Here is a 60948-nt window from a genome sequence, read left to right as displayed (position 1 = left end):
GAGCTGGACCACGGGGGCTTCTCCTTCAAGCCCCATTCCCCTGCGCTGTCCCTTGCAGCCCGGACCACAAGCATCCTTCTCCTGAGGGACAAAGCTCCCTTCCCCACTAGCAGCACAAGCTGTAGGAAGCTCCCTGGAAGAACGTTTGCAAGGGACACACACAAGTCGAGCTGCCACACATCCTCTTTGTTTTATTATTCTTCCTAAAGGAGGTCTTGGGCCTGCAGGTGGTCCTTGTGGCTCACCATGTTCCCATGAACCTGTACCCGGTACACACAGGTGTACTCTGGGTTTCCCCAGTTGCTCTGCACCTGGAATTTGATGTAGCGAAAGGTCCTGGGAAGCTCCTTCTGTAAAGAAATGGGGGGAGCCATCATTGCGCTGGTGGGAAGAGCCACAACAGATTGCGGGAGGCCCCCCTGCCTGCGCTCCCCTGCTGAGGACCAAAGGGCAGCCCTGACGGAGGAGGAAGCCAGGGCAAGCAGAGCCCCCTTTGCCAGGGCCAAGGAGGAGCCCTCTGTGCCTAGAAAGCAAAGGCCTGGCCTCAGAGGCTTGCTGAGGGCAGCTGTGGAAAGCGGAGGCACAGTGCTGCCCGGGCTGCCGCGGGACGCGGGGAGAGTCCCGCTGAGGGGGGCAGGCGTCTGCCATCGTCCCTGCCACCGTCTCCCCTGAGGGGGACTGTTTCCCTTCCCGCACCCCTTCCCACTGCTGCTTTCTCTGCGCTACCCGAAGGGAAAGGAAAGCCCTTGCAAAGGTGGGGCAGCTGCCTCGGCCAGCAGAGCAAAGCCCCATTTGCCCTCCTCTTGCCGCCTTCCCCGCAGGGGCATGGAGCATGGGAGAGCAGAGGCTGGCTGGGGTGATCCTCTGCACTCCTTCCTCCAAGGACTTGCAGACAAGCCTGCCTTCTTCCCGGGCATCCTGCCCACAGCTCTTGCGGTACCTGCACATGGAATGTCTGAGCGATCTCCTTGTGCACGTCGTAGGTGAATGTCCCCAGGAGAGTTTCTGCCGTTGCCTCATCCACTCCCTCAAAGACGAGAGAGAAAGGGAGCCGGTCAGGCCGAAGCAGGGTGTCAGAAAATGGGCACGGCGAGGCCAAACGCGGGAACCCTTGCCCACCTCCCTTGGCTCCCTTGGTGACTCAGCTTAGGGTGAGTGTGGGTCGGGATGCTTTCAGCATGTGCTCCAGGATCGTTGGCCATGAAGCAGAGAAGAAGCCCCCAAAGGCACAGAACCTGCACGTGCCCCCAGTGGCGCCCCAGGGGATGCGGTGCGCTGCAGCACCCAGCCCCAGACAGAGCTCTGAGAGAAGCCACCACGAGAAGCACGTCTCTGGTAGAGCTTTTCCCTGGGGCCGCCCCCCACCCCCAACCCTCCCCGAGAAGTGCAAGGCCAGGACTTACGGAGACAGCAAAGTCTTTGGGGGCACTGCTGACTTCCCCGGAAGGAGAGACTGCCTCGGAGATATGCCAGATGGTGAAAGCCTTTGGCCAGATTTGCTCAGGCAGCCGGATGACCACGTGGCCCCGAGATCCTTGGAAAGCCCAGCAGTTGCCAGGGGCAATACGGGGCTGAAACCAGAAAGCCATGACCATCAGTTGCTACTGGCAGCCAAAGAGCCACCACAGCTGCCTGTTTGGCCAGAAGCAGAGACCTTGCCTTGCCTGTGGGCTGCAATCCTGTTTGTAAATGAGTACAAGTGCATGGGCAGCAGGGCAATATGGAAGTGTTTCTACAAACCCTCTGGGCTCCACCGCCTTTCCCAAGGCAGCTCTGCTTTCTCAGAGCCTGCAGAGAAAGGGCAGGTCTCCCTAGCGTACCCCACCCCATCGTCCTTCAAAGATTCCGCTGCAGCTACAAGGTCCAATGCAGACATGGACCCTGCTTCAGACGTGGTAGACCAGATCATGGCCGGGGGCCCAGAGGAGCACCTCTCGCTGCTGGCATGGCTCAGCAGCCCCCACCACTCCCACCCACTCTGGAAAGGGACCCTCAGAGATGCCGTATGGCAGTGGGACTCCCAAGGACAAAGTTCCTTGGCAAACTGCAGCCAAGGGTGGTGGGCAGGTCACAGCAGCTGGGTTCATCTCGGTCCCCTTCCTGATGGGACACAGTGCTGCCAGGGATCGCAGGGGTCAGGAATGCAATGCAGGCTGCGGCAAAGTGCTGTGCACTTGGTCTGCCAATGGAAAGCAAGGAGGTGAAGCACACTGAAGCCAGGAGTTCCTTGGTGACACCTGCCTGCAAGATTGTCTCTGGAGGGTTTCCAGAAGAGAAGGCAAATGGAAAAAGCCACCAGGTCTTCTTGCCTTGCTCACCATAACTCTTGGATGTCCTCTCCTCATCAATGGTGGCACCTTACATGACGGTGGAGAGAGATTAGGAGTTGAAGCAGTGCATTAGGATGCATTTCTCAGGCTGGAAAGCAGAGCTTGGCAGAGTTTGGGGGAGTGCCATAGACGAGCTGAGGGCAGTGAGACTTCCTGTCTTCCTACCTATGGCTTCCAGAGCCCAGTCAGGCATCTGGAGGTAGTTTTCAAGCACCTTCTTAATTGCCGCCTGTGTCAACTGCAGAATTTCCTGGGGAAAAGTTGGGAATGGAGAGATGGCAGTGAACACACACACACACGTGCACAGGCCATTCTGCATGAACCCCGAGCCCTAGCACAGAGCCAAGGAGCGCCTGTGTGTCAGAAAACCCAAGGCAAGACCTGTCGGAAAAGGTGCCGACTCTGAGAGTGCCAAGAGGAAGCAGCAGGAGGGAGCCCGGATAGGTAGCGGGGTCTCTGATCTACCGCCAGCACCCTTACCTCTCTCTTCTCTGCTTGGACACCATGGTCTACGAGGACCTCTCTCACTGCCTGAAGTATGTTCCCCCTCGCAGCAGACACCTGAGCCACCGTCTCCTCGAGCTCCCGCATCTTCTGCTCCAGCCAAGCCTGTGAGTTCCTGCAAGGCAGAGGGAAAGCAGGTCTTGTCCAGCAGCTGCCAAGCCTCTGCAGGCAGGCTCCAAACGCCGTGCAGAGAAGGGTCAGGTGAGCTTGGGTCAAGCCCCGTCCCCCAGCCCCTTTTCTTCCTCTGGTTTACAAATGGCTCCCTTCCAGCACCGTGGGTAGTAGATGGAAAGGCCGGGAGCCCTGGGTGCGAAGCAAGTGAGTGCAGGCAGCATGAAGCCAGCTGAGACGGCTCCACAGCGTGTGTTGCTTGGCAAGAAAGCGCTCTTACCCCAGAGACTGCAGCTCCGCTTCAGGAAGGCCCGACACCTCCTGCAAGATAAAGAGGGTGTGGGATGGACTCCTTAAGTAGCTTGTTTACTGCCAAAATTGACTCTTTGGAGAGACACTCTATTGGAGCAAGCATGAGGAGCACTGCCAGGGCTTCCCAAAGGAGACTCCCCTACGGAGAGGTGGCAGAATTTCCTGCTGCTTTCAGTCACTTTGGAGAGACCCTGACCCAAACCTGGCCTCTTTAACCATCCACGTTCAGCAGAGCATCTTTCGGGTCTCCATCTGACCCCCCCCCGCCCCAGACTCTCCGATGGGTATGCAGGCAGCAAAGGCACCTTCTGCCAAAGTGCTCCCCACGTCAGCCTGCCACCCTCTGGAAGTCACTCGGGAAGATCCGTCTCCGTGTTAAACCCCAAGCAGGCGCTAAGGAGACTGAAGGATGACCAGAAGTGCTCCTCCCTCGCCTCTGCCTCAGCGGTGATGGGGAGTTTTGAGCAGGCACTGCGTGTTCCCAGGGGAGGCAGGAGGGCAGAGCGACGGCCTTTGCAGGCGTTGGCTTTCCCACAGCAAGGGACACTTACCTGCAACGCTCCCGTTCCCCACACCATTGGGTGTCTCCAGCAGTAGACAAGAGCTGTGGGTCACATTGTCAAGAGATGGTTATTTTCCTCAGGAGCTGCTCCCTCTCCCCAGGACTGAGAGGCCCATTTTTGGTGAGGGGTACTCACCCGACAGGACGGGAAGCAGCAGGAGAAGGAGCCTCAGGACACTCCTGCCCTTCTGGTGGATGTGGCGTTGTCTAAAAGAGCAGGACCACTGCTGTTAGCAAAGCACAAAATCTGGGACATGTATTTGCCAGGGATCCGCTTAGGAGCTCGCTTGCCACCAGGTTCCTGTGCTCAGCACAGCTGCAAGTCTGAAAGCCCAAGGGCCTTTGGGAAGGTCTGGCCCCTTGCACCCCACCCCTGGGGCACAAAGAGCTCTGGCCTGAGACAGGGGCAGCAGCCTGGCCCTGCTCGGCTCTCCCCGCAGCAGGGGCAGGGCCGTGCCCCCAGAATGGGGTTGCTGGGCTGCCCGGCTGGAGGGCAGTAGTGCAGACAGCCCCCATGCTGTGGGGCTGCCTGCTCCTGCCGGGAAGCCAGGCAGCACACAAGGCTTCTGGCCTGACCACCCTCTGCTTTCTGGGCCCCCTTGCACCCACCTGCCCAAAGTGGCTGGCATCTCCACAAGCCCAGCACACCGACCAGGCACAGGGCAAAGCCTGCTCTCCTCCCGAGACCCAAGCACCTCTTCTCTAGGCATGCGCTAGCTGCTGCCAGTGCTCTGCTTCGCACTGCTGCCCACCTCTGCAGCGCGGGGTTTTATGGAGGGCAGCAGGTTATGACATCACAAGAGCCGCCTGGTGATGCTGGTGATGAGCTGAGAGGGGCTACCAAGAAAGGGTTGCTGTGCTGCCTGGAGGGAGCAACCCTGTGGGTGAGCCTCCGCCCGCAGCTGCAGCTCCCAGAGACAAGGGGCCCAGAAGCACCCGGGAGCACAGAGAGCAGCAGCTCCTTTGGCTCCTGGCATCAAGCAGCGTGGTGTGCAGGTCCCCTCAGGCTGGAGGGCCACCCAATGCAGACTGGCTCCTCTGCATACACGCAGGGCTGCTCAGATGCACGCGTTTTCACACGGTGTTAACGGAGATGACGCTGTGCATGGTGGAAATGATCAGCAGCAAGGCTGTCTCTCTCTCTCTCTCTCGAGTGGTGCTGCTGTCCTGGCCTCCCTCCCTGCCTCCCTCCTGCCAGTGCTGGGCCAGCTGCTGTCCCCAGACCAGGAAGAGCTGCTGCAGGCACCCAGGGTGCTCCCCGGAGAGCCCTGTGCCACCTCCTCTGCCTTCCTGGCTGCCCAGGGATGTTCCTGGGCCACAAAGAAGGCCACAAATGTGCCTTAATCCTGACATCACTAATAGTACTGCTGCTTACAATCAACCTACTAGGCCTATTACCATATACATTTACCCCAACCACCCAGCTATCAATGAACATCGCACTAGCCTTCCCACTATGACTAGCCACCCTACTCACAGGCCTATGAAATCAACCCTCAGCCTCCCGAGGACACCTACTACCCAAAGGAACCCCAACACTACTAATTCCTGCCCTAATCATAATCGAAACCACCAGCCTCCTTATCCGATCACTAGCGCTAGGAGTCCGCCTCACAGCAAACCTTACAGCAGGACATCTCCTTATTCAACTCATCTCCACAGCCACAACCGCCTTACTCCCCATCATCCCAGCAGTGTCAATCCTATCTGCATCAATCCGATTCCTCCTAACAATCCTAGAAGTAGCAGTAGCCATAATCCACACCTACGTCTTTGTTCTCCTACTAAGCCTATACTTACCAGAAAACATCTAATGGCTCACCAAGCACACTCCTACCACATAGTAGAGCCAAGCCCCTGGCCCATCTTGGGAGCAGCTGCCGCCATACTTACTATGTCACGTTTAATCATATGATTCCACCACAACTCATCACAACTCCTGGCCCTAGCTCTGCTCTCCATAGTCCTAGTTGTAATCCAATGATGACAAGACGTTGTACAAGGAAGCACATTCCAAGGCCACCACACCCCTACTGTCCAAAAACGCCTGTGACACGGAATAATCCTCTTCATCATATCCGAAAGCCGCCTTCTTCCTGGGTTTCTCCTGGGCATTCTTCCACTCCACAGCTGTCTGGGCACCAAGGGCATGTGCTGCTGCGCTCAGCGAGCAGCTGGGTGGGGGCTGATCCAGGGCATAGAATCATAGAACGGGTTGGGTTGGAAGGGATCATCTAGTCCACCCCCCTGCCATGGACAGGGACATCTTTCATTAGATCAGGTAGCTCAAAGCCCCACCCAACCTGACCTTGAACACTTCCAGTGATGGGGCAGCCACACTTCTCTGGGCGACCAGAGTCTCACAACTCTTACTGGAAAACATTTCTTCCTTATGCCCAAGCTAAACCAACCCTCTTTCACTTTAAAACCATTGCCCCTTGTCCTGTCACTACAAGCCTTGATAAAAAGTCTGCCTCCGTCCTTCTTGCAAGCGCCCTTTATATATTGAAAGGCCGCAGGAAGCTCTGCCCAGAGCCTGCACTTCTGCACTCTGAACAACCCCAACTCTCTCAGCCTTTCTTCATAGCAGACGTGTTCCAGCCCTCGGATCATTTTTGTGGCCCTCCTCTGGACCCGCTCCAACAGATCCATGTCTGCAGTGCAAGCTGTTGGAAGCCCCCTGGAAGAACGTTTGCGAGGAACAAGTCAAGCTGCCACACACCTTCTTTGTTTTATTATTCTTCCTAAAGGAGGTCTTGAGCCTGCGGGTGGTCATTGTGGCTCGCCACCTTCTCGTGAACCTGTACTCGGTACATAGCGGTGTACAGTCAGAGCCGTCGTAGGGAGCACAGCAGCCACCTCCCTCCGACCGGTCACCTGGCATTCATGGTGTTAGTAAAAAAGGATTTGCTCGCATTTTGGTTTTTTCTCGTTCGTGCGCAGGTACTGGAAAGAAGGCAGCAGAAGTACACCCTAGCTAAAACCCCTTGTATTGCTGGCAGTAACGGTGCCTCTTGGCTGGGAGCATGAGAAGTACCCCTTTTCACGCTCTTGACCCTTTATATACAGTTTTGAGACTACTCACATACTCATTTTTGCAATGTACATAACCTACATGCTTTGGCCATGACATCCCTTGTTACCATACGCTTTTGAGGATTTGTTCACATCAACTCCCTGTGGTGGTGCATCCCCCCCTCTCTTTTTTTTCCCCCTTTCTCTTCGGCCGCAGCTTTTGTGTAGTGAGTTGGTCCGTTAAGCGCCCCTTAAGTGTACCAGAAACTCCTACATGGCTGAAGCAGAGAGCGGCCCTGATCTTATCAAGATCTTCATATTATGCCTAACGAGGGGAGCAAGAACAAACAGCTACCCCAGACAGCCTTGAAACAGAGTGGTATCATCATTGCTGGAATTCCAGCAACAAGCCGACCCAAATTGTGGCTCAGATGGCAATTTACTGGTGATTAAAGTCAATCATCTCACAATCCTATAAACAGCAGTCCTAAGTGAGGCCCTTTGAGCTCTCCTGGACTGCCGTGGGCCACACCAGCATCTCCCTCTGATCGAAACGCCTCTCAGAGTCAGCAAAACTAGCAGACTCCCGAAAGTCTGCTGCCAGCAGAACTCCATTGTTGGAGATCGACAACGGAGCCTGGGCGTCTGAAATTCTTCACTCCTCGAGGCTCTACTCTCGCCTGCTGAGAAATGCCAAGGCATTAGACGTGAGTATTTCACTAAACTCGAGGGGAATTTTTAACAGGTATACCATTTATATATATATCATAGAATCATAGAATGCTTTGGGTTGGAAGGGACCTTGAGAAATCATCTAGCCCAGCCCCCCTGCAGTGAGCAGGGATGCATTCATATTTGTGAGTATGCATGCGTGAATCAGTTTAAGTAGTCTGTAGATGTATGATTGAATTTCAAAGGGAGTCTTATACTGCTGCATTATTCTTATAGCATTACTCTCATAAATCATTGACCAAGTCTGAGATTAAGAGTGGGCCCAGCCGCACCCAGACTCCTCTCTGAGAAGGAGTTTAGAAAGCAAGCGGGTCCATTCCGAACCTCGTGACTCAGCGGGAGGGTTTCCGTGTCCCCTACATACGCCATCCCTTTATGAATCATTCCAACTCTGTGTAATTCAATTTTCCTTTATGCACTTCCATGTAGTAATAGAGTGAACCTTGCCATTTTCGAATCTGTAATTAAGTCACGGTTTTGATCAATTTTGTCTAATCACTTTATTAATCATTGATGATTGAGTGCTATTAAAAATATTAAAATCAAATTCTGCCATTTGCTACAAGCAAATTCTAACTGTTACTAAATCAAACTGTGTAACGTCACTTATTCATAGTAAATTGACATAATCAGCAGGATTCACAAACCTGCATTCGTGACACCCCCCATGCAAGCATGCTTAATGCATATTTATTAGCTGAGTTTGCACTATTTTGTTGCAACTTTGGTGCTTTCAGCTGGTTTGGCCTGGTTTCTCCTAACAACAAACCCTCTTATGCAAGTGAGGTCATTGTTGGTCAAGTTCCATTGCGCCTGTGTGAAAACGGGCAACCGTTTACACAGGACGGTGCATACACCCTCCTGCCTGCAAATCAGGCAAGAACCAGGTCTGAGGCAGAGCCATCGTGGGGCACGCACAGGCAGAAGGGAAAGCAGCAGCCACCTCCCTCCGGCCCGTCAGCGGACATTCACTATTGACACGGTCGCGCACTTGTCCTACAATCACAGATGTCTGTCTTCTCTTTCTGGTTTTATTTCAAAAGAACCGGGACGTCACTGGGCGGCTCCCAAAGGCAGCCGCCAGCTTCGGTGGCAGGACCCAGTTAAGGATGTCCCTGTTCAGCAGGACCAGGATGAGGACGACGATCTGCAGGAAGGCGAGGAACAGAAGAAATCTCTTGTGGGACAGGAGAGGGGTCAGACAGAACAGGGGGCAAATGTGTCTCAGCTCTTTCCAACCACCCTCTTCGCACAGCACCGTGGCACCTTGAACCATGCTGGGCACAACACTCCCCGCTCAGGACTGGGGTGAGGGGCCCGGCTACCCATCTTGACTCTACTGTACGTCTCCCCGGTGGCCCCAAATTCCCCCCTACGCGCCCCCCAAGCTAGGAAGAAAAGAAATACTGAACCATTTCATCCCAGAGAAGTCCAAAGCTGCCTAGTGCCCTTGGACCACTGGCACGGACATGCCAGTGCCTATGGAAGAGCCCCGGCACCCTGACTCCCCCGGGCCACTCACCTCAGCCAAGAAGTGATGTTATGCCTCCTTGACGCCAGCTGCTCCTCCTAGAGGCCAAGGCACAGCAGGGACATGTGTTGGGGTGTGCGAGGCGGCGAGGTTTGGGGGCTCAGCCCCCCTCCCTCGTTCGCGCTGAGATCAGTGCCCCCATGTCCCCCGGGCACAGTGCAGACCCTTCCCTCCCCAAGGCCCACAGCGGGGTTGTCTGTCCTACCAGCCGCACAGCCACCATCTCCTGCAGCAGCGACTCGCCTGTCTTGTCCGCCTGCGCCGCCTTCCCCCTGCTACGGACACCATGGGGTTCTGGGCTGTGAGAAGAGACCTCGGCCGGCATGGTGGCCCCCGGGTGGTCAATAGGGAGCCAGGGTGCTGCCCAGGCTCTGCCGGGGCTGGCACCAGGCACCGTGGCATCCCAAGACTGCACAGACCCACCCCCTGCCCCTGTCCCGCCCCAGGCCTGGGGGGCATGGAGGTGAGCCTGGGAGCTGCTCAGAGTGGTGCAGAGCTGCTTGCAGGAGTCCCGAGTGGCACAGAGAGGTTTTGAGCTGCTCACGAGAAGACAAAGGGCTCTCCAGAGCAGGCTGGAGCAGCGGACAGGAGCCACAAAGATGTCTGCAAGTGGCAGAGCTCTGCACAAAGCTGCTGAGCATCCCCCACCCCGCTGCCCCAGGTTTCAGTCGGGGCCCCATCGCCACTCACAAAGCTGTTGGCTCTCGGAGGCATTCCTGTCTCTCCAGGAGGTGCTGGAGCTTGTTCCTGAGCAGCTGGAGAAGCAAAGGGCCCAGTCAGGAGTCCATGCCATGTCTGCTCTGAGGGGGCTTCCCCCCACAAACCTGTGGAGCCCCCGTCCCTCCAGTCCCCAGTACCTTCTTGACCTCAGCCTGCTCCTGAACAGCTTGTGCCAGCTCTGACCACTGCTCCCCCTGCAAAGCAAGTGGGACACATTGCAGGGAGCCATGGTGGGAAAGGGCATCCCCACTCAGTCCCCAGGGCACTGGGAGGTCAGGCCAGGGCCAGGGCGGCAGGCACACGGGTGTCCTGGGGCCAGCACCATTGCTCAGCAGCTCTGGCCACTCCCCGAGGCACTTCTGGGTGCGGGTCACAGACCTTGATCAGCTCCCGCACTTTTGTGCCTCTCTCTGCCTTTCCCTGACAGAGGTGTGCCTGGGAGAGAAGGGGGAACGGGAACGGCTCCAGGAGGAGCAGGGGGTGGAGGAGGACCCCCATGACGCTGGCCAGGGCGCAACGCCAGACTCCCCATCGCCTCCCCTCCAGCCCATGCCTGGGTTCCTCTCACACCCGGTGTCCCCGTACACCCAAGTGAGGGTCACTCATCGCACCCCCTTCCCCAAAGCCATAGTGCTGTGCCTGCTGTGCCTGCTGTGCCTGCAGACCCATCAGGGTCCCCTCTGCAGCACAGCCACAGCCAAGAGCCTGGGGGATGTCCAGAGGCCCAATCCCTCCATCATGGACGCCATATCCCGGAGTAAATATCCTCCGCAGCCACACCACTGCCCGTGGCTGCTGGGCTGCATGGACCCAGCACTGGCACCCCCCTCCCGGACCCTGTCAGAACGGGCCTCCTTTTCCCCTGTACCTTCAGCACCTCTTCCAGGCTTGCAGCTGCCTCCTCCTTTGCCAGCTGAACGTGCTCCTGTGGGAGAGGAGGGGAAGAGAAGCAGGCATCAGGGCACCGGGACACTCCCATGAGTGCACGCATGGCTCCCTTCAGGCACTGCCTTTGCCCTCACATCCCGTCTCCTTCCCAGACCTGCAGGCACTGCAGGCAGCCAGAGCAACCCCCAGGCCCAACTCTGGACACGGTCTACAGCTGGACATGGGGCTGAGCAAGTGGCTCTAGGTGACCCTGCTTGAGCAGGGGCATTGCACAAGAGCAGATGATCTCCAGAGGTCCCTTCCAGCCTCAACCAGTCTGTGATTCTGTGAACTCACCTTTGCCTGGGCCACCAGCCCCTCCAGCTGCTGGAGCTCCCGGCGGTTGTTCTCAAAACACCGCACCACAAGACGGTTCTGGGAAGAGGAGCCAGACACAGGCACTGAGCCCCTGACACAGCCCCAGGTGCCGCAGCTGGGGGACGTGGGCAGAGGAGGGGACACTGATCTCCATGCTGAGCTCCTCCATGGTTTGCCGCAGCTCCTGCTGCTGCTTGCCCTGCAGGGGGAAAGGAGGGCTCAGGAGCTCAGGTCTCGCAGCCCCAGCCCCCGGGCACAAGGGGAACACTCCACACCTACCAGACACTGCAGCAGCTCCTTGTGCCTTTGTGAGTCACCAGAACACTGCAGCAGGCACTCCCGGAGCATGCGGAGGTCTTGCTTCAGCACCTCTGCCTGCATGGCTGCACCTGCGCGTCGGGAGCCAGCAGGGTGTGAGGGGCACGGCCGTGGGAACTATCAGGTACGCACACTCACAGGGACGTTGCCCTGCCCTGACTCACAATCGCACGTGGACACGCGGGTGCACTCAGGAGAACGCAGCCCTGCACGGCTGTGCACAGGCACGCCACCCTGCTCGCCTGTAGCTGTGCCCAGCACTGCAGGCACTGGCACAGGTACAGCCGTACGCCCACGGGCACAGGCACACAGCGCCTTGTGCTGCCCAAGCACAGGTGCACCCACGCTCTGTCATGCAAAGGCCACACACATACACCGTCAGGGATGGCCAGGGCTGGCACGGGAGCCTCCCCCAGAGAGGGGCTCCGTCAGCTGCCTGCACTCACGCACCTGCGTCCCACTCAGCCAGCGGTCCTGTGCTCGCGCACGCACTGGTTCCATGCGCAGCTTGGCCTGCACCAGCTGGGTGCTGAGCTTCTGGCCAGGTATGGTGCAGGGCTGAGGAGAGAAGGAGTTTCTCCTGCCCTGCTTTGCCGGGCACCCGCGCGGCCCCTCTGCACAGTGGACGCCGGAGAGGTTGTTGGCGAGTACTCTCCATACTCCTGCCCAGCAGCACCCAGGTTCTCCTCCAGATGCTCCCCCGCCTCTGGGAGCAGCACCCTTTGTACCCTCCAGGGCACCTGTGTCACAAGCCCACAGTGACATCACGGTGACACGGCCACCACTGCCCACTGTGACACGACAATCACCTCCCCGGGGCTGGTGCCAAGAGCCAAGTTTCCAGTGGGAAACAGGGCATCACTCTCAGCACCCACTCTCAGCGCACGGCCGGAGCAACCACGGTCACCGCGTGTCGGCCTCTCCCCGCGGGCTTTGCCTGTCCCGCGGAAGTCCAGCTGCGGCAGCTCCCCACACCAGGTCCACACGGGAGCTGGGCTGCACATGGACTCCCAGCAGGCACACGCAGACACTCACAGAGAGGTGCGTGCAGCACGGGTGTGCACGGACGCACACACCGCTTGGGCTCCAAGACAGGGCTGAAACACCCAGCCCCCACCAGGATCCAGCACCCAGCTCCGGGGGGGAAGTGCAGCCCAGGAAGGGGAACAAAAAGACTAGCCCTGTGCTCTAGTCTGTGCTTGCAGGCTGCCAAGAGGAGTGGAGTGTCTCTCCTGCTCAGAGAGCCGTGGCTGCTGGCACGCAGGGGAGCACCAGGAGGAAGGGGTGGGGGCACCCGGCAGGCAGGCAGTGACTGAGGGTATCAGGGCTGTCTGGGGGGAGGCAGAAACATCTGTGAGGCTGATGTCTTTAACAACGCCCGGTGAGCAGCATTGCTGCGGAAAGCCGCCTGCCACGCAGGAGCATGGAGCGTGCCGAGCTTGAGCCTCTGGATATGAGGCAGGGTGTGAAATTCACTGTCTGTCATTGCAGCACCTCTCTTTCGCACAACCTAGTTTTCGCTTCCTAGTTCAGCTAGAGAGGGAATTACGTGTGCACATACAGAAACCATTCCAAGTACATGTGCAGGTCCAGATACCGTTAGCAATGCAGATACAGTTACGGGTACAATTACGGGTACAGGCACAGATACCATTAGAGACACAGATACTGGCACCATCAAATACACTGCTGCCAGCATCATCACAGAGACCAATATCATTACAGGCACGGACCCACACTGAATTGCCAATGCAACTGCAGGGACAGGCACAAACCAGATACAATTCCAGATACAGGTGCAATTGCACATACAATTGAGGATACAAGTGCAGTCACTGATCCAAGTGCACTTTCAATTACACCAAAAGCAGCAGATACAGCAAGTGACACCATTACCAACTGAGGGCCCGTGACAGACAGAGGAACCATCAGACACCTCTGCACCGCAAGTTCCCATTGCAGATGCTATTGATGATGCATAGAGTGTTGCGGATGCCAGAGCAGATGCAGATGCCATTACAGACAGAGACAGCATTGCAAATGGCATGGCAGATCAGATACCATTGCAGAACCCATTGCACAGACCTTTGCAGATGCACAGATGCCACAGGTGCAGACACCAAAGCCAATAGCGCTGCAGATGCAGACGCCATGCCAGATGCAGATTCTGCTGCAGCTGCAGATAGCACTGCAGAAACCACCGCAGAGACCATTGCTGATGCAAAGTCAGGTGCAGGTACACTAGGAGATGCAGAGGCCACAGCAGACACTCAGAGCGTTACAAATGCCTTTGCCGATGCAGAGGCCATCGCACATTCTGATCCCACGGCAGATAGCGATAGCATTACACATACCGATGCAGATACAACTGCCATGATAGATGCCATCACCAATACCATTACAGATCCTGATCCCACTACAGATCGAGACAGCAATAGCGTTACAGTGACACACACGTACCGAGACCAATAATGGTACGTGACATTAGGGATATCATTGCAGGTAGAGGCAGAATTACTCGTGCACGTACAGAAACCAAATACACCATTTGCCATGGACTGATCCAGACGGCACTGGAACAGGGTGAAGCTCCAGAACATCTGCAGTACATTGATGACATCATTGTGTGGGGCAATACAGCAGAAGAAGTTTTTGAGAAGGGAAGGAAAACAGTCCAAATCCTTCTGAAGGCTGGTTTTGCCATCAAACAAAGAAAGGTCAAGGGACCTGCACAGGAGATGCAATTTTTAGGAATAAAATGGCAAGATGGACGTCGTCAGCTCCCAATGGATGTGATCAACAAAATAACAGCTCTGTCCCCACCAGCTAGCAAGAAGGAAACACAATCATAGAATCATAGAATTGTTTAGGTTGGAAAAGACCTTTAAGATCATCCAGTCCAACCATTCACCTGACATTACCAAGTCTACACTAAACCAACCAAGGGTAGACTAGACTAAACCATGTCCCCAAGTGCCACCTCTGCCCGTTTTTGAATGCTTCCAGGGATGGTGACTGCACCACCTCTCTGGGCAGCCTGTTCCAATGCTTGACCACCCTTTCCGTGAAGAAGTTTTTCCTAATATCCAACCTAAGCCTCCCCTGGTGCAGCTTGAGCCCATTTCCTCTTGTCCTATTGCTAATTACGTGGGAGAAGAGACCAACACCCACCTCACTACAACCTCCTTTCAGGCATCGGTAGAGAGCGATAAGGTCACCCCTCAGCCTCCTCTTCTCCAGACAGAGTGCCCTCAGCCGCTCCTCAGAAGGCCTGTGCTCCAGTCCCTTCACCAGCTTCATTGCCCTTCAGCAATTGCATTGTGCATCACTTGCTTTGTATATTATTATTATTATCATCATTATTGTCATTATTATATTGTTATCTTTATCATTAGTATTTTACTTTACTTCAATTATTAAACTGTTCTTATCTCAACCCAGGAGTGTTTCTCACTCTTACTCCTCCGATTCTCTCCCCCATCCCATCGGGGTAGGGGGAGTGAGCGAGCGGCTGCGTGGTGCTGAACTGCTGGCTGGGGCTAAACCACGACAACTATAAATTGGAGAATGCTGCTGTCACCTCTTCTCTGTATAGAAACTGGGGGGAGTTGAGCAGGGGGCAGCGATTGCTGCTTGGGGACTGGCTGGGGATCGGGTCAGTGGGTGGTGAGCAATTGCATCATAGAATCATAGAATCATAGAACGCTTTGGGTTGGAAGGGACCTTTAGAGCTCACCCAGCCCAACCCCCCTGCAGGAGGCAGGGACAGCTTTAACCAGATCTGGTTGCTCACAGACCCGTCCAACCTGACCTTGAAGGTTTCCAGGGATGGGGCCTCCACCACCTCTCTGGGCAACCTGTTCCAGTGCTTCACCACCCTCAGTGTGAAAAATTTCTTCCTTATACCCAGTCTAAATCTATTCTTTTTTAGTTTAAATCCATTATTCCTTGTTCTGTCACAACAGGCCTTGCTAAAAAGATTCTCCCCATCCTTCCTGTAGGCCCCCTTTCAGTACTGGAAGGTCGCAATAAGGTCTCCTCGCAGCCTTCTCTTCTCCAGGCTGAACAACCCCAACTCTCTCAGCCTGGCCTCGTAGGAGAGGTGCTCCAGCCCTCGGATCATTTTGGTGGCCTCCTCTGGACCCGCTCCAGCAGGTCCATGTCCTTCTTGTGCTGAGGGCCCCAGAGCTGGACGCAGGGCTCCAGGTGAGATCTCACCAGAGCAGAGCAGAGGGGCAGAATCCCCTCCCTCGACCTGCTGGCCACGCTTGTTTTGATGCAGCCCAGGATTCGGTTGGCCTTCTGGGCTGCAAGCGCACATTGCTGGCTCATGCCCAGCTTTTCATCCCCCAGTAGCCCCAAGTCCTTCTCCGCAGGGCTGCTCTCCATCCCTCCATCCCCCAGCCTGCATTGATATTGGGGGTTGCCCCGTCCCAGGTGCAGGACCTTGCACTTGGCCTTGTTGAACCTCATGAGGTTCACAGAGACCCACCTCTCCAGCTTCTCCAGGTCCCTTTGGATGACATCTCGTCCTTCTGGTGCATCAACTGCACCACTCAGCTTGGTGTCGTCTGCAAACTTCCTGAGGGTGCACTCGATCCCACTGTCTGTGTCATGGATGAAGATATTAAACAGCACTGGTCCCAGTACGGACCCCTGAGGAACACCATCTGTCTCCATTTGGACATCGAGCCGTTGACCATTACCTTCTGGATGCAACCATGCAACCAATTCCTTATCCACCAAACAGTCCACCCATCAAATCCATATCTCCCCAATTTAAAGAGAAGGATGTTATGGGGGACCGTGTTGAATGCTTTACAGAAATCCAAGTAGATGACATCTGTTGCTTTTCCCTTGTCCACTGACGCAGTCACTCCTTCACAGAAAGCCCCGAGGTTGGTCAGGCAGGACTTGCCCTTGGTGAAGCTGTGCTGGCTGTCTCGAATCACCTCCCTGTCCTCCATGTGCTCGAGCATAGCTTCTAGGAGGATCTGCTCCATGATCTTCCCAGGCACAGAGGTGAGGCTGACAGGTCGGTAGTTCCCAGGGTCCTCCTTTCTTCCCTTTTTAAAAATGGGCACAACATTCCCCTTCTTCCAGTCCCCAGGGCCTTCACCTGACTGCCAGGACTTTTCAAATATCATGGAGAGTGGCTTGGCAACTACATCAGCCAATTCCCTCAGGACTCTGGAATGCATCTCATCAGGTCCCATAGACTCATGTACATTGAGGTTCCTCAGGTGGTCTTGAACCTGATCTTCCCTTACAGTGTGGGAGGGGCTTTACCACCCTGGTCCCCATCTTGCGGTCCATCTATTTGGGAGGTGTGAGGAGAGAGGTTGCCAGTGAAGACTGAGGCAAAGAAGTTGTTGAGTACCTCAGCCTTCTCCTCGTCTGTTGATCCTAGGTCACCATTCTTGTTCATTGGGGGTGGTGGGGTGGGTACGCTTTCTTTAATCTTCACAGCTGTGGACATGTTACATCCCTGGCTGCAGGGCAATGTGCAAGAATGTCCTGAAGGGATCTCCCAGAGCTGGCATGGTTGGTGCAGAGGAGAAGGACATGCTCTGGAGCAGGGATTTCCTGCTTCACTGTTAGAGGGACAAGGCATGACCGCTGCCTTCTGCTGGGGATGGCTGCAGGGGTGTGAAGCCGGGAGTACCCCCAGGGCTGTCCAGGGCTGTCCTGCCAAGCAGTTTTGCTGTGCCTCAGGGGGCTGTGTGCCGGGGCAGGGACTCTGCCGTCTGCCAGGGTCATCACTCAGCCTGCCCAGGGAGCTCGCAACAGCGCTGTGGGGAGAGGCTGTGGGTGGAAGGGGCGATCCCCAGGAGGGCAGGGTCTTTGCTGCTGAGAGGGTGCTGCGTGGGTCAGAGCTGTTCACAGCTCCAGAGCACCCCAGGACATTGTTGAGGAGATGCTTCCAGGGGAAGGACACGGCAGCGATTCATATAAAGACAAGGAGATTTCCCGAGTCTGACTTTTCAATTTCCTGCTCCTGGGTGATGGGAGAGGGGAAATGGAAAAGGAGCTCTCAAGTTTGAACAAGTCGCTGAGACTCCTGAACTGTGACCTCCTGGGTCACCTCCCTCTGTCCCCACCTCCCGTACCTTCCTTTCCATGCCTGAGCTCAGTGAGGAGCTCCTCACTCATCCATGCTGGCCTCCTGCTGCCTTTGCTTGATTTCCTACTTCTTGGGAGGCACCTTTCTTGAGCTTGGAAGAGGTGGTCCATGAATATCAAGCAGCTCTGCAGGACCCCTCTTCTCTCCATGGCCATCTCCCATGGGATTCTTCCAAACTGATCTCTGACAAGGTTGAAATCTGCTGTCCTGAAAGCCAGGGCTCTAGTCCTGCTCTTTGCCCTGCTCCCTCCCTTCCGCATCCTCAACTCCACCATCTCATGGTCACTGCAGCCAAGGCTGCCACTGGCTTTCAAATCCCCGAGCAGTTCTTCCTTGTTCAGCAGTGCCCGGTCCAGCAGAGCACCTCTCCTTCTTGGTTCCCCCATCACCTGTGCCAGGAAATGCACTCGAGAAATCTCCTAGATTGCTTGGCCCTGCCGCATTGTCCTTCCAGCAGCTACACCAGGGTGGTTCAGGCCCCCCATGAGGACCAGGCCCTGTGAATGTGAGGCTTCTTTCACTTGTTTCAAGAAGGCCTCATCTACATCTTCCTCCTGAACAGCTCTCTAGCAGATACCTGCTAACGCAGCACCCGCGTTGGTCTGCCTTCTGATCCTGAGCCATAAGCTGGCTCCCGTCCCACCCTGAGCAGGAGGCAAGTCCACCTCCTCGCCTCCCCAGATGGTCCTTCCTGAAGAGCCCGTGTCCCTCCACTGCAGCCGTCCTGCTGTGCCATTGACCCACCACACCTCCGTGGTCCCGGTGTGGTCACAGCCCTGCAATCACGCACAGACTGCTGGCCCTGCTGGTGGTTCTCCATGCCGCGTGCATGAGCGTGCAGGCGCTGCAGGGAGGCACCAGCTGTGCTGGGTTCCCAGGAGGAGTGTGAGAGCCTCCTCTGTCATGCTGCCTGTGTGTTGGGATGTGCAGGAGTGGGGCTGCACGTCTCCAAGCTGTGGGGTATGTGTGGACTTTATTCCCTCCTCCACCTAGGAGCACTTCTGGGATCACACATGGGGTATGCATAATCCCTTTAGAGCGGTCCAGCACCAGGCACAGGCCAGTCAGTCCAGCTGGGAACAGCCCCAGAGCTCTTTATTTTGTATTTATAGGTGGATCTCAGCAGCTGAGAAGCCTCCCAGCTTCTTTGCTAACAGCCACTGCTACGGCCGCTGCTGCCGGCACCTTCCCTGCTGCTGCGGTACCAGCACCTAGTGCTAGGGAGGAAGAAAGAAAAGCCTATGACTGTATGGAGAGGGAGAAGGCAGAGAAATCCTGCAGGCATAGCTCAGGCCACCTGTGGTGGGATCTGCTTGCGATGAAGCCTGAAGGTGTCTGTGAAGTGGGAGAGGCCCCTGATGCCCAAGCCCATGAGAAGGCCCCAGGTGCAGCTGATCAGCCTGGGGCTGAGTCAGGTTGGGCCAAGACCTTGAGTGCCCCATACAGGTGTCCCCCCAGGGGCAAGGTGTCTTGGCCCAAGACTCTTCAAGGGAAGGACATGCTCTCTGCTTTGGAAAGGGGAGAGCCAGCCATCAGAGGGACCCCTCTGTCTTCAGCCAGGACTTCCACATCCCACATGGAAAGCCAATTCTGGATGCCCGGGCAGTCCCCTTGGGTGTCAGGGAGATCCAGCCCACAGCCAAGCTCCAGAACCTGCTTCAGTCTCACAAGGGCTGGCAGAGAAATATCCTCTTTCCCCCAGGGCTGCCCTCAGTGGAGGGATGGGCCTTGCAGCTGGGGAAGCACCATCTCTTTTTGGAGATAGTTACCAGGGGAGCTGCCTCTGCTGCTCCTGACGCCGCCTGTGGTTGTCAGTGACGTGCTTGAATATGTTCCTCTGTGCTTGATACGGCTCCAGCCTTCTGAGGACCTGGAGCACTCGTGGGGAAAGGTGCCTGCAACAACAGGGAAGCATCATCCCTCAGCCCGTGGAGTCACGACTGCTCAGCTGCCCCGGGCTGTGTGCAGAGCCAGCGCACACTTACTCAGGCCGGAGTCTCTCCCGCTGGGCTGCTGCTGCCATCTCCTCTGCTGGGAGAGGGTTTTCAGCCTTTCTCCACCTCTGGGTGACCTCCTTTCTCCTGGGCTGGGCTGGAGGGTGGGGAGTCCAAGTGCCTCCAGTGCCCAGTGCCTGCCAAGAAGGAGACACTCCCAGCAAACCAGACGGCAAACAGAGGTGCTGTTTCCCAGAGGACTTCTCTTCAGAGGAGCCTGCAGCAGGACCTGGGAGCCGGGAGACTCAGCATCGTCTGCCCGTCATCATGGCCGACGGCTGCTTTTGCCCCTTGGACCCTGCTGCCAATCTCCCTGACAGGGATGAGCAGGCAAACCCCTGCCCTGCAGCTGGGTCAGTCCTGCTCCCACTCCCTGGAGACCTGCCGCCCTGGTGCCCCGAGAGAGAGGGTCACTGCTGCTCTCAGCGGTGTCAGTCACTGCCCGTACCTGGGGCGGCTGTCGGTCCTCCCCTGCAGACCAGGCTTCCCACGCTGCCCATTCTGCCTTTGCTTGCTGTCGCCGCTCTTGCCACTGGGTCTTCCCTTGCTCCCACTCTGCAGACAGCTGCCAGACCTCCTGGAGGGGATGGAAACGCAGCAGCAGACAGGATTAGTCTCAGCTCCCAGAGGGGATGTTCCTTTGGGCCTCTTGCTTCAGCTGGTCGGTCAGCAGCGCTTTTCCCCTAACAGATGAGGGGCCATGGAGTCATGCCAGGCTCCTCAACTCATGGCAAACACAGCTGAGCGAGCAAAGACCTCCACTGTCAATGACCTAGAAAGGACTTGTACACTTTCCATAGCCCCTGGACACAATAAAGTGTTTCACGACAAACCCAGGGGCAATAACAGGCGGGAAGGACGTGCAGCCCCTTCCTTTTCCTGAAGAAGATCTGAAGGAGGTGACAGCCAGGTTACGATGAACGCACGCCAAGGGATCCTTTCAGGATGGCTCTCTGCACAAAGAGGCTTTTGCCGAGTCTCAACCAGCACGGTAGTTACAGCAAGGCAGAGCACGTACCTGCAACGCTCTCTTGCAGGCTTCAGAGGACGGGAGTGCAGCGGTGGGCCTGGCTGGAGGAGCTGGCTCCTGCCTGCCTGGCTCCTTCATCCTGGGGGAGCTGCCTGGACACGGGGGGAGCACACTGCAAAGAGACACCAGGAAGAGTCGGCATGAGCACGGGGCACTTTGGCCTCTCCTTTTCATCTGGTACCAAGGCTCCCCAGGCTGGCAGAAGCAGCAGGGGAGGTGGGGCCATCTCCCATGGCAAGGGGGAGCCTTTCCTGAGCCCCATCAGATGGATGGGAGAGGGCTGCACCTCAGCTCTGTTGTGAGGGCAAACAAAGCGATGTGGGGTGCACTCAGCATGTGCCGTCTTCCTCACTAAGGGGCCTGCCATGGGGCAAGCAAGCTCATAAAAACCGTGGGGCATGAGTCAGGGACTTGCCTGAGTCCCTGCATCCGCACTGTCCAAAGGGGATGTCTCTCCCACATGGGTGCAAGGATCCCTTTCATCCCTTCCCACAAGGCTCTCACCTGGCAGAAGGCTTCTTCCCCATGTCTTGCTGCCTTGTGCCTGGCCCCTGGCTTGGCAGCATGGGGAGGGATAACTTCACCCGCCTGTGCAGCAGCTGGTCAGGATGCCCCTCTGTGCCTGGGAAAGGAGGAAGCTCTTCAGAGCAGCCGCGTGGAGAGTGCGTTTTAAGTGGGCTGTGGTCACCCAGCGTGGGGCAGGGTACCCGTACCTCTTCTGCTCCCATGCTTTTCTGCAGCCTTCTTGTGCCAGGTGGCGAAAGACTTGGCCAGCGCTCTGCTGACCACCAGGAACTGAAACCTGGAAAGCAAATGATGACACAGGCTTGAAGAAGGGTGACCCTCTACCCTCTGCAGCTTCCCAGCACTAATCCTCCTGACCGTCGTGCAAGGCATGGCAGCCCTTTTCCTTTGTGGCCATGCACAGGTTTTACTGGCAATCTCCCCCCAACACCAGAAAATGCAGCTGCAAGTCCTCTCCGTGTGCAGCTGCTTCTCTCTGGTGGGAATGACGGCAGGCTGGGCGTGAGAAACACAATCATGGTGCCCGGTCGCTGCAGGAGAATACAGGCATAGCCCAAACTCAGCATTAGTTAACCATAAACCAGTCACTTCAGGATTGATCCCTGACGCGATGCTGAGTGTTGAGCCCCGACAATGCGCGCTGCTGAGCAGGAGCTGGGAAGCCGCCCGCTCAGTCGGTCGGTCGAGGGCTGCAGAGGAAACGCACTCACCTTGGGAATGCCTGGGCAGGAGCAGCCTGCATCCCCCGAGCGGTGGTCGCTCCACCGCAGACATCTGCAACTGGCATCCACAGCCTCTGCAAAGTGACCCAGAGCTGTTGGAAGGTTTCCAAGGCAGTTTTCTCTTGGCTCCCAAAGGAAGCAGACCTGTCTCCTGCTCCAGAAGAAAGCCACTTCTCCAAACCCCTCTTCCAAATCCTCCTCCATGAGCGTTAGCCCTTGCTCTGCTCTGGAGAAGCTGCACAGCAAACACTGAAGCTGCGCAGAACACTGCCAGGCTTTTTGTAGGGCAAGGACCCAGAAACTCAGAAGAAACTTTCTTTGCTAATGGAGAAGTTAGTGGGGGTGAGCATGGGGAAAGGCACGTGAGTGGCCTGCAACGTCCAGGCTGGCCAATGGCGACTGGGTTGCTCAGCCTTCAGTGGGCTTCCCAAAGACATTGCAGCAGCCCTCAAAACCTGAGCAGCTTACAGTGTGAAGCAGTGCAATGCGGCTGGCCTTGCTCTCCAGCCCTGTGACGCAGTCGTAGTAAAACCGCATGCACAGGACACCGTCTTCGCAGGACAGAACGCCAATGTCCTTGAAGGAGAAGGAGAGGTGCTGGCTGTTCCTCAGTTGGTAAGAGTACAAGAGTATGGTCTCTTTCACACAGTCCTCCACCGTGTGCCACGGCAAGGAGGTGGCTCGCGATAGCCACCTGTAGTTCAGCGGCTTGATCTTGACATTGCCTGGAAGGAGGAGGAACAGCGTCACTGCCACAGCAGGCCACATTTCCATCTAAGAGTCATAACAAAATGCCGTAGAAAAGAGCTCCTGGGGAGTGGTTTGTTTTGGGGGAGCTCAAGCCATGCCCCGACCTTTGGATGCAATTCTCTACTTCTCCCAGCCCTTTCCAAAGAGCAGAGAGCACGCACCCCACCCCCGGACATGGAGGCCAAGAGTGGAGGGTGGCCGCTGCCTCCTCACCAGGGATAACCACTGTGGGGAACGTCAGCTCCTGCAGGCATGACACATCAATATCCAGCTGGAAGACGGGTCTGCGAACCACATACACCTCTTTGTCGCCCTGGCATTGCTCTTGGACCATAGCGAAGGTCCCGAGTCCTGCAAGCAGGACACCCTGCCCAAGAAGAAGACAAAAAGGCTGATGAGTGAGTACTGTAGAGATGGCAAAAGTAAGAGCTGTGACAAAGGCTCATGTTCTCCATTGGTTTTCTTCCCCTCCTCAAAACACATGCTAACGTCCCTTGGCTGGAGAAGAGCCCAGGCATTTCCAGCACAGGCACTGATTCCCAGGGATTATCCTTGGCATGGACCCAGCATAATCCCCTGCCTCTCTGCTTGGTCTCTCCACTCTGAGCACAGGGAAGAGTGAAGCCCTATTGTGCACCAAGTGCTTTCTCAGACTCGATCTGGCCTTGGTTTCTCTCTTGGTTGACCAAGAAGCAGCTCTGGGCACACGGGATTGTCTCGGTGTGCTGCCACGATGCTCAAGGAGGGATGGCTCCCCGGGGCCCAGGCTCTCCAGGGCAAAGGAGGACCAAGACGCCAGCCTACCTTGTCCAGTTTCAGCTGTCCCAGGATATACGCAGACACAGCATCCCAGACAGCCACAACCTCTGGAAAGCAAGGGAAAGAGGTGTCAGGCTGCAGGCCAGACGGCTCACGGCCTCTCGGCCAGCTCCTTGCCCAGGGGGTGACAGAGGCGGGTGTCCACAAACAGCCCAAACAAACACTGCCATGGCTGCGGAGCTGGGCTGTGCTCCAATGTCAGACTGCCAGCCTTCCTCTGCTCCCGGGGCAGGGCTGGAGCAGAAATGGGGATGTGGGAAGGGCTCAGGACCAGGGCAGTGGCCATCTAAGCCCCAGAAAGGGATGGCACCCCAGTGCCCAGGACACGGTCTGCCAGCCTGGTGGCACAAGAGGATCCCCTGGGAAGGAACAGAGGTGGTCCCAAAGCAGAGTGCTTGAAGGTAAAGGACTGATTTATATCAGAGGCATTTCCAGCTGGCTGGTGAGAACCCCGTGGGAGCTGAAGGACACCCCAGCCCCAGGATGCAGGACCCCTTTTCATCCCAGAGCCAGAACCCCAAGAGGTACCCGCTCCCAGGGAAAGCTGGCCCTGGATGGGCCCCCTCGCAAGGGGACCGAGCCATTCCCATGGGAGCCTTGGGTCTCAGGGCAGCCGGGAGTCCTGCTTGCCACATTGTTCCCCGAGCCTGGTGGGACCCTCAGGCAGGGCTCTCGCGGCAGCCCCCAGCCCCCTCCAGCCACCCCCACAGCCCAGCAGTGGCAGCTTTTGACAGTGGACAGCCCCGGTGCCTCCCCTTGGGAAGGAGCTCCCAGAACCCTTACCCTTGGTGGAGAGATACAGGAGCGTGGGGAACAAGCTGCTCAGCTCCAAGCTGACGGCCACGGTGCAGCAGCCCTCCATCGCACTTGCTGATGGCCCCTCAGCTCAGGGAAAGGGATGCTCTTTGCAGCTCCTTGCCCAAAACTCCTCTCCGACGTGCCCCTACTTTCCCTGTCAGCAAGGGCCCTGCCTGTCAGCGAGGGCCCTGCCTGTCAGCAAGGGTCCTGCCTGTCAGCAAGGGTCCTGCCTGTCAGCGTGGGTCCTGCCTGTCAGCGAGGGTCCCCCAGCACAGCCCCACTGCTTCCAAACCCCACTCCTGGCTGTGGAGCAGCTCCAAAGGGCAGCACTGGGGAGCCCCTGAGCAGTGCCCAGCAGCACCCAGGCCTTGCCGCGAAGTGCCGGCACCTCTGCGGCGCTGGGGAGACCTCCCTGTGATGTGGGGCATCCCCCTGTGACATCAGCCCGCATCATTTGAAGGTGCATTATGACACCAGCAGGGAGACGGCACAGCTGGGGAGAGAGGAGAGACATTTCCCCTCTTGTCCTGGGCAACAGTCATCCCCTTTCTCACCAGTCCTTTTCCAAAAGCCCCGCCTGCCCCCTGCACCAACACGCCTCTGCTACTGGGAGCCCATCCGGGCAGGTGGGGTTTGGGGGTTGGCTGCAGTTGGGCAGTTACAAGAGATGGGATCGAAGGCCTGTGGGATGCAACAGCCCCTCCAGTGTGCCCAAACACTCCTCTCTGCTGCGTCTCGCTTGCGTGGCAGGAGTAGGATGGGCTTGACTGCACTGGTTTTGGCTGGGATGGAGTTAATTTTCTTCATAGCAGCCCATAGGGTGGGCCCTCCCCAGCCATCCAGACCAGGCCCTCCTACCAGTGCCCCCCTTCCCTCCCAGCAATTCCCGCCTCCCAGCCAGGAGCCCTGTGGGGCTGAGGTTCAGAGAGACACAGGCAGAGGGGGTCTGGGGGTGCTGAGACACCTCTGTCCCACTGCCAGGGCGCGCATGGGCCAGGGTCTCCTTCAGCACCCTGGGGGCAGGGAGGGGAGAGGGGCCTGGAGAAGGGCCCTTGGGGGTCTGTGCTTGAAGGCAGGGAAGGAGGATGCGGCTCCAGGCTGGAGCAGGGCAGGCGAGGCACAGCCCTCCCCATGGGCACCTAGGGCAGCCCCTGTCCAGCCCGGCCCTGGGGTTTGGGGCTTGTCCTCACCAAGCCCTCTCCAGTCAGGCGTGTCTGACCTGTCTCGGCCAGGTAGCTGAGCTTCCTCCACTGCAGGAGCTCTGCACAGGCGAGGAGAGTGTCCCTAGAGGCCTGCAGAAAAGCAGAGGCTGGGAGATGGCACCACAGCCCAGGCAAGGAGACCTGGCATCCTCCTGCTCTTGGCCAGGCTCCGAGCTCTTCCCAGCCCCTTAGGAGAAGAGGCAGCGGGGCACAGAGTCTGAACTGGGTTCAGTGCCCAGGGCAGGGACACAGGGCAGCCACCACCTCACACATCTCATGCTGCCGGCCAGCAGAACAGAGATCCTCAAGCGCTGCTGAGCTGCTGCCAGGGATGGGGGCAGACTGAAGGGCAAAGCAGGTGTAGGCCCACGGCTGTAGGCAGCGAGGGCTGGGCTCCCAGAGACACCGGAGCAGGACGGCACCAGCAGCACCTCCCCATGGGAATCCCCCAGCAAGACGCTTGGCTCCCCAGCTGCGGCTGCCCCAGCTGCTTCACGCCCAGGCTCCGGGCAGGCAGAGCTTTGGTCCCAGCACGCAGGGCCGGTCCCCCTCTGGCTGCATCTCCCCTCCCACCGCTCTCCCTGCCCCAGGCTGGGGGACAAGCTGCCTCTACACCCCTTGCAACTGCTGCACCCCTCTGTGCAGACCAAGTTCACTGGCCCAACGCAGGGGGACCTGGCGCAGCAGCGCTTCGTTCCTGGGGCTATCCTGCTCTCTGGGTGCTGGGACATGCCCTGGCCCAAACTGCGGGAGGTCTCTTGGGCACAGTCCGGGCGGACAGGGACTGGGGCTCAAAGCCCTGGCCTCCCACGCCTGCAGGGACAGCTGGGGAGCCTGTAGGGACTGGTGTGTTTGGTGGCCACGGGCTGCTGCTGAGTGCTGCTGGACCAGGCAGGGAAGCTCTGGGAAATGTCCGTGCCAGCTTCTCTGGCCCTGCTTGCACTAGCTCTGCAGGGACCTTTCCTACGGACTGCGCTGGAGGAGAGCTGAAAGGGTCGGCAGGGAGGAGGAAGGCAGCGGTGGGCCCAGTGCAGGGAAGGAGGGAAGCTCTGCCCTGTCCCCAGCGACTCAGGCACCGGGACCCCGAGGTGGCATACATTCCAATAGTCCGACTGCCAACAGCCCTCGCCCCTGATGCCCAAGCCCCTCCCGTGGTGTCAGCACACCCTTCCCCACACCACTGGTAGGGTTTCAAATCTGTACCTCGGCCACGCTCTCCATCTGGTCATTCATACGGAAGAAGAGTGGGATTGGGCTCTTCCACACATTCTTCTTTCTCTGTCTCCTGCTGTCCCTCACCACCAAACTCATCATTTCTCTGAGGCTGATGCAGAGCTGCTGCACCTGGCTGGACTTGTGGTAGGGAGGAGGACGGGAGGACTTCAGCAACAGCCGCTCCCTGCCCGTGGTGTGCAGGGGCATTAGTGTGGCCGCTGGGAAGGGACAGGCTCCGGGGCCGGCTCCTGAACACAGGAGCTGTGGACCACATCTGCAGCCACAGCTGAACGGCCCTGGGCCCCTGAAAGGCCACACAAGAGGCGTGAGGAAGGGAGCATCCCTGCCCGAGTGCTGCCCGCAGCGCTGGGCCCAACAGCAGCTGGCCTTGCGGAGTGCCCAGCGCTGGGGCTCAGGCTCCCACAGCAGCCTTACATCGTCAAAGAGCTGCAGGAGCTCCTCAGAGAGTTTCGGAGCAATGGGGCTGGCCTCATGCCTCTTCATAACACCCAACACATTCCTGAAGACAGACAGGACCTTCCTCTTAATGTCATCATTGGCATCCTGCAGGCTCTCCATGATGCCTGGCAGCAGGACCTGCATTGTTCTTGCCTGCATGAAAAGCACGGTTTCCTTTTTGTGAAGTGGTGAAAGACCACCCTGACCCCTAAGTCACATGACTGCGCCCTGGATTTAGAGGGTAGGGAAGCCAACCATCTGGGATCCCTTTCTAGGGAAGGGGGCATTGACAAAACAATTGGAAAAGGGGCAAAACCACTCAGCCTCTGGAGGCGACTTCTGTCAAGCGTGAAGGAAAGGTATCCCTTCAAGGAGGATGTTATATATTGCCCAAGCAAATGGACCACCATAGAGAAGGGTATCCAGTACCTGAGGGTATTAGGTGTGCTGGAGGTGATTTATAGTGACCTGAACGATGAGCAGTTACCCAAAGATCCAGATGAAGTCGGGTGCACACAACCCATGTGGCGGAAGGTGGTACAGAGCGCACCAGCATCGTATGCCAACTCGTTGGCAATACTGGCCTGGAAAGATGACGAGGCACCAACGGTGGATGAAGTGGCTAGACGACTCCGGGAATTCGAGGAAAGTCTCTCTTCCTCCCTACGGGCCTGTGTCTCAGCTGTGGAAAAACTGTCTGCAAAACTGTGCCAAGAGTTCCAACAGCTCAGAGAGGATCTGTCCTAATCCCTACCTGTATGGACCAGTATCTCAGCCTTTAGGAGTCAACGTCCCTATGCTCAAGAGAGAGGATGTAGAGGATAGACACCATGGGGCACGCTGTGGTTTTACCTGCATGGTCACGGAGAGAACATGAGGAAGTGGGATGGAAAACCCACCTCGACCCTAGAGGCACAGGTGCGTGAGTTGCAAGGAAAAACTATTAGAAAAGGCGGTTCTCCCAGGAAAATTGCAGCTCCAGTTTCCAGTGAGCAGTTCCCCAGACAGAGGAAGAGGGCTGATTTCACTTCCAACCTTAATCAAGGGACTTCTGAGTCACATTTACAGGAAGTGAACAACAAATACTATGACCAGTGTTAGAGGGGCCCTGCCTCCAGCCAGGTGGAGGAAAGGGACAATCAGGTTTACTGGACTGTGTGCATTTGCTGGCCTGTCACATTGCACCCACAGGAGTAGAAGTCTCTAGTGGACACCGGTGCACAGTGTACCCTAATGCCATCAAACTACAGAGGGGCAGAACCCATTTGTATTTCTGGAGTGACAGGGGGATCCCAAAAGCTCACTGTACTGGCGGCTGAAGTGACCCTAATTGGGAATGAGTGGCAGAAGCACCCCATTGTGACTGGCCCAGAGGCTCCGTGCATCCTTGGCATAGATCACCTCAGGAGAGGGTATTTCAGGGACCCAAAGGGTGCCGGTGGGCTTTTGGTAGAGCTGCCTTGGAGGCGGAGGAAATTAAACAGCTGTCCACCTTGCCCGGTCTCTTGGAGGACTCTTCTATTGTAGGGTTGCTGAGGGTCGAAGAACAACAGGTGCCAATCGCTACCACAACAGTGCACCGGTGGCAATATCGCACCAACCGAGACTGCCTGATTCCCATCCATAACCTGATTCATCGACTGGAGAGGCAAGGAGTGATCAGCAAGACTCGCTCACCCTTTAACAGTCCCACATGGCCAGTGAGAAAGTCTAATGGGGAGTGGAGACTAACAGTGGACTATTGTGGCCTGAACGAAGTTACACCGCTGCTGAGTGCTGCCGTGCCACACATGCGAGAACTTCAATACGAACTGCAGTCAAAGGCAGCCAAGTGGTGTGCCACCATTGACGTCCCTAATGCATTTTTCTCCATCCCTTTGGCAGCAGAGTGCAGGCCCCAGCTTGCTTTTACCTGGAGGGGTGTTCAGTACAGCTGGAACCGACTGCCCCAGGGGTGGAAGCACAGCCCCACCATTTGCCATGGACTGATCCAGACGACACTGGAACAGGGTGAAGCTCCAGAACATCTGCAGTACATTGATGACATCATTGTGTGGGGCAATACAGCAGAAGAAGTTTTTGAGAAGGGAAAGAAAATAGTCCAAATCCTTCTGAAGGCCGGTTTTGCCATCAAACAAAGAAAGGTCAAGGGACCTGCACACGAGATGCAATTTTTAGAAATAAAATGGCAAGACGGACGTCGTCAGCTCCCAATGGATGTGATCAAACAAAATAACAGCTATGTCCCCGCCAACTAGCAAAAGGACACACAAGCTTTCTTAGGCGTTGTGGGTTTTTGGAGAATGCATAATCCAAATTACAGTCAGATTGTAAGCCCTCTCTACCAAGTGACCCGGAAGAAGAACGATTTCCAATGGGGCCCTGAGCAACAACAAGCCTTTGAACAAATTAAACGGGAGATAGTTCATGCAGTAGCCCTTGGGCCAGTCCGGGCAGGGCAGGATATTAAAAATGTGCTCTACACCGCAGCCGGGGAGAATGGCCCTGCCTGGAGCCTCGGGCAGAAAGCACCAGGGGAGACTCAAGGTCGACCCCGAGGGTTTTGGAGTCGGGGATATAGACGATCCGAAGCCCGCTGTGCTCCAACTGAGAAAGAGATACTGGCAGCATAGGAAGGGGTTCGAGCTGCTTCGGAAGTGGTTGGTGCTGAAGGCCAGCTCCTGCTGGCACCCCGACTGCCGGTGCTGGGCTGGATGTTCAAAGGGAGGGTCCCCTCTACACATCATGCAACTGATGCTGCGTGGAGTAAGTGGGTTGCACTAATCACACAATGCGCTCAGATAGGAAAAACAGCTTTGCCCATGAAGGGGGTAGCACGTCCCTGCATCTGCAGAAGCAAAGGGGCAGCAGCACCTCGGCTTCCGAGATGCCCAAAGCTGCCCTGAGCCCCAGCAGCCCCTGGCGCCTGCCCGTTTGCCTGGCCCTGAAGCCCTGCGGGGCCTGCCAGCGCTGGGGAGCCCTGGGGACAGAGGCGAAGGACGTGGGGAGAGCGACGGGGCTCTGCCCTTCCTTCTGGCCACAGGAGGATGCCCTGGGCCATGCCAGGGCAGGGCGTCTCTCCTCCTCACCGCCCGGGGGAAGGCGAGGCCTGAGGAAGGCCCTGGGTGCTGGGCTCAGCACAGGCGCTGGCACCGGGGGCAGAGCCCCGTCTCCGGCCTGCTGCCGGCCTGGCCGACACCAGCGGCTCCCGGCACACAGCTCCTCCTGCCCAGGGCTGTGGTTGGCAGCACAGACAGAGCCGCCTTTCGGGAAAGCCTTGCTGATGCAGGGCAAATGCAGGGCAGCTCCCCTCCTGCCCCCTCCCCTCCTGTCCTGCCCCCTCCCCTTCCCCCCCTTTCCCTTGCCCTCCCCTCCCTCCCCGAGCAGGCCCAGCCCCCCTGAGCGGAGCGAGGGAGGGCAGAGCTGTGCACAGCCCTTGCGCTGCTGGGAGAGCAGCTCCAGGTGACATGGCCCTTCTTGAAGGCCGTCTCTCGGCAGGCCCAGGCTCCCGGCTGGCTGAGGAGCCAGCTGCGGTGTTGGGGGGCAGCTCTGGGAGGGGAGGCCCAGGCTGCCCCTGCCCCCCTGGCAACAGCCGCGCCATTGGCCACGGCTGAGCAATCAGCGGAGCTTCCTTGCTGCCGGCGCGGGAGAAGGGTGCATTCGTTGGGTCTCTGCTGCGGGTGCAGGGCCCTCCTAATGCCGCTGCGTAGGCACCGAGCGTGTGGGTGCCAGGGGTTCTGCAGGCTCGGCACTGACCTTTCTGGTTGCTTTGGATGAGGAAAATCGTGGTACGTACTCCCGAGAACAGAAAGAAAGGCAAAGAACTGATGAAGAGCGAGCTGCCCGTCGAGGTGGCAGTGTCGGTAGCTTCTGGTTTTACATTTTCTCGACTGCGTTCTGGCCAGAAGCCTTGTCTGAAACGATTGAAATGAGCTGAGCCACCGGGTATTTTTCATCCCTGCACAAGTCTGTATTGCCGCGGACTTTAACAGCAACAGCCATGGCCTGTGGGCCTGTCCTGTGGGGAGGTCAAAGCGGGCATTCAGGGAAAAAAAGGTTGCTTTTCCCAAATGTTTCCGAGGGAGAAGGCAGCAGCTGGCTGTAGGCAGAGGGGACTATAAAGAGATGGGCAGTGTCCCTCAGAACGCAGCACGGTGATGTGGATGCGGCCGCGAGGTGACAGTTCCCATGGCCTTGAGCAGCACAGCAGGAATTCCCAGGCAGCAAGGCCGGCTGCCAGGGGTGTGAACAGCTCCTCCCGAGCGTGGAGACGGGCAGGGGAGAGGACGGTGCTGTCCTGTTGGGTGTAGCAGGGGACGGTGGGTGGAAGCTGCTCGCAGGACGTGTAATTAGGAGCTGTCATCTTGGTTCTCGGTGGGAAATCACTGGAGGAGGGAGGCTGAGTCATGAAAGGCCGTATTGACTCTGTGTGTGAAGTAGTTGAGCTGATCAGATTTCGAATAAGAGGTGATTTGGGCAATACCTGGCAAAGTCAGCGTCTTGTACGTGTTGCGCAGACTGCGTGACTTGACCACGGGCAAGGACAGGAGCGTGACAGGCGTGCTGGAGGGGCAAGGAATGGGGATGGCAGTGATCACAGACTCATTTCTCAGTTTTCCGTGGGCTGTCTGTATACCCCACGTGACTCGTCTTGCATTCGGAAAGAAGTGCCACCCTTTTGTTGAAAAGAAAAAAAAAGGAAAAAGATAGCGCTTAGTGCTCTCCCATGACTAGAATTTCATCCATGTTAATGAGCAGGTAGGTTATCTGTGGCAGAGCTGGGACTTGGGGCGAGATTGCCATGCTTAGTTTTACCATCCTAGAGTATTAAAAGCATTCCCTTGAAACACATTCCCAACATAAGAAGACATGACTTTCTGAAAGAGCCGCTTTTCTAGGAGCTGCATCAGAGCAAAGCCAAATGAGAGAGACTTGCCTGCTGTTGGTCACTGAGGCTGATGGCAAGTCACCAGCAGTTTTGGCAAGGACAGAACAAGATGGATATGTGTGTGCCTGTGTGCTGATTGTCTTCAGGTTTTGGAGGTTGTAGGTTTGGCAGGGCCGATGGTGGTGTTAACGTGATGGTAACAGCAAAACCTCCAGGCATCTGTGTAGGGCATTTTGGATTTTATACGGTTTAGAAGAGTACTTGACCAGTTTAATGCTCTGTTGACGTGCAGGAGCTCTAGTGTCATCAGAAGAACGTGAAGACAGGGAAGATGAGGCAGGCAAAGGGACTGAAAAGCGTTATAACCTCTGACAGCAGAAACGTGTCATTTATAGTTTATATGAACAGGTTTCCTTCAACATACTCTTCTTTTCAAAGATTTACAGAGTACGTTTTGCTCTTCCCATATCAGAACTCCATGATTTTAAGTTAAAGCTCTCCACCGAGATTTAAACTAAAATAGAGCAATGTGTCCTGGACAGAAGAGTAATTCCACAGACTTGGTAGTCTTAGTCTTATACTTTTCAGTTCTCCTTAACCAGCAGGTGTGTGATTAAAAAAAACAGAAAAGAAAAAAACTTAAAACTTCCTCTGAAGTTAGGGGTGGGGGAGACACATCAGCTTTTCTGCCTCTTCTGCTCTCCTGCTTTCTCTTCAACTGGTTTGTATCATTATTCCAATCCTTTGCTTTCACTAGAGCCAAGACAAGGTAAGATACTGTTTTCGGTCCGGTCGTGTCCTGTCAGGAGGAGATATCCATGTAGACGTGTTCGGCCACAGAGGCCATGCTGCAAAAGGAGTAATGGGTGGGTGCGTGGTTAGTGGTGGTTCTCCCTTATCCACAGTGCTGTCAGTCAAGTCAGCGAATGGTGCTTTGGAGGGCTTTCAGATGGGTAGTAATTACAGACTAATAGTATGATTATTTACTGCGGCAGTCTGAAAGCATGAGGGAAACAAAGATTTGGCGAGGACAGGGTCCTTTTTATCAGCTGTCACATTTTTTACAGCGCAGCCTTTGTGGGTCACTGCCAAGACGATCATGGAGGCGGTGGCTGAGATTCTGTACTGGAAATTCTTTTGTTCTGGACTTGAAGCCCAAATCGCCCTCCAAAAGTCTTTGACTACTTAATCTGGAGGGATACGGTTTCTTTTCTTAGAAGTGAAGCCAGCTGTGGGACCTGTGGCTGAGCTGGGGGACAGGGAGAAGCCCCGGACCGGCCTCGGGACCTGCAGCAAACCTGCCTTCCAATGAGCTCTCCCAGCAGAACATTGCCCAGGAGCCACTTTGAGTGTTGCTGTTCTCCTTCAGGAAACATGGAACGCACCAAGCACACCCAGAGCTGTGCCTGTGCCAGGAGAAGACTTCACGCACTGCTGATGGCGACAGTTCCCACCAGCTGTCCAGCTCTGGAAAGGCAGGTACGTTGCCACAGAGGGGGCACTGCCTGGTTGCCGCTTGTCTTGCAGGAACAGGATTTTCCCAGAAACGGCAGAATGGAGGCAGGACAAGAGGAGCCACGAGGTCAAAAAGCGCATCAGACAGCTGGCGCAGTCACGATGAGAGCAGAGGGAGAAGGAGGTGCAGGTGACCTGGCTGGGACAATGCTTCCGAGGTAACATCTGCCAGACAGTCACAAAGACAGGCAGAGGCATTGGGAGGTCATGGAGAGGGTGAGAAAGGTGGCTGGGGGAGAGGAGAGCATGGGGAGATGGGAGACAGAGGAGGAGATGGAGGTGAAAACGCCGGGCTGCTGGCAGTGAGGACGCTCCTGCTGTGCAGGTGCTTGTGAGGTCACTGGTGGCTGAGCAGGTGTTAGGGCAGGAGCAGCCCCCTGGCTTGTGCAGATGTTTTTGAGGTCATAGGCACCAGAGTAGGTGGTAGGTGAGGAACAGGCCCCTGAGTTGTGCTGGTGCTTGTGATGTCATAGGTGGATGAGTCGATGATAGGGTGGGAGGCACCTGGCTTGTTCATGTGCTTGTGGTGTCACGTGTGCCTGAAGAGGTGATAGGGCAGGAGCGGGCCCTTGGCTTGTGAAGCTGCTTGTGATGTCACTTGTGGCTCTGTAGGTGTTTGGGCAGGAGCATGCACCTGGTTTGTGCAGGTGCTCATGATGTCGCATGATGCCAAGGAGGTGATAGAGCAGGAGCAGGAACCTTGCGTGTGCAGCTGCTTATGGCGTCACAGGTGCCTGAGTAGTTGAGAGAGCAGGAGCAGGAACCTGGCTTGTTCAGCTGCTTGTGATGTCAGTGGTGTCCAAGTAGCTGATTGGGTCTGGAGGGAAACCTGGCTTATCAGCTGCTTGTGATGTCAGTGGTGGCTGAGGAGCTAGCAGGGCACGAGCATGCAGCTGGCCTGTGAAGGTCCTTTTGATCTCAAACATGCCTGAGTAGTTATAGTGCAGGAGCAAGCCCCTAGCCTGTGCTGGTGCTTGTGATGTCAGCTGGGCCTGAGTAGGTGATAGGGCAGGAGCAGGGCCAGGGCTTGTGCAGCTTCTTGTGAGGTGATAGGCACCTGGGTAGGTGTAAGGCAGTCCCTGGCTTGTGCAGGTGCTTGTGATGTCATAGGTAGATGAGTGACTGATAGGACAGGCGCATGCAGCTGGCTTGTGCAGGTGCTTGTGATGTCACCTGTACCTGTGTAGCTGATAGGGCTGGAGCAGGAACGTTCCTTGTGCAGCTCATTATGATGTCAGAGGTGCCTGAGTAGTTGAGAGAGCAAGAGAAGGCAGCTGGCTTGTGCAGGTGCTTGTGATGTCACTGATGACTGATTAGATGGGAGGGCAGAAGCAGACCCCTGGCTTGCAAAGCGGCTTTTGAGGTCACTGTTGTCTGAGTATCTGCTGGGGAATGAAAGGACACCTGGCTTGTGGAGGAGCTTGTGTTGTCATTTGCCCCTGCAGATGTGATAGGGCAGGAGGAGGCACCTGGCTAGGGCAGACGCTTGTGATGTCAATGGCAGATGTCGTTATTAGGTCAGGAGTAAGCTCCTGGCTCTTGCAGACCCTTGTGAGGTCATAGGTGGTTGAGGAGGTGAAAGGGTAGAAGGGGGCACTTGGCTTGTTCATGTGCTTGCGATGTCACGTGTGCCTGAGTAGGTGACAAAGCTGGAGCAGGAAGCTTCTCTGCGCAGCTGCTCATGGTGTCAGGAGTGCCTGAGTAGATGGTGTGGCAGGAGCAAGCTCCTGGGCTGTGCAGGTGCTTGTGATGTCACAGGGGGCTGAGGAGTGATAGGGCAGGAGCAGGAGCTGGCTCGTGCAGGTGCTTGTGATGTCACAGGGGGCTGAGGAGTGATAGGGCAGGAGCAGGAGCTGGCTTGTTGTTTCAGGAATGACGCAGCAGCCACCTAGACCATGGTAGGAATTACGCGGGTGCCACCTCAGCAGGGCTCGGCCCTAGGTTCCTGCTCGCAGAAGACGAGTCGCCAGCCCGCTGAGTAAATACGTGGTTCATTTATCCGACATGCAGAGCAGCTCGAGCTGGGTGCCTCCAGGCAAGGAGCCCCTGCTGCAGATGGCAGACCCCAGCTATACCCTTACAGACAGCTTTCCCAGAATGTACCACCCATCACCCGAACCCAAGTCCCATTACTTAATTCTGGTCGGTAGTCTCTTGATTTCCTATTGCTTTTCTTGGTCGCTGGGCTGGCCGCCTTCTGAAGCTACCTCATTCCCTAGGAATTGTTTCCTTGCTCCTTTTCTTCTTCATTCTGCTTGCATCTGCCAGTCTCAGCTAGTTCTGTGGTTGCAACATTTCTCCCCTGCCGTCAGCTCTCGGTATCCTCCTACTCCACAGTGCCTTTAATCTCTCTCTGCCTCGCTCCTCTCCCTTTGGTGCCTGCAGGCAGTGCCCTCAGCCCTGCTGCGCTTTGCAGAGGAGCTGCCCCTGGGCAGAGCTGTCTCTGCAGCGCTGCCTGCTTCCAGGAGCTCCCAGGAGCCCAGCCCAGCTCAGCAGCAGAGGACCAGCCCAAGGCGTGGCTTTTCCTTCCCCCTTCAGGTGTCCCTGGGGCTCCAGGGGAACCTGCTGTGAAAGAGGCTGAAGGAACCACTGATGTTCCCTTCCTCAGCCAGGGAGAGAGATTTCATTCCAGCAGTGGCATTTCTCATATCAGGAAAAAAAACTGGGCATGAGAATTGCCTTTCCTTGTCCCACCGTTAGGCAGGTGTTGTGGTTTAGCCCCAGTCGGCAGCCAAGCACCACACAGCCGCTGGCTCAGCCTCCCCCTCGGTGGGCTGGGGAAGAGAATTGGAAGGACAAAAGTGAGGAAATTCCTGGGTTGAGATAAGAACAGTTTAATAACTGAAATAAAATAAAAAGTAGTAGTAACAATAAAAATAAGAGTAATAGTAATAATAATAATAATAATAAAAAATACAAAGCAAGTGATGCATAATGCAGTTGCTCACCACCAAGCAACCAATACCCAGCCAGTCCCCGAACTGCCATTGCTGCCCCATGGCCAACTCCCCCCAGTTTCTATACTGAGCATGACGTCACATGGTATGGAATAGCCCTTTGGCCATGGAGAGAAGAGGGGTCCTGCAGAGCTGCTTGATATTCATGGACCACCTCTTCCAAGCTCAAGAAAGGTGCCTCCCAAGAAGTAGGAAATCAAGCAAAGGCAGCAGGAGGCCAGCATGGATGAGTGAGGAGCTCCTCACTGAGCTCAGGCATGGAAAGGAAGGTACGGGAGGTGGGGACAGAGGGAGGTGACCCAGGAGGTCACAGTTCAGGAGTCTCAGCGACTTGTTCAAACTTGAGAGCTCCTTTTCCATTTCCCCTCTCCCATCACCCAGGAGCAGGAAATTGAAAAGTCAGACTCGGGAAATCTCCTTGTCTTTATATGAATCGCTGCCGTGTCCTTCCCCTGGAAGCATCTCCTCAACAATGTCCTGGGGCGCTCTGGAGCTGTGAACAGCTCTGACCCACGCAGCACCCTCTCAGCAGCAAAGACCCTGCCCTCCTGGGAATCGCCCCTTCCACCCGCAGCCTCTCCCCACAGCGCTGTTGCGAGCTCCCCGGGCAGGCTGACTGATGACCCTGGCAGGCGGCAGAGTCCCTACCCCAGCACACAGCCCCCTGAGGCGCAGCAAAACTGCTTGGCAGGACAGCCCTGGACAGCCCTGGGGGTACTCCCGGCTTCACACCCCTGCAGCCATCCCCAGCAGAAGGCAGCGGTCATGCCTTGTCCCTCTAACAGTGAAGCAGGAAATCCCTGCTCCAGAGCATGTCCTTCTCCTCTGCACCAACCATGGGACGTGCCAGCTCTGGGATATCCTGTCATGGTTTCGGCTGGGATAGAGTTAATTTTCTTCCTAGCAGCAGGACAGTGCTGTGTTTTGGATTTAGTAGGAGAAGAATGTTGATAACACGCTCATGTCTTTAGTTGTTGCTAAGTACTGCTTATGCTAGTCAAGGACTTTTCAGCTTCCCATGCTCTGCCAGGCGCACAAGAAGCAGGGAGGGGGAACAGCCAGAATAGTTGATGCAAACTGCCCAAAGGGCTATTCCATACCATATGACGTCATGCTCAGTATAGAAACTGGGGGGGTTGGCCGAGGAGCAGCGATCGCTGCTTGGGAACGGTCTGGGTATCGATCGGCGGGTGGTGAGCAATTGCATTGTGCATCACTTTCTTTGTATATTCTTATTATTATCATCATTATTATCATTATTATATTGTTATCATTATCCTTAGTATTTTACTTTATTTCAATTATTAAACTGTTCTTATCTCAACCCAGGAGTGTTTCTCACTCTTACTCCTCCGATTCTCTCCCCCATCCCATCGGGGTGAGCGAGCGGCTGTGTGGTGCTTAGTTGCTGGCTGGGGTGACAGCACGACAGGGAGGGACACAAAATACCCTCTGCCATGGAAATGTGCCCACGTTAGCACCCTGCCAGCCAGGCCCTTCTCCAGGCCAGGGGCTGGATGACGGCTCTGGCTTCCAGTCCACGTCTCATGGGGATCCCTTCTCCCTCCCCCTGGCCTCTCCCTCCTCTGCCTCCCCCAGCGCTGAGGGAAAGGTCCCCCCACGCCCCCTGCTCCCACCCCTCCTGCACCTGCACACAGGCACTGCCCCAGCACAAACCCACACTGAGCCCCGTGGCCAGGCAGCAGGAGGGCAGGGGTTGGGGCTGAGGCGCAGCAGGAGGAGGGGCTGCCAGGGCTGCCATGGGGCCTTCCAGCCCCTGCCCAGGACGGAGGCAGCTGTGGGGCTGTGAGGGGAGTGCGGGGCTCTGCCAGGGCCCAAGGCAGCAAGAAGAGCCCATGGAGACTGGGGTGCTGGCAGAGGCAGCCAAGGGGCAATGCCAGCCCCGTGCTCCCCAGCAAGTGGCTCTGCACCCTGTGCCAGGGCAGTGGGGAGCAGAGCTGCCTCCTAACCAGTGTGGGAGGTGATCCGCGGGACGTGATAGCCCCTGGGGCTGGCTGGGGGGTCCAGGGCACCGCAGCCACCTTAGGGCTCACTTGTGTGGAGCCACAGCCCAGGGCTCAGCCCAACACGGCAGCTCTGTCGTGGCCTGTGTGCTGTGGGACCAGCATGGCCCAGGCAGGGCCTGGGGGAAAGAGCAGCTGGGGAAGCCTGAGGTGAGGAGATGGGCGCTCCCGCTGGGGCGCATCACAGCACCTTGCAGAGAGACAGTTTTGTTGGAAACTTTTGCTGGCAGGATGGAAACGTCTCTGCCAGCAGGAATATTGCCCAGGGACCATGGGCTCTGGCAGCCCCACAGCCTGACCCCGAGCCCGCTGCCCCCGAGATGTGCCCCTTCCCCACCACCACGTCTTTGTGCTCTGCTCCCCCCAGTCGGCCTCAGGGAGACACCCCGACAGCCGGGCAGGCAAGCACCAGCTCTGGGCCATACCCCAAAGGCTTTTAATAGGAACAACTGCAGAGGCACAGCGTGAAACCAGGGGAATCAAAAGAGAGGCAATGGCCGGCTGTTTCTGCTGCCCGTGGGAAGAGGGAGACGGTTCCCTGGTGCTCACGGCTCTCCCAGCTGCAAAGTCCCCTCCTCACTCCCAGCTGCACCCAGCTGCACGGCAGGGATGGGCTCTCCTGGCGCGGGGCTCAGGGATGGCTGTGCACTGAGCTCTGCTGTCGCAGCCTTTCTGTGCTCAGGGGGATGTGCCAGAGACACCTCTTCAGCATCGTCATAGCCTGTGCTCTCTGGGGACAGGGACCAGGCATCTCCCTCAGCTGCAGGGGCCCCAGCACTTCTCTGCGAGCGCAGGTTTGCCCCTGCAAGCAGCAAGGCAGGCCATTGCACGTTGGCCCCATGGGGTGCCCCTCCTGCTCTCTGCATCACCTGCCTCCCATCTCCTCCTCCCTCCTGACATGTCCAGCTCCCTCTGCCAGCCCCAGGCTTCCCAGGAAAAACTCCCAGGGCAGGGTCCCCCATCCCAGGAGCTTGGGCTCTCCATACGGCAGCGATTCACCCGGCACCAGGGATGGCATCCCATAAAGCGGCAGCGCCATCTTTCCCTCTCACCTCCAGGGGCATCCCTGGGCCCTGCTCCCTCCTCTGGTGCCCTGGGCATTTCCCAGGCTCCCTGCCCAGGGGCAGGATCCTCCCCAGGGGCAGAAACCTCCCTGGCATCATCATAGCCATGCGCTGGGTCACTTCCAGGCAGGACAGGGACGTCTGAAAGGAGAGGGGAGCTGGTGACACTGAGGAGATACATCTGCAGAGCAGAGGACGGGAGGATGCGCAGGGCCGTGGGGCTCAGACCCTGGTGTTGGCAGCACCCCAGGAGACTCCCCAGCTCTGATGGGGACACTCAGTGACACCGCTGTCCCTCACATGGCTGCAGGGAGGAGAGATCCACTCCTTCCCGCACCCTGTTACCTGGTGCTGACCCCGGACCCTCCTCCTCCTTGCTGTCCGTGGGGTAGGGCTGCAGCTTGGCCAGTGACCCCTCTGAGTAGGAGCCTGGAGAGAGGCGCAGCGGCTGTTATGGGAGTGTGCTCTGCTGAGCCGGCTTGTGGTGAGTGCTGCTGGGGACGGGGGACCCACAGAGGCAGGGCTGTGTGGGGAGGAGGGCTCAGGACTCACCCTGCTCCCCTGGGACCAAGCCTGCCTCAACGGGGCTCCCAGAGCTGCCCCGGGACAGCCCCTTCCCTCAGCCCTGCGGTGCCACCCAGGGATTTATGCAGGGGCAGGCAGAGAGGGGCTGTCCCTGGCTGCGATGGGAAGAACTGCTGGGGAGGAAGCTCCTCTGCTGGGCCCAGGACCCGGCTGCTCTCCCCACACACCCCAGCGCTGCAGGGACCATAGGCCAGGGGACTGCCGTGGGTCAGCCCTAGGTGGAGGTTTGGGGACAGAGCCCTGCCGATGTGCCCCCATGAGGGACCCACACCCACCTGAGCCGCTGAACCTTGCCTCCTTCTCCCATGCTGGGCCGTAACCGATCTCCTCATAGACGGCGTCAGGGAAGGGCTCCCACACTCTCCCCGAGCCTGCGGACAGCGGCAGGGCTGGCCCAGGGACAGGCAGAGAGGGGACAGGATCCCGCTCTGCTCCCCCTGCTTTGGTCCCCGGGGCCAGCAAAAGGCTCTGGCCACAGCACAGCCCGGCTGCGCTGCCTGCTCACTGCTACCCCTTCCTCAGTGAGGGCAATGTCCCCACGGAGGTGATCTGGGGCAGCGACACCCTCACAGCATCCCCTCAGAGACAGCCCTTGTGCCCCTCTGGCCCCTGGGTCAGCTCCCCGGTGCTGAGCTTGGAGCAGCTCCCGCCTCTCCTCTCCCCCTGGAGCTGCCCCCTCTCTGCCCCAGGGATCCATAGCACGGCCCCTGCCCTGCCGCGGGGAGGTCACGGTTGCACAGAGGAACAGCCTGGGGGCCTGAAACCACAGGGATGGACCCTGCTGCCCCACGTTCCTCCTGGCATCTCCCCTGCCCCACAGACCCCTCCAGAGCTGCCCGGAGCGCTGCCAGTGTCGTGTCCTCATATGTGTCCTCTCTGCTCCCATCTCCCCCAGCCCAGCTCGGCCATTTCTCTCCTCGCCCCGTCCCTAACTCCCGCCGTGCCTGGACTCTTTCTACCCCTTGCTGCTGGTGGCCCATGGCCCATGGTCAGGCGGTGGATGAGGCGGCACATGGCAATGAAGGCAGCACACACGCTTATCCCCCCAGCTCTGCCTGTGCCGCTCACTGACACCTGCCAGCACCCCTGGCCTTGCCAGGAGGCATCTTTCCCCGGGACCCACCTGCGCGCCCAGCCCTGGCGCTTCGCACTTGCCCGGCCAGGAGGGCCAGGAGCAGGCAGAGAAGGGCCCCCAGGACGATGCAGATGATGACGGGCAACGACAGTCTCCCGCTGCCGGTGGGACGGTCCCGGCTGGGATCTGCATGGGCAGGAAGAGAGAAAGGGCAGCAGCAGGCCTGGGAGAGGTGGGGGCTGGCACACCCCAGTGCTGCCCCCCACTACAGCAGGGGTAGGGGACCCCAGGAGTGAGGGATGAGGAAGCTCCCAGGCTGCTGGGTAAATGAGAGCCCTCCCCAACGCCCCTCCCCACTGCTGTCCCGGTGCCTCCTCTTGGGAGTTTCACACCCCAGCAAGGAGCCCCCTCCCTGCAGCTGTGGCTCACAGCTGGCCCCGAGAAGAGCCAGCGCTGGCAGGGAGGACAGGTTACCTGCTCGCGGGGTTGGTGCTGCCATCCTGGGTGCAGCTGCAGAGGGGAGAAAGGGAACTGGGCTGAGAGGGTGGCTGTGAGGGTACCAGGGAGCCATGCGTGTGTGTGTGCACGCGTGCGTATATCCCTGCCACCCCCCACCCACACTGCCCCTCCTGCGAGGCTGGTCAGGGGGGCTGGGACAGAGCCCAGGGCCCTGCTCTGGCTATCGGGCAGGATGGCGCAGGCAGCCCAGGAGATGCCCCTGGGGGCTGCAGGGCCCTGCAGGCAGGAGCCGGAGGACATCCAGCCCCACAGAGGCTGCTGCCCACTTGGCACCAGGCTCCCATGCTCCACAGGCACAGCCTTGCTCTCAGCAGCTCTGCAGCCATGAGGGGACCCAGTGGGGAAAACGCCTGCCCCGGCTCCCTGCCAATACCCCAGCGAGGGCTGCCAGCCCCGCCGCTCACCTGAGCACTGCACGGCAGCGTCCTCCTTATGCCGGCAGGCCCCGCTGTCCCCAGGCCGAGCCCAGCAGGCCTGCAGAGATGGCTCAGACCCCCGGCACTCCACCTGCTCCAGCCAGATGGGGCCCGTCCCCTCCCCAAACGCAGCCTCGTCCAGGGCAGACACTGCGGGGCCACAGCCCAGCTGCCTGCACGCCACCTCGGCATCCTGCATGTCCCAGGAGTCGTCGCACACCGTCCCCCAGGAGCCGCGCTGCCAGACCTCCACCCTGCCCGAGCACCCGCTCTCGCCTCCCACGGCACGAATCTTCTCCCTGTCTGGAGAAGGCAGAGACCTCCCAGGGCACCGGGCAGCAGGCAGAGCCCTGCCAGGAGAGAGGGGCATGCAGAGGAGCAGCTACCTGTGCAGCTCGTGGAGTTTGGGCACACGGTCCCCACGGCCGGGGCTGTTTCTGGCCGTCTCCCTGCAGAAGGAAATGCTGCCATGAAGGGGCTGCTGAAGGGGGTCGTGCAGCAGAGAGTGGGGCTGAGCTCTGCTCACGCCTCCCCGTGCTGCCTCGCTCACGGCAGCAGCTGAACGCCGCTCCTTCAGGGGACATGCACGGCACTGTGGGGGACCCTGACTGCTCAACCCCAAAGGGACCCTGGCTCACAGAGAAGCAGGAGGGTGTCCGTGGAGGGGACACGCCTCGCAGCCCTGGCTGGTCTCTTCTGAGACCTTGCCTGGAGACACCGCTGCCTCCCCCGGGCGCTGCTGGCAGCCGGCTGGCAACTGCTGGCGAACGAACGTGTGGGGCTCTGAGAGCTGAAGTGCCATTTGTGCCACCAGAAGCAGCAGGGTCTGGCACGTACAGTAAAAGCCCTCGTGGGCCCTGTCTCTGCGCTTGACTGTGCCCGGCAGGGAGCAGGAGCTGGGGCGATGCTGGTGCCCAGGAAGCTCAGAATTACCATGGCAGGTGATGTGGGTCTCCTCTCGCAGGTCATCACACGACCGTGGGTCCCAGGGAGCAGAGGGACACTGCCAGAAGGAGCTGTTTCTCTCCCCACACTCCACGCGATCCAGCCAGGCGTGGCCAGACACCCTACCAGAGGGCAGGCGTGTTTCCAGGGTCCCTGCGTCCCCACAGCCCAGCTCCTTGCATGCCAGCGACACCGTTTGGAGAGTCATTGAGTTGGAGCAAACGCTCCCCCATGTGCCATTGTAGAAAACCTGCAGGCGCCCGGAGCAGTTGCTGCCGTTCCCCAGCCTCAGGGCCATGAAATCTGGGAGGAAAGGCCCCAGAGGGGCACAGGCTGGTGTGGGGCTGTGGGAGCAGAGAAGCCTCTTCCTCCCGCAGGCCCTGGCCAGGCAGGGGCACGGCCAGCAAGTCACCCTTTTGCCAGGGGCCGAGAGAAGTCCCTGACGGAGAGACACCCATGCCCTCCCCGCTAAGCCCTGGGCACAGCTCAGCTGACAAGGGACCCCCTGTGGGACCGAGGGGCTTCGTGCAGGGGTGTCCCCAGGACAGGCTCGGGCAGGGGCTCCGAGGCAGCCAGGCACAGCCTGGGCCGTTGCCGGCTCTCCCCTCGTCCCGGCCTCCCCGGGCGCTGGGCTCCCACCACAGCTCCCGGCACAGACCTGAGCAGACGACTCCTGCGTCCTCTTTGTGCGCGCAGTCGTGCTGCCCCCAGGACCCTGCCGGGCAGTCCCAGAGAGCAGCTTCGGCCCCGGAGCAGTTCACGCCATCCAGCCAGATCTGACCGGAGCCTTCCCCGAAGCGAGCGGAGCCGACTGCCTCCACCGCCCCGCCGCAGCCCAGCTGCTGGCAAACGATGGCGGCATCAGACAGGTCCCAGCCATCGTCGCAGACGGTCCCCCAGCTGCCCTGGTAGTAGATCTCCACTCTCCCAGCGCAGCGCCCGGGCCCCTTCACCAGCCGCACCTGCCGGCTCCCTGCAGCAGGAAGAAACCCCAGCTGCCCTCAGGGGCTGCTGCCCACCCAGCCCAGAGCCCGGGGGGCCCGTGCAGTGCCACTCACCCGCGCACATGACGCCCACGTCCTCCGCAATCCCTGCCGCCGCTGCGCTCTCGGGCAGGGAGGTGTTGCAGAGGCTCAGCTCGGCCTCGTGCCCTGCGCACCGCACCCCTCGCAGCCCCACGGGACCCGTCCCTCTCTGAGGCTTCGCGGGGTTGTAGGCTTTCTCTGCCTCTCTGCACCTCAGCTGACGGCACACCACGCTGGCCTCCCGCACATCCCACTCGTCATCCAGGACTCGGCCCCACGTCCCGCGCTGCAAGATCTCCACTCGTCCGTCGCACCGGCTCCCTCCACCCACCAGCCGCAGGGCCGTGGAGCCAGCGGGGCCTGGGGACAGCAGCCGTGCCCCAGCCCTCGGCAGCACCACAGAGCCCACAAACCTGCAGCACCTCCCCAGGCTCTGCAACCCGCACAGCACCCTGCAGCTCACCCGCCTGCCCCAGCCCTCTGCGCTCAGCTTCAGGAGCACGTTTCCACAGGATTGCTTTCCCAGGCCCTGGGCAAGACGCTGTCTTTGCTCTTGGTGGGGCAGAGCCACCCAACACGTCTCTGCTGAGGCCGATGGGGCAGCTCCCGCAGGAGGGAGCAGCAGCCGGTGCAGGGACCCGGGCACAGGCAGTGCTGGCCAAGCCTTGCCCAACCTCAGCGCTGACACCGGCGCTGCTGAGACAGCAGGCAGAGCCCGCACGTCTGGGCCCCTCTGCATCCCTGGGTTTGGGGTCTGGGCGCCTGTGTCCCTGGCAGGGAGCAGAGCACGGGGGGCCTTTCTGAGCAAACAGCACAAGGTTGGGTCTTGTGCTGACCAGAAGCACCAGGAGCAAGGGCAAGGCCCAGCCCCGCTCTGCACCTCACCCCCCAGGTCTGCTGCTGGGGGCACCTGGGCAGCCCCCACGGGCGTGGCATTGGGCTCTGGGGGGGTCTCTGTGGGGCTGGGACAGGGCTGTCTGCAGCCAGAGGGATGGAGCTGAGCCCCACAGCCCTATCCTGGGCCTGTCCTGCAGCAGCAGAGCAGAGGACCCCGCGCCTGGCGCTGGCCGCAGGGCCTGAGCCACTGCCCTGGGGGGCAGAGATGCCTGACCTCGTTCACTCTTCAGCTCTCCCACATCAGAGCCGTCGGTGAGAGCAGGCAAAGCCCTCCAGGTTGCTCCTGGTGCAGGCAGGGTTTCTCAAGGGACAAATGCAGCTGGTGCTGCCACGGGCTCCCCTGCTTTGGGTGGCCATGGCACCTTTTCCCAGCACCCACCTGAGCAAATGACAGCAGCGTGGTTCTCGGGGGAGCACGGTGAGGCCCCCAGGGCAGTCACTGGGCACTGTCCCAGGTGGGCTTCAGTCCCCTCACAGTGGAATGAGTCTCTCCACACAGGTCCGGTTCCACTCCCAAAATGCCCTCCTCTGGGAATGGACTCAGCAAACCCGCAGTCGAGGTGACGACAGAGAACGTGGGCGTCCAAGAGATCCCAGCGGGAGGCACAGAGGGTGCCCCAGGTGCCCAGCACCTGCACCTCCACTCTCCCCTCACATGCCGTGCTGCCGTTCACCAGCCGGAACCCTGTGTACTCTGGGGACAGGGAACGATGAGAGAGTGCACACCCAGCACGGCACGGTCCCTGCCCTGCTCCCCTGTCCCCAGCACACCCCCGGATATGTAACACCCCACCCTGAGTCCTTACGTGCGCAGGTGACACCGACAGCATTTGCATGGGTGCAAGGCTGGTCCCTGGGGGATCCCCTGGGGCAGGAGATGAGAAAGGATTCGTTGCCGGCACACTGCAGCTCTCTGTCCCACATGGGACCCACACCTTCTCCAAAGCGAGCTGCCCCAGGCACGGACAGGGGTACGCCACACTGGAGCTCCCTGCAGACCACCTCGGCAGCCTTGGGACCAAAGTCGGAGTCACAGACAGTTTTCCCGTTATGGACCTCCACACGTCCTGAGCAGGGGCTGTCCCCTCCGACCAGCTGGACAAATCCTGGAGCAACCAAAGACCCCTCAAGCTCTCCCAGAGCCCTCTGGCAGTTACGTGCCTACATCCCAGCTGCTCTGCAAGGTGGCCACAGGCAGAGAGACCGCAACCACCCCACCGCTGCCAGTGGGTGCCGATGGCACAAACACACCAGGGCCCCCCTGCCGCTCCTCAGGCATCATCACAGCACTTGTGGGCTTGCTGCTGTCCCAAAGCCCCAGCCGTAGGCACTGCTCAGGCACACTGCTGCTGTCCTGGAGACCCTGGGCTTCCTGGCACCAGCCACAGGCACTGCAGTACCCAGAGCACTTGGGGCCCAGGGGGACTGGCCCAGGCCCTGCTGGCGGCTGCAGCCTCATCTGTGCACTGAGCTCAGGGCCAGGATGAGGAGCCCCTTGGAGCTGCCAGAAACACAGCCTTTCTTTCCGGGCCATCTCAGGCTGTTAGGTGGGACATGGGACAGGCTAGAGGTATGGCACGGCTGTATCCGCAGCCGGTGTCTGTGCCAGCTCCCCACTCTGGCACCGGCCCAGGGAGGGGGTCCTCAGCCAGGGCCAGAGTGCAGTGCCAGGCACGCACATCCCCACCAAGGGCCAGGCAGAGGGCAGGAGAGTGGGCAGAGGAGCAGCCCTGGGCTGACACGAGCTCCCGGTGCAAGCACAGGCACTGAGGACAGTGCAAGTGCTGGCAAAGCCCCTGTGGCACAGGGCAGCCGCGGGCTGGGGCAGGCAGGAAAGGCTGGGCAGCAGCTTGGCCCTGCCTGCCTGGGGCCGTATCCCCATGGGCTGGAACTCATGGGGGGACCCTGGGAGAGGAATGAGGTGCCACGGGCCACCCTGCTCCTCTGCCCGAGGCCAGCGCTCCTCCCCTCTGAACATCCCTTTGCTCAGGCTGAGGGACTCCTCTCTGCCAGCAGGCACAACCCAAAAGTCCCTTGCCATCTCATGCCCTTCCCCGGGGCTGTGGGTGGCCGCGTGAGCAGCTCCCGGTGCCTCTGGCATGGGGGGACCTGGCCCTCGGCAATGCCAGACAGGTCCTGGCTGAATGGGAGGAGAAAGATGGGAACCAGCAGCCATCCCGGGGCAGGGAGAGGGATTAATCTCCCAGCCCCAGGCCCCCACTGAGGGTGGGCTGAGCCACCTTGGGGCCTGGCAGTGGCTGGACACACAGGGTGGGCTCCCATTGCTCTTTCCTCAGGGACCAGGGACAGCAGCAATGACAGTCCCAGCTGGGCAGTGTCACCAGCCACATCCAGCCCTGCTCCGGTGCCCACTTGTTGCTCCCTGAGGGCACAGCCAGGTCCCTTCCCCTGTCCCGGTCCCAAAGGTGGGGAACAGGCTGGCCCCTTACCTGAACACGTCACTCCAGCATCATGATAGTGCTTACAGTTGTGTTGTCCCCATCCAGGGTGTGTACAGTCAGACAGGGTAGACTCAGTGCCACGACAATCAACGTCATCCATCCAAATGGGGCCAGATCCTGGCCCAAAGTGTCCGTACTGAGGAGCTGTGACAGCAGACCCACAGCCCAGCTGCTTACAAACCACTGCAGCATCCTTCATGCCCCAGTAGTCACCACACACGGTTCCCCACTGGCCCTGGTGTTTCACCTCCACTCGCCCAGCACAGGGCCCACCGCCATCCTCCAGCCTCAGCTCTGCAGCCCCTTCAAACAGCAACATGGGACCGGTCAGGAGAGTGCCGAGCTCCAGACTGCAGGTCTAAGGGTCACCCCTGCCCAGGCCGAGTCACAGGCACCGGGGTGGGAGCCCCTTCCCCTCCAGGCTGTCCCTGCAGCAGTTTTGGGGTCCCTCCTGTCCCCACGGTCTGTGCAGGGCTGGGGTGCCCAACTCCAGCCCTGTTGGGCGATTCACCACCCCACAGCCCTTGGCACCTCTTCCCATGCCAACGGCCCCTGCCCGTGCCCACCCACACACCGTGCCCCCAGGCCCTGCACAGGGCACCATCTCCTCCCCAGCCAAGCACACCCTGCACAGCCCCATGCCCCCACGCCCGCAGCTTCCCCGGCACCACCTTCCCTGGCACCACCCAAACCCACACCACCCCCAGGGCTTTCTGTGTCCTCAGGGAGCACCAACACAATCCCAAGGATCCCCCCAACCCATGTCCCCTCCTCGCCCCTGGCATCAGCCCAGCCCCTGTGCTTGGCCGGGGCCCCCAGGAAGGAAAATTCTCTGCAGCCTGCGAGTGCAGACAGCCCGCTCCCCTTCTCTCTGGGGGACACAAACTGCCTTCCTGGGGTCGGGGCTCCCCTGCACCTGGGGGCACTGAGCAGCACACAAACCTTGCGGGGGCACCCCGCAGATTGGCTGTGCCCTGGGGATCCCGCATTGCTGCCGTCACCCCCTGGGCCACTGTTGGCCCCAGGGGCACAGCCCAGGGAACAAGGAGCCCAAAAGGGTACCCCAGGATGGGGGAGGTCTCTAAATGCAGCCAGGCACGGGCTGCCTTAAAGACAGAGAGGCACAGGGAAAGGCAGAAGGTCCATGGACGTGAGCACCTTCTGACCCTTGTCCCAGTGTTGCCGGGAAAGCAACCCCAGCCCCAAAGGGATCCTGATACCCCGCCGCTACCCACTGGCCCTGGGCGGTGAGACAAGGGAGCCAGCACTTACCCCTGCACAGCTGCACCCAGAGGAGCAGGCACAGCACCCGAGGGGACAGGAGTCCCTCCATCCCCATCTTGAGCCTGCTGCCCCACTGGCACAGCCCTGCTGCGCCCTGCTCCCTGCCACGGCTCCGGGCAACTCACGGGGACAACGACGATGGCAGGCTGATATATCTGCAGATGCCGACCCAGCTGCAGGAGGAGCCAAGCGAAGCAGCAGCACCTTTTTAGACATGAGCGGCAGCTATCTCCCCTCCGACACAGACCAGTCCTCCAATGAACTTCTCCAGCGCCGTTCATGACCATATATGAGGGACATCTCTGTCCCACTGCGGGCGTCAGGGTCACTGCGGTGGGGGATCGTCACAGGACGAGCTGAGCGTGGAGGGGAAAGGAGTCTGTCACCCCTTGCAGCCTGCTGTGGGGACAGGGAGCACTGAGCATCTCCTGCACTGCGCTCATCCAAGAGCCCAAGGCGTGAGTGTCCCGACGCCCCCGAGACATGGGAAGCACAGAGCTGGGACTGCCGCGCGACCTGTGTCAGGATGGGAAGGGAACAGCCCCTTCCCCTGCCACAGCCCCTGCTGTGCTGGCAGCAGCAGCTGGGAAAAAGCCTTGGCCAGGGGAAGAGCTCCATGCCAGCAGTGCTGGCTCACGCCTCCCTCCCTGGAGAGACCCACGGTGGGTCCCTCGCAGGAGCCGGAGCTGGGACATGGCCCTGCCCTGGCAGCAGACACGCAGCCCCGAGGCTCAGACATGTCCCTGGCTCTCAGCGTGTCACTGAGCGGTGCCGTTATTCCCCGCGGGTGGATCGGGACCTGGAGCCTGCAGGTGCACAAACCACAGCCCACGTGGCCTCGCAGCGCTCGCCGCGCTCCCCTGGCAGCGCCCGTGCAGGAAGTCTGTGGTTTCCTCCTGGCACCGTGCCCAGGCACATCCCTGCCGTGCCCCCGAGCCACCCCCAGCCCCACTGCTCCAGCCAGGGCTGCAGGGGCTGCTCCTTCGGCCTGGCAGCCACGGGGCCAGGCAGCTCCCGTCCCCCGTCGTGCCCCTCTCATGCACACGGCCGCTCTGCACCCAGCCCCACGGCCACGGGTGCCATCGGTGACGTGACCTCACCCCCTCCTGCTGCCACTGCTCTGTGCTCATGGCTTACACTGTCACACCTCTGCCTGTGGTGCATGGGCTCCTGATGATGATGCTTCTTCCAAAAAGCCACATTTGGGTAGGGGCTCCATATGATCTGCATGACATCAGAAGCACCCACACAAGCCACATGCCTGCTCTTGGCCTAAAAGCTATTCCAGCAGCAGGGAAATCACAGGCTCGTACACAAGCCATGTGCATACTGCTGGCCTATCCGCCACGCAGCTACAGGTGATGTCACAGCATCTCCACCTGCCATGGACCTGTTCCTGGCTTACCAGCTATGCCGGCACTACTGACATCACAAGGACATTCACAAGCCATGTGCCAGCTCCTGGCCCATCATCCACTCAGGCACCAGCAGCCTCACAAGCACCTACACAATCCATAAGCCTGCTCCTGGCCTATTAGCTCCTCAGGCCTGAGTGACCTCATAAGAACCTGCACAACCCATGGGCCTTCTCCTGGCTTGTGAAGTATTCAGACAGCAATGATCTCACAAACCCCTACACAAGCTTTGCGCCTTCACCTGGCCTATCAGCTACTTGGGAACCGGTGACCTCACAACCACCCCCACAAACCATGTTCCTGCTCTTGCCCTGTCAGCTCTTCAGGAAGCAATGCCCTCACAAGAAGCTACAGAGTCCAGGGGCCTGCTCTGGGCCTATCAGCTACTCTGCCAAGAGTGACCTCACAAGCACATCTCCCCCTGTTTGCCATGTACTCCTTGTTGAGGTATTCAGTCTCCAGTGACCTCACAAGCACCTCTACAAGCCTTGCACCTGGTCCGGGCCTATCAGCTACTCTGCCAAGAGTGACCTCTCAAGCTCCTACACAAGCCATGAGCCTCCTCTTGGCCTATCAGCTACTCAGGCAGCAGTGACCTCACAAGCACACACCAGCCTAGGTGCTATGTGCTCGTGTGGTGCAGTGACCCCAGACGGCAGCTAAACCCCCACCCAGGCACTCACTGCCTCCCTCCCAGCAGGATGGGGGAGACAACTGGAAGGGCAACAGCGAGAGCAAAACTCATGGGTGACGATAAACACAGTTGAAGAAGTGGAGGGAACAAGAGAAAAGGAAAGAAGGGATGGAGAAGCACTCACTCACCCCAGCAGACCGATGCCCAGCCAGTCTCCGAGCAATGGCTCCTTTGGAGAAACTCCCCTCCCAGCTGTATTTCTTAACAAGATGCCAGATGGCATGGACTATCTCTTTGGTCAGTTCGGGTGGGCTGCCCTGACCTTGTCCCCTCCCAGCCTCTTGCCCACCCCCTGCCTCCTCGCCGTGGGGATGCAATGAGACACAGAGAAGGCCTTGACATTACGCCAGCACTGATCAGCAATAGCCACAACGTCACCGTGTTATCAGCACTGTTTTAGCCACCAGCGCACAGCACAGCACCATACGTGCTGCTGTCAAGAAAATGAACTCCATGCCAGCCAGACCCAGGACAATCTCCACCCCTTTCTACAAACCGTTTCCATCCTGCTCAAGTCCTGCAGGATTCAATGCATTTCCATCAACCACCACCCCCTGCTTCCCTGTCCTTTCACATGACATACACACAGGGAACTGGGTTTGGCTGGTGTGGCTTAGGTGGACCTGGACAAGTCCCAGCCCACTCCTGACGTCTCCCCTCACTCAGTCATCTGGAGTTTTTTGCAACATTCAATCACGTCATCAAGCTAAGGACGAGGCAAAACATGTAGCACCAGCCTGCACCCCACAGGGAGCTGTGAGATCCCCACCAGCCATGGGGGAAGGGAGCTCACCTCCACCATTAATCTTCTTAGTGTGACCCCTCAGAATGCAGTGTGCAGTTCATGGGCCCATTGGCTGCTTTTTCTCATTCATGGGGTTCTTCTGGGGGATTCCCTTGGGGTCTTTTCCTCTTTGTCCCCATGCACGTGGTCTTCTGAAGCTGGCATTTTGTCCTGGTTTTCCATTTTCACGGAGAGCATGGCCTGTGTCTTGCAGCACTGGTCAAAGCCCAGAGCCTGCCCCAGTAAGCCTGCATGGCCGCCCTGCAGGGCTGGGCTGGGCTGGGCTGGGCTGGGCTGGGGGGGATTCCCAGTCTGGCTCACAGCACTGGTCTCTTCTTTGCAGGTGACAGGATTTGCTGTGGGGGCCCCTTGGAGGCCTCCTAGACGCGGGCCGTAGCCCTTGGGCATGTTCCAGCTTGCCCACGCCCCACCACATTTCAGGCACCCCTCTGCCCTCCCGAAGTGCCCCCAGCCCCGCCCTGCCAGGGCTTGTTCTGCAGCCTGGTAAAGTGGGGGACCCCGAACTGGCCTTCTCCTTTTGTTTCTATTCACATTTGAACATTAATTGCTCACTCCACTAGCTCTTATTACAGAAAAGGTTTTATCCATTTCATACCTATGTGTTTATGGCTACATATATTTACTTTCTCTACCTTCATAAATGCTTAAATGTGTATATAAATCTATACATGAATACATATGTATACATCCACAAGAATCAGAATAGGTGCTGGAATAGGACTGGATTCCACCTGTCCGTTTGGGCATCTAGCTGTTAACTAGAATTTTGTGGGATCAAGGCCCACCTGTCTAGACCAAGGCCCTAGCTTAATTAAAGTGTCTGCGTTGCACTCAGGAGATGCAGGTTAGTGTCCTGCGGGTCTTAGCAGAAACTAAGAGGGTTTAACTCTTGTTTAAGGCTTTGAAGGCCTTTGGTTTTGGCTATGCTAAGTTTCTAAATGATGGTCAAAATTATGGGGGAGATAGGTAGTAGTAGGGCCGATAGGGAGGTGAGGATGGCGATTGGGGTGCTTGTTGATTTGCTGACGTGCCACTGTTTTATGTGGTTTGTGGAGTTTGGTGGGAGTGTGATTGTTGAGTAATACGCGAGGCGGAGGTAAAAGAATAGTCCTAGTAGTGACAGTCTAGTGATGGTAGTGGCTGCTGTTGTTATTTCTTGTTTAGTTAGTTCCTGGGTGATGAGTCATTTGGGCAAGAAGCCTGTTAGTGGTGGAAGGCCTGCTAGGGAGAGTAGGGTTATTAGTAGGGCTGCGTTTAGCATCGGGGTCTTTGTCCATGTGGTTATGATTGTTGCTAGTTTTAAGGTTTTGGTTGTGTTGAAGGTGAGAAATACGGCGGTGGTTATTAGCGAGTACAGGTAGAAGGTAAGTAGTGTAAGGCTGGGGTTGTAGATGATGATGATGATGGCGATTCAGCCCAAGTGTGAGATGGATGAGAAGGCTAGGATTTTTGGAATTTGGGCTTGGTTTAGTCCTATCCAACCCCCTAGGGCGGCAGAGGCAATAGCTATGCTGGTTAGGAGTGTCGGGCTGAGTGAGTGGGATGTTAGGAAGAGAATGGTGACTGGGGGGGATTTCATTATTGCTGATAGTAGTAGGGCAGTAGTTAGGGATGATCCTTGAAGGACTTGTGGGAATCAGAAGTGGAATGGAACTAGGCCTAGTTTTACTGCAATGGCTGATGTTAGTAGGGGGCAGGATATTGGGTGACTTAGCTGGGTGCTGTCTCACTGTCCTGTGCATCAAGCACTGGTTAGACTTGAGAAAAGGATTAGTGTCGAGGTGGTTGCTTGGACTAGGAAATATTTGATCGCTGCTTCGATAGCCCGTGGGTGGTGGGATTTTGAGATGAGAAGGGTGATGGCGACTGTGTTGCTTTCTAGGCCGGTTCAGTATACATATATATAGTGCAACTATCTATAAATAAATATGTGTTCAGAAGTATTTGCAAACTTATCTATAAATAGATATATTTTAGATAAATGTCCATATATGTACATGTGAGCCCTTCCTGGCCCAAAGCCGGTGGGCAGCCAATCCCAGGGCTGCCTGAGAAGATGTGGGTATGAAGGGGTGAAGAAATGGCTGCCAGCCAATCCCAGTGCCGGATGAAAAGAGGTGGGCAAGGAGGCTGTGGGAAGTGGCAGCCTCCCTGTGGGCAATGCCAGGGGCTTCCTTTGTGCCGTGGCCCTGGGGACACCGGGACGCGTGGCCAGTCCTGCCAGCCAATCCCAGGGGCTGCCTGAGAGCAGGCGGGTGTGACGGTGTCAGGAAATGGCCGTCAGGCAATCAGAGAGCAGCATGAGGTGTCACCCAATGGCAGCTGACGGCCATGGCATGGCGGCACCCTGTCCCAACCTGGCGGCCAAACCAAAGTGGCGGCCCCTGTGCAGGCAGGGGCAGGGCCTTCCGCGCCTGATGTCTCGCTGGGCACAGCGGAAGGGGTGGCCGGTGCTGGCAGCCAATCAGAGCAGAGCACGTGGCGGGAGAGGAGAGGGGCTGCCAGGGCAAATGGCGCCGGGGCTGCTGGCAGGGGCTGGGACTTCCCCCGGCAGCCGCTGGGCGCGGCACCTGTCCCGCCAGGGCTGGCGGAGCAGCGGGGCCTGTGCTGCTGGCGTGTCCCAGGGCAGGGATCCCAACAGGCAGCAGGAAGGGCCCTGGGGAGCTACAAACACCCCAGCCAGAGCTGGGCCTGCGCAGCTGCCCAAGCCTCCACTTTCCTCCGAGCTCCAGGCCCTGGCAGCGACTGTCCCGCAAAACATACGGGCCATGGAAGTGACATGGAACAGCAGCCCTGGCTGAGCCCTCGGGGCAGTTTATCTGCGCTTCTCCTCCTGGGGAGCCTGCAGCTGCCCCAGCACCGCCTGCGGTCACCGTCTGACAGCGGCACAAAAGGAGCCCTCGCTCTGTGTGGGGGCTGTCTACGCATGCGCTGGCATGGTCTCTATTTTCATCTTGCTCGTGACAGCCAGCCACAGCATAGCTTGCTCTCACCTGTGTATGGGGGTGTGGAGGGAGCACGTCTGATCCCCTGAGAGTATTGGGTCAAGGCCCTGTTTGGCTGCCACAAGGGATAATACAATAATGAGGAAAGGAGGAAGCCACAGACAAGAAGAGACAGGGACACAAACCTGACGGGCAGATGCTGAGGGAGGCAGTGCTGGGAACCAAAGCTGGCCAGTCATGCTGATGGATGGAGGCGTGTGAGAGGGGGAGAGTGTTTATTCCAGCAAGGTTATCTGCTTGGGGACCTTGTGAATTGGGAAGCTAAGAGACAAAAGGGGAAACCAGAAGCAAAGTATGCTGAGACAGAGACTTGACAAAAGAAACATGGAGTGAATGACAAGAAAGGAACTTTGCCAGTCACACTAGTTGTTGTGCCATCAAGAAACTACAGGTGCCACTTCCCAGAGGACCAACCGGACTTGTCAAGTGACAGCAGGCAGGGCCAGGGTGTCTAGAGGGGGAGCGGGGGGAGCGGGTACGTGGGTGGCTGAGGGGGTTGGAGGGGTGTGGGAGAAGGGAAGGGGATGGGCGTGTCTGCGGGGGAAGTGAGGGCATGAGGGGTGTTTGTGGGGGGAGCTGAGGGGCTCCAGGGTGTGTGTGGGAGAGCTGAGGTAATCGGTGGTGTCTGGCTGGGAACTGAGGGGGTTGGGGGAGTCTGAGGGCAACTGAGGGGATCGGGGGTGTCTGCTCATAAATGATCTGCCCAAGACCCAACAGTCAGTGCCATCTCACAAGGCAGCTAAGAGGTGACCACAGAAAGAGTAAATGGACAAAAAGCGGGAATTATTCTCCAAGGATACCCCATTTTCTCTGCTCTTAAATGAAACACTAAACATGGTGCCTAGACAGGCCTGCTTTGCTCCTCTTCTCTGCCAGCAGGAGAGCTTTCCCGGGGCTGCGATTCTGCTCTCTCAGTGACACTGGAGCTTTGGTGAGCGACCCTGGGCTGTGGAAGCCGGAGCTGGACCACGGGGGCTTCTCCTTCAAGCCCCATTCCCCTGCGCTGTCCCTTGCAGCCCGGACCACAAGCATCCTTCTCCTGAGGGACAAAGCTCCCTTCCCCACTAGCAGCACAAGCTGTAGGAGCTCCCTGGAAGAATGTTTGCAAGGGACACACACACAAGTCGAGCTGCCACACATCTTCTTTGTTTTATTATTCTTCCTAAAGGAGGTCTTGGGCCTGCGGGTGGTCATTGTGGCTCACCACCTTCTCATGAACCTGTACTCGGTAAATAGTGGTGTACAGTCAGAGCCGTCGTAGGGAGCACAGCAGCCACCTGCCTCCGACCGGTCACCTGGCATTCACTGGTGTCAGTAAAAAAGGATTTGCTCGCATTTTGTTTTCTTCTCGTTCATGTGCAGGTACTGGAAAGAAGGCAGCAGAAGTACACCCTAGCTAAAACCCCTTGTATTGCTGGCAGTAACAGTGCCTCTTGGCTGGGAGCATGAGAAGTACCCCTTTTCACGCTCTTGACCCTTTATATACAGTTTTGAGACTACTCACATATTCATTTTTGCAATGTACATAACCTATATGCTTTGGCCATGACATCCCTTGTTACCATACGCTTTTGAGGATTTGTTCACATCAACCCCCATGCAAGCATGCTTAATGCATATTTATTAGCTGAGTTTGCACTATTTTGTTGCAACTTTGGTGCTTTCAGCTGGTTTGGCCTGGTTTCTCCTAACAACAAACCCTCTTATGCAAGTGCGGTCATTGTTGGTCAAGTTCCATTGCGCCTGTGTGAAAACGGGCAACCGTTTACACAGGACGGTGCATACACCCTCCTGCCTGCAAATCAGGCAAGAACCAGGTCTGAGGCAGAGCCATCGTGGGGCACGCACAGGCAGAAGGGAAAGCAGCAGCCACCTCCCTCCGGCCCGTCAGCAGACATTCACTATTGACATGGTCACGCACTTGTCCTACAATCAAAGATGTCTGTCTTCTCTTTCTGGTTTTATTTCAAAAGAACCGGGACGTCACTGGGCGGCTCCCAAAGGCAGCCGCCAGCTTCGGTGGCAGGACCCAGTTAAGGATGTTCCTGTTCAGCAGGACCAGGATGAGGACGACGATCTGCAGGAAGGCGAGGAACAGAAGAAATCTCCTGTGGGACAGGAGAGGGGTCAGACAGAACAGGGGGCAAATGTGTCTCAGCTCTTTCCAACCACCCTCTTCGCACAGCACCGTGGCACCTTGAACCGTGCTGGGCACAACACTCCCCGCTCAGGACTGGGGTGAGGGGCCCGGCTACCTCTCTCGGCTCTACTCTACGTCTCCCCGATGGCCCCAAAATCCCCCCCTACGCGCCCCCCAAGCTAGGAAGAAAAGAAATACTGAACCATTTCATCCCAGAGAAGTCCAAAGCTGCCTAGTGCCCTTGGACCACTGGCACGGACATGCCAGTGCCTATGGAAGAGCCCCGGCACCCTGACTCCCCCGGGCCACTCACCTCAGCCAAGAAGTGATGTTATGCCTCCTTGACGCCAGCTGCTCCTCCTAGAGGCCAAGGCACAGCAGGGACATGTGTTGGGGTGTGCGAGGCGGCGAGGTTTGGGGGCTCAGCCCCCCTCCCTCGTTCGCGCTGAGATCAGTGCCCCCATGTCCCCCGGGCACAGTGCAGACCCTTCCCTCCCCAAGGCCCACAGCGGGGTTGTCTGTCCTACCAGCCGCACAGCCACCATCTCCTGCAGCAGCGACTCGCCTGTCTTGTCCGCCTGCGCCGCCTTCCCCCTGCTACAGACACCATGGGGTTCTGGGCTGTGAGAAGAGACCTCGGCCGGCATGGTGGCCCCCTGGGTGGCCAACAGGGAGCCAGGGTGCTGCCCAGGCTCTGCCGGGGCTGGCACCAGGCACCGCGGCATCCCAGCACTGCACAGACCCACCCCCTGCCCCTGTCCCACCCCAGGCCTGGGGGGCATGGAGGAGAGCCTGGGAGCTGCTCAGAGTGGTGCAGAGCTGCTTGCAGGAGTCCCGAGTGGCACAGAGGGGTTTTGAGCTGCTTAGGAGAAGACAAAGGGCTCTCCAGAGCAGGCTGGAGCAGCGGACAGGAGCCACAAAGATGTCTGCAAGTGGCAGAGCTCTGCCCAAAGCTGCTGAGCATCCCCCACCCCGCTGCCCCAGGTTTCAGTTGGGGCCCCATCGCCACTCACAAAGCTGTTGGCTCTCGGAGGCATTCCTGTCTCTCCAGGAGGTGCTGGAGCTTGTTCCTGAGCAGCTGGAGAAGCAAAGGGCCCGGTCAGGAGTCCATGCCATGTCTGCTCTGAGGGGGCTTCCCCCCACAAACCTGTGGAGCCCCCGTCCCTCCAGTCCCCAGTACCTTCTTGACCTCAGCCTGCTCCTGAACAGCTTGTGCCAGCTCTGACCACTGCTCCCCCTGCAAAGCAAGTGGGACACATTGCAGGGAGCCATGGTGGGAAAGGGCATCCCCACTCAGTCCCCAGGGCACTGGGAGGTCAGGCCAGGGCCAGGGCGGCAGGCGCACGGGTGTCCTGGGGCCAGCACCATTGCTCAGCGGCTCTGGCCACTCCCTGAGGCACTTCTGGGTGCGGGTCACAGACCTTGATCAGCTCCCACACTTTTGTGCCTCCCTCTGACTTTCCCTGACAGAGGTGTGCCTGGGAGAGAAGGGGGAATGGGAACGGCTCCAGGAGGGGCAGGGGGTGGAGGAGGACGCCCATGCCACCCGCCAGGGCGCAACGCCAGACTCCCCATCGCCTCCCCTCCAGCCCATGCCTGGGTTCCTCTCACACCCGGTGTCCCCATACACCCAAGTGAGGGTCACTCATCGCACCCCCTTCCCCAAAGCCATAGTGCTGTGCCTGCTGTGCCTGCTGTGCCTGCAGACCCATCAGGGTCCCCTCTGCAGCACAGCCACAGCCAAGAGCCTGGGGGATGTCCAGAGGCCCAATCCCTCCATCATGGATGCCATATCCCAGAGTAAATATCCTCCGCAGCCACACCACTGCCCGTGGCTGCTGGGCTGCACGGATCCAGCACTGGCACCCCCCTCCCGGACCCTGTCGGAACGGGCCTCCTTTTCCCCTGTACCTTCAGCACCTCTTCCAGGCTTGCAGCTGCCTCCTCCTTTGCCAGCTGAATGTGCTCCTGTGGGAGAGGAGGGGAAGAGAAGCAGGCATCAGGGCACCGGGACACTCCCATGAGTGCACGCATGGCTCCCTTCAGGCACTGCCTTTGCCCTCACATCCCCTCTCCTTCCCAGCCCTGCAGGCACTGCAGGCAGCCAGAGCGACCCCCAGGCCCAACTCTGGACACGGTCTACAGCTGGACATGGGGCTGAGCAAGTGGCTCTAGGTGACCCTGCTTGAGCAGGGGCATTGCACAAGACCAGATGATCTCCAGAGGTCCCTTCCAGCCTCAACCAGTCTGTGATTCTGTGAACTCATCTTTGCCTGGGCCACCAGCCCCTCCAGCTGCTGGAGCTCCTGGCGGTTGTTCTCAAAACACCGCACCACAAGACGGTTCTGGGAAGAGGAGCCAGACACAGGCACTGAGCCCCTGACACAGCCCCAGGTGCCGCAGCTGGGGGACGTGGGCAGAGGAGGGGACACTGACCTCCATGCTGAGCTCCTCCATGGTTTGCCGCAGCTCCTGCTGCTGCTTGCCCTGCAGGGGGAAAGGAGGGCTCAGGGGCTCAGGTCTCGCAGCCCCAGCCCCCGGGCACAAGGGGAACACTCCACACCTACCAGACACTGCAGCAGCTCCTTGTGCCTTTGTGAGTCACCAGAACACTGCAGCAGGCGCTCCCGGAGCATGCGGAGGTCTTGCTTCAGCACCTCTGCCTGCATGGCTGCACCTGCACGTCGGGAGCCAGCAGGGTGTGAGGGGCACGGCCGTGAGAACTATCAGGCATGGACACTCACAGGGACGTTGCCCTGCCCTGACTCACAATCGCACGTGAACATGTGGGTGCGCTCAGGAGAACGCAGCCCTGCACGGCTGTGCACAGGACCGCCACCCTGCTCGCCTGTAGCTCTGCCCAGCACTGCAGGCGCTGGCACAGGTACAGCCGTACGCCCACGGGCACAGCCACACAGCACCTTGTGCTGCCCAAGCACAGGTGCACCCGTGCTCTCTCATGCAAAGGCCACACACATGCACCGTCAGGGATGGCCAGGGCTGGCACAGGAGCCTCCCCCAGAGAGGGGCTCCGTCAGCCGCCTGCACTCACGCACCTGCGTCCCACTCAGCCAGCGGTCCTGTGCTCGTGCACGCACTGGTTCCATGCGCGGCTTGGCCTGCACCAGCCGGGTGCTGAGCTTCTGGCCAGGTGTGGTGTGGGGCTGAGGAGAGAAGGAGTTTCTCCTGCCCTGCTTTGCCGGGCACCCGCGCGGCCCCTCTGCACAGTGGACGCCGGAGAGGTCGTTGGCGAGTACTCTCCATACTCCTGCCCAGCAGCACCCAGGTTCTCCTCCAGATGCTCCCCCGCCTCTGGGAGCAGCACCCTTTGTACCCTCCAGGGCCCCCGTGTCACAAGCCCACAGTGACATCACGGTGACACGGCCACCACTGCCCACTGTGACATGACAATCACCTCCCCGGGGCTGGTGCTAAGAGCTGACGTGAGAAACAGGGCATCACTCTCAGCACCCACTCTCAGCGCACGGCCGGAGCAACCACGGTCACCACGTGTCGGCCTCTCCCCGCGGGCTCTGCCTGTCCCGCGGAAGTCCAGCTGCGGCAGCTCCCCACACCAGGTCCACGCGGGAGCCGGGCTGCACATGGACTCCCAGCAGGCACACGCAGACACTCACAGAGAGGCGCGTGCAGCACGGGTGTGCACGGACGCACACACCGCTTGGGCTCCAAGACAGGGCTGAAACACCCAGCCCCCTCCAGGATCCAGCACCCAGCTCCGGGGGGGAAGTGCAGCCCAGGAAGGGGAACAAAAAGACTAGCCCTGTGCTCTAGTCTGTGCTTGCAGGCTGCCAAGAGGAGTGGAGTGTCTCTCCTGCTCAGAGAGCCGTGGCTGCTGGCACGCAGGGGAGCACCAGGAGGAAGGGGTGGGGGCACCCGGCAGGCAGGCAGTGACTGAGGGTATCAGGGCTGTCTGGGGGGAAGCAGAAACATCTGTGAGGCTGATGTCTTTAACAACGCCCGGTGAGCAGCATTGCTGCGGAAAGCTGCCTGCCACGCAGGAGCATGGAGCGTGCCAAGCTTGAGCCTCTGGATATGAGGCAGGGTGTGAAATTCACTGTCATCGCAGCACCTCTCTTTCACTCGACTTTTAAGTAATTCATTAATACCTGATGGGCGTTGCAACCTGTCCTGTTTTCTGATCATTTGGTTTTGTCCATCTGAGGGAAAACCCCACGCCTTTCCTCAGCTGCAAAT

General features: G+C 58.5%; 2 protein-coding genes across 2 annotated transcripts; both read right to left on the bottom strand.

Moving 5' to 3' along the window:
• Window positions 1–203: 203 nt before the first annotated feature.
• Window positions 204–5257, bottom strand: LOC142595933 (SUN domain-containing protein 3-like). Its single transcript, XM_075724805.1, has 8 exons — window positions 5231–5257; window positions 3956–4026; window positions 2811–2949; window positions 2496–2580; window positions 2242–2357; window positions 1404–1571; window positions 941–1027; window positions 204–350 (listed from the first exon to the last, which is right to left on the bottom strand). The coding sequence occupies exons 1-8, from the start codon at window positions 5255–5257 to the stop codon at window positions 204–206; spliced, it is 840 nt and encodes a 279-aa protein (XP_075580920.1).
• Window positions 5258–38947: 33690 nt separating this feature from the next.
• LOC142595932 (antigen WC1.1-like) lies at window positions 38948–47931 on the bottom strand. The gene is given in 16 exon segments (XM_075724804.1): window positions 38948–39204; window positions 39455–39607; window positions 39812–39895; window positions 40327–40422; window positions 41175–41312; window positions 41601–41636; window positions 42050–42364; window positions 42448–42510; window positions 42995–43309; window positions 43665–43979; window positions 44065–44391; window positions 45308–45622; window positions 45735–46061; window positions 47379–47733; window positions 47766–47855; window positions 47857–47931. Coding segments are annotated over 16 exon segments (3261 nt in total).
• Between the last annotated feature and the right edge of the window lie 13017 nt (window positions 47932–60948).

This window comes from Pelecanus crispus, chromosome 25 (genome assembly GCF_030463565.1).
Source record: "Pelecanus crispus isolate bPelCri1 chromosome 25, bPelCri1.pri, whole genome shotgun sequence".
NCBI classification, from domain to species: Eukaryota; Metazoa; Chordata; class Aves; order Pelecaniformes; family Pelecanidae; genus Pelecanus; species Pelecanus crispus.
This window is presented reverse-complemented; position numbering and strand designations above follow the sequence as displayed.

What these genes read in the sequence shown, in the direction of transcription:
- LOC142595933 (XM_075724805.1), bottom strand. Translation starts at nt 5,257, where the DNA reads ATGTTCATTGATAGCTGGGTGGTTGGG. An exon ending in TTGATAGCTGGGTGGTTGGG is followed by an intron (nt 4,027 to 5,230) that starts GTAAATGTATAT and finishes CTGCTCTTTTAG; the next exon opens with ACAACGCCACATCCACCAGA. An exon ending in TCCAAGCAGAGAAGAGAGAG is followed by an intron (nt 2,581 to 2,810) that starts GTAAGGGTGCTG and finishes ACTTTTCCCCAG; the next exon opens with GAAATTCTGCAGTTGACACA.